Raw genomic sequence first — 72089 nt, 5'->3', positions numbered from 1 at the left:
CTCTAGCATCGGCCACTTTGAGGATCACGGGTGGAGGTCAGAGTGGAGCGGAGCCCCCAAGGGCTCAGGGTCGTGCTTTTCAGCTTTCAGCAGAGGAGGTCAGAGCAGTGCCGGATGCAGCTGCGGGTATGTTCCTTTCTTGATATCTTTTTATCTTGTGATTATTGTGGGGTATTATTATCTGCTAGTCTCGTTGTGTGGTTTTCGTTTTGGTATCCGTTGTTCCTTGAGGGTTTGGTATGGTTATGGGTTAGTGTTTGGGTTTGGGTTTTCGTTGGTTATCATTCATGAGGGTTATTAGTGGAAATCTAGCGTCTGGTTTGAATATTGGGTAGCATGTGCATTCTGAGGAGTGGTTAGCTGCAGATTGAGTTTCTTTCGAGCGGGATGATCAATGTGGAAATGTGATTTTCGTGGAGGTTGCTCGTGCTAGTAGGAATCAGTCTGCATGTAAGTGTTGGGTTTTGTGCAAGGTTGTTTAAGGAGGTCGGTGATAGCGACCGGTGGTTGATATTCAGTGCTCTAAGTGGGGGGGAATTGGAGAATTCTCCTGGAGATCGACGAGTTCGGGAGGTCGTTTAGCTGCATGGGATTCAGCAGTGTCTCTGTCAGCCGAGAGCGGGCTGGTATGAGTAAGTGGCAGGCGTGCAGGGCGAGATACAGACCTATTGCATTGATTGTGGAGGGCCTGGGATCAGGCCTGGATCGAATATGTATGATGGAGATAGAGTTCGGAACCCCTAGAGGGCTAGAACAGTATGCATCGGAGGATTTCCTGGAGTGATAACTCGGAGTGATGAATGCTAGTTGAACGATCCGGATAGACTGAAGGCCGGTAGGCGTACCAGTCAGGCCGAAGGCTCGGAGGACGATCCAGCCAGACTGAAGGCCCTGGAGAGCGGTCCAGATTGGCTGAAGGTTTTGAGAGTGGTCCAGAGTGGCTGAAGGCCTGGTAAGGCGGACCAGTCATGCTGAAGACTCTGCAGGTTTTGTTAGACCGGTTCGAGGAAAGGGGTTGAGTATGTCATAATGTGTTAGCATTAGAAGGTCTGGCCCCGGGTATTGATCTTGGTTTGGTGGAGATGGTGCATGGACTCGAGAGTCCTTGCGAGCAGATTCAGAACATGTGTGTTGCGTGGATGGTGGTTATACTATAAGGGAGTGTAAATTCACGGAAGTGAAAGTAGCAGCGCAGGGTTATGATTGGAGTGGTCCAATTATGGTAATTGAGCAGCGTGATTGCAGTAGTTGTACAGAGTCACATCGGGGTTGGATGGTTGCTGACGCTCGGTACGAATGCATGGATGGAATCTCGGATTCCAGTTAGACCTTGTTTTATGTTGTGGAAATTCATCCTGAAGGATGTTTGGAAGTGTCATCAGTGTATCGGGTTTTTCCTAACCCGAGGACATCAGGGCCAGTTCAGTGTGGTTATGAGATTGCGGTGGAGAACATGTGAGAGTTGCTCTGAGGCTGAAGCATGTGACATCCTGTCAGCAAGAAAAGTAAAGTTGGACTTTGGATTTCGATGGTCGAGTCTTGAGGAACCTGGTCCGGTGAACGCCAGGTGGTGCGTTGCGGGGGTAGTTCTGAAGTAGAGTTGTCGCAGGCTTCGAGGACGAAGCCTAATTTAAGTGGAGGAGAACTGTAACACCCCGTTCTTAAAGTATTTAGTTATGAGTCCCTGAGATTTAAGAGGAAGGGTAATTCTGGTCCTTTTGCGGGAAATGGGTTTTATCCGAGAAGGTTTCGGGCTGGTGTGTGTTGTTAGAAGCATAGGGCTTCTCGCCACCCTCGTGTGAATGTCAAGTCTATTGGGAGCGGGTTTAGAGTAGAGGGGTTGCGGCATTTTGAAGATGATAATTGATTATAGCTCTTAATGGAAAAGTGGAAAAAGGGGTTCCATGCAAGCCATGCATGTGTTTTGAAGTTTGGCTGGGTACGCCCAGCGTAAGCTGGACGTACGCCCAGCGTAGTAGAGGAAAAATGCAGGGTGGCTAGGTGAGTACACCCAGCGTACTCTCAGAAACCCCAAACCCTAATTTTAGGGTTAGCAACTATATAAGGAACATGTTGGTTTATACCCTAGCCTCCATAAGCTCACCCTTAACCTCAGGAACCCTAGAAACCCATATTCCCTCCATTGTTGGGTGTGTTTGGCCTTGGAAAGCTCATTTTGGCAAAAGAGAAGCTAGAAGAAGAAAGGAGAAGTTGTCAAAGAAGGAAAGGAACGATTGGAGCTTGTAGATCTAGAGAGATATAATCCTTGGGAGCTTATTTGAGGTATAAAGCTTCTTGCTTGCCAATTATTTTGCATAGATCTAAGTGTTGTGAAGTTGTAGCATCTTTCTTGTCCCAAAAGTCCTCATCTTGATTCATGCTTTGTGTTGGCCGAGATTATCTGTCCTTTCAGACCTTTGGAGAGGTCTTGAGTGAGAAAAATGAGGTCCCAAGGGTTGTGGTTGTTCCATGTGTGAGTTATGTAGGTCTTAATGGGTTAATACCTTGGATTAAGAGCTTTATGGACGTCCCAAGTGATAAAGTTTGAGACTTTATGAATTCTAATCATATTTGGCCTAAGAATCCAAAGTTTGGTCTTAAGAGCTTAAACCATTAAGTCGTTAAGTGATGATTTTGAGCAGTGAGGTTACACCCCGCGTAACCTATGAGTACGCCCCGCGTAGCGGGCTAATGCCCCGATCCTCATCTGTGATTCAACGTGTACGCCCCGCGTACCAAGGAGGGTACGCCCAGCGTACTCCCCCTTATTGGACTTTAATGTTGGGCCTTAAAGTTTGGGCCGGTTGTGGGTTGTTGGTTTATGGGCCATGTCTGGAAATTATGGATAGAGTATTTTGGGCCTAATTATTGTTATGGACCTTGGATCTAGGCCCATTTGGTGAGGTGGGCCCAATTTGGTAAATTGGGCCAATATTGGACTTTGTATAAGATTTGGACTTTGGCCTTGGCCCGATAAGTGGATGTATGCTTGGCCTAATGTGTATTTGTGCTATGTGGGCTAGTTCGGGATTTGCGGTGAGTTGGTGATTCGAGAGTCTGCTTCTTCAGTTCAGAGTATCGGCAATCGCGAGGTGAGTTATCCTCACTATATCAACAGGGTCTAAGGCACCAAGGCCGGCCCTTTATTGGATTGAGATTCGGGTATTTGTTGTTATGCTGTTGTCTTGATATGTTTGCATCCTGGTAGTTAGGATGGTATATGCTAGTGACCGGTTATGTCGGTATCCTGGTTAGGATGATGATATGTTATGTGATTTGTTTGACCGTCTTGTTGATTGTGAACTGTTATATATGATTGTATGTTTGTGTGCACATGGTTGTTTGGACTGGAGTTGGGTTGAGGCGGGTCCTGCTTTGTGTTGTAGGCCAAGATACCCAGGGCGGACCGGTTGTTCCGAAGGCCCAGCAAGCGGTCCGGATAGGTTGTAGGCCCCACGAGGGCGGACCAGACGTGTCGAGGCTCGGAGAGTGGACCAGGCCAACTGAAGGCCCGATGCGGGTGGACCAGTCATACTGTAGACTCAGAGAGTGGACCAGGTGGATTAAAGGCTCGGTGCAGGCGGACCAACCACACTGCAGACTCGAGGGACATGACTAGACTCGGAGGGTGGACCCGTTGGACTGAAGGCCTGATGCGGCGAACCAGTTACACAGTAGACCTGATATGCATGGCTGTTCTGTGATCGGTTATGATATGACATGTTATATGTGTATGTTATCTGTATTTGTTATTTTGGGGGTATCTCACTAAGCTTTCGGGCTTACAGTTGTGGTTTAATGTTTTCAGGTTCTTCAGGAGACCGTGGCAAGGCGAAGGCGTGATCGTACTGCTCCTCGTGTTTATGTTTCATGTTATGTTTCTGGGAATACTCTGATAATAAATGTATTGAAAACCTTTTTGTAATAATGTGATTAAAATGGGTTGTTTTTGAAAAGTTAAATTTTGTTGAAAATTTTGGTCGTTACAAAATGAGGTCCAAACCTACAACCAAAATCCATGCATGACCAAATGAGGTCCAAACCCACAAACAACACCCATACATGACCAAATGACGTCCAAACCCACAACCAACACCCATGCATGACCAAATGAGGTCCAAACCCACAACCAACACCCATACATGACCAAATAAGGTCCAAACCCACAACCAACACCCATACATGACCAAATGAGGTCCAAACCCACAACCAACACCCATGCATGACCAAATGAGGTCCAAACCCACAACCAACACCCATGCATGACCAAATGAGGTCCAAACCCACAACCAACACTATGGACATGACCAAATGAGGTCCAAACCCAAAACCAACACTATGGACATGACCAAATGTGGTCCCAACCCACAACCAACACCCATGCATGACCCAATGAGGTCCAAACCCACAACCAACACCCATACATGACGAAATAAGGTCCAAACCCACAACCAACGCTATGGACATGACCAAACGATGTCCAAACCTAGAACCAACACACATGCATGACCCAATGAGGTCCAAACCCACAACCAACACTATGGACATGACCAAATGAGGTCCAAACCCACAACCAACACTATGGACATGACCAAATGAGGTAAAAAAATTAATTTTACATATTAATTAAAAATTTATATATAAATTTATTATTTTGTTTGATAAAAAAAAACAACGCTAGTTTGGATATTATATTTAATTAATATTGTATATAATTTTTTACATAAATATAATACACATTAATGTAAATACTAGATATATTAATGTGTAATACAAAAATGTGTAATCATTATTGTAGCCGATTAACCGTCATTCTAAATCCACCTTTGTAGACTGCAATTAATTGGAGAAGTGATGGCCTCAGTCGATGTCGCTTCACCTCCGACTAATGATCCTTATAAATCGTTCGCTTATGTCAATTTTGTCGTTCTCACATATTCATTAGGTTACGATAACTTAGATTACTCCTTCTTCCTCTTTGAAAAAAATACGTTGATTTTCATAAAAGAAGATGAATGCTGATCTGTAGGCCCATCCGAACTTCAATCTCTGGAGTGTAAGCACAGAACCACAAAAAAACAAACCAGTGGTTGAATACGGGAAGGCAAACGACAAAAGTTTCACCATTCGCGTTGTCCATGGTGAGTTCTTTACAGACTACCCAGGCAAGGCATATCAACAGACCAAGGTTCACTTCATTTCTCATGTGAACATCGATTTGTTAGACATGGAGTTGCTTGGGTGTTTTTCTAGAAGCCTTGGGTATACCAGTTTGGGGAACTGGTATCATATGCCCATCGGAGAACACACTAGGTTGTCAACGGTTCCAATACTAAATGATGAATGTTTAGAACCATTCAAGACGTTAGTTAGGGCCCACAAATTCAAAGAGAATGAACATCTCTATGTTAAACATAGGCCTGTGTTTGTTCCAAACAATTTCCCACACTTTTTGATGAACTCTCCAGCCAAACGTGTTGAGAAGCTTATTCACATGTTTGTAATAGAACATCCAACGGCTTGGTTTGATGATGGAATAGCATACATCCAACATATGCTAAACATGACAATTCCAAGAGAAAAAATGAAGGATGCTACGGACATGGCTAAAGAAAATGCCACAGCATGCACTACTAGAAAAAAGGCCTTTTACGACGCTCATTGCACGTCGTAAAACGCTCAGACGACGCGCAAATGCGGTCAAGGAAGGCCCTGTCATAAAGAGAGACGACGCGCTTTTGCGCGTCGTCTATAGATGACGCGCATTTACGACGCGCATTTATGACGCGCATTTACGACGCGCGGTTATGACACGCATTGCGTATCAAGGAAGGCCCTGTCATAAAGGTAGACGACACGCATTTGCGTGTCGTAACCTTACGACGCGCGTGTTTATGACACGCAATGCGTATCAAGGAAGCCCCTGTCAAGAAAGGCCATGTCATAAATGAAGATGACACACATTTTTGCGTATCATAATTTTAAATGTTCTAAAAAAAATATTTATATATTTATTAATTTTTAAATTAAATTTGCATTTAATGTCTCATAATAGAAATAAAATATCATATACAAAAAATACAATCCATTGCATAAAATTTAATGTCATACAATTCTATTTTTTACAATATCTAAATTTGCATCTAATCTACTCTCTACATCAAATTCCAACTAAGTAAAGTTGCATCTTGCCTTTCATAATTCTTTAAGACTAATGCTGCAAGATTTGAATCAAGTGGCTTCATATTCCTTTCTTCCACCAACTTTACCTGATGCACAAAATACACATAAACAAAAAAAACATTGTAAAGGAAGGGGTAATTTGGGAAAATGTGAGGGGTATCCTCTGCAAAACAAAACAAAAAATATCCTTTGCAAGATTTGCTCTTTAGTATCCTCTGCAAAACAAAATAAAAAATATATATCAAAAAATTAAATTTTTTATAATTTTATATTATAATTATGCCTAGAGTATTGCATACCTGAAGAACCATTTGTTAGCTCTACAACACTTTTTGAATCTGATGTTGTATCTTGATATAATAAACAAATAACTAAAAGTAGGTTGCTATTTCTTAAAAAGTAATTCAACTTTGGCATATTATAGCTTACCTTCTCTGTTGGTGGCAACTGCAATGAGTTCTTTCACGGCTATATCAGAAACAAGATAAAACTACAGAAAAAAAAATGTAGGTTAACTCAGCAAATGATAAACCAATAGTTGGTAATTTACAATCTTTCTTTCATCATACAATCTTTATTCTTTAGGTATAATGTATTTATTAATCCAACAATATTGACATTATGCATAACTTGAATTCAAATATAAATTGGACAAGATATAATGTCTTTTTTAAGCAAATAGTTCAATATGCTACCCCACTATCGTTGACTATTAAAGAAATTAGGGCCAAATCTAACAGTAGAATGTTTATGACAATTAAGGCCTCATTTGGAAGCCAACAACAGTAATACAAGCTAGAAAACAGGGAACACGTGGTGTTTTTAAGTTATAATTTTGAATAGAAAAGGCAAAACTTCTATAACAACTACTAAAGCAACTGAAGTTAATATCATGATGCCTTCCTCAGATCCTGATGCTGATCTAGTATGCTTGCTTCCAATTTATTTTTCCCACTGCCACTGCCAAGTGTTAGCAGCTTCTCCACGTGTTCGAATATAACACAAATCCGTTTTACATCTTGGATTATTTCCATATCACCCGGTAGCTTGTTTGTTGCCAATGCAATAAGTCAGATTAAAAAAATGACTACTTTACCCTTGTGTCAAAAAATTGTAAATAAGACATTACACATACCTTGCAAAGGCTTCAATGCAGAAACAACGGTGAAGTATAATTGGTCGATTTTTATTTTCATAAGCTAGTCTGGTTAAGAGTGTCAGCTGCAACTCTGAAAGCAGTACACACCATTTGATCCAGTAATTGATGTGGTCTTACTATTTCCAGATAATGAAGTTACGTATAGATATTGGATGATGTTAGTTTCATTGATCATGGAGGGTAAATGTGGAAAAATAAAAAAAAAATGTACCTTTTTTCTTCTCTATTTGGGTCCATAAAATCATCAAACAACAAAAAGTTAGGGGAATCATCAGAGATAAAAACACCATTTTATGTAGTACCTAAAGATAAGATGTCCTTCTCCAACTGCCCAAAGAAGCTCTAACAAAAATTATAAACAATTTTCAGCAAAGAAATTCATTTTATAAAGCCTAACGCAGGGTAACACAGCAGCAAAAAAGAAAGAAAACCCAATACTCAAAGATGATAATTGGATGTTAAAAGACTGAATATGACAGGAATATAAAGTGGTAAAAGACTGAAACAAATAGAAGAGATGACATGATATGAAGAAAAGAAACTTGAAAAAAGTAGTAAAGCAATTTAGACATGTTTTCCATATTTTGAATCACTGAATGACTTACTTCCTCAATCTACAATAGTAATAGGTCAGTTAAAGGGCACACTAAATAGCAATACTTCTTTTTAAATCTAGAGAATTTATTAAACTTGTGAACATAAATTGAAACCAAATAAATGGGGAAAAGAAGAACCAAACCCCATATCCTTTTGCTGCTGACCTGGCATGTTTTCATCAGCACTAACAGAAGAATCCTTGACATTTTTATCACTAAGAGAGGGTTTTTATTTGTCCTTTTGAGCTAAAGTTTTGACAATCGTTGGAATTGGTGGTTTTCTAGTAGATTGGAGAGGATTGGATTTAGCCTTTAGGAATATATATACATATTTTATATAAAAAAAATTAAGAAACCAAATTAATGGGGAAAAGAGATAGTAGCTAACCTCAGAAGAATGGAGTCCTTTCAAACTAGACCACTCAATCTACTTGTCATCCTTCCAGACAAGAGTTGGCCTCACATGCCATGACCTAACAATTGATGCCTTTGATTGAGCTGGAAAGGGAAAAAAGGTAAAAACTCAACACAATTTATAAATTTTGAAGGAAAAGTCAGATAACAATACCTACCAGGAAACTGGACAGTTAAAGAAGTCAAATCAATCTTATTTGTGTCCATAACAATTGCTTCATGCCAGCTACAAAAAACAGTAAAAAAATAGAGTTTGTGATGATTAATAAGTATTAACGATTGAAAATGTAATGAGTTGAGTTAAATGGTTACCTATCTTGTACCCAAACATCAACATGATCTCCACTACTCCAAGCATAATCTGAAAAGACTGTTATGCCCCTCTTTCTACTCCTTTCAAACTGCATGGTGGTCACATCAATATTCAATGCTCTTGTGCTCCAAGCTAATACACAGTTACCATCATTTGATAGAGAGATACAGTTCCATCATTCCGGATGTCAAATGTCCGTACAGTTCCGTCAACACTTCCAGCAATAATCTCAGTTTTTGTTAAATAGATAGACATAACGTTGTCTAGAAAGGTGTCAATGATCTGTGAATCAATTAAAACTATCATCAGCTTTTGATAATATAAATATATATAAAAAAACTTAGTACAAACGTAGATGTAGAAAAGGGAAAGGGAAAGGGAAAGAAAGCTAAACCCGAATTGGCTCAGTGCTGTGAGATCTACAGTCCCAGGAACGTAAGGAACGATCATACCCTGCTGATACAACAACAGATGAATATTCATTGAACTTTACTGCATTCACCTGCACAAAAATGGTGTTATGATTGTGAAATTATAAATATGTGTTATGTGATTGATAAATAGGTTTGTTAGGGAAATTACACACCTCACTGTCGTGACCTCGAAACTTTTTGATCACACGCCCAGTCGATTGGAAGAAGGAGGTTCAATTCAAATCATACTAACTACTCATTAGAACCAGCATACACAAGTGGTAAAAGTGTAGAAGAAGGGGAGCCTTTTGGCTGAAATAAAGATTCACCATCAAATTCCTTATTATTTCCTAGTTTTTTTGTGGCTTTGATTTTTCTGTCAGTTGTGCTAGCACCAATTGTTAGAACCCATGGAGCTATATTTGTTGCAGTGCCATTGAACGGACCTGAGTTCCCTGTTGCACAACTCACAAATATTCCTTTTTGGATAGCTGCAAATGAGGCTATTGCAATGTTGTCTTGAAAAAAAGGCATGTTTTCTTCTCCAATAGAAATTGATATCACATCAGCTCCATCAGCTACTGCAACATCAAGCCCGGTTAAGATGTCACTCTCTGGCCAATCTAGACCAAAACATACTTTATAAACCACCAGATGAGCATAAGGTGCCATCCCGACGGCTAATATTTCACTCTCTGGGCAATCTGGACAAAAAAGTAGACCATCGGTTCATTTTTTGTGATGGAAGTTTCGTTTGAGCAATTCAACGAACAGTTGGCATGCATTGTTCGAACAAAAAAATTCAAAAAAATATAACAGGTGATAGTTACACCAAATCATCCACCATGGTTGATTAATCGATAGACCGACTCTCTATCTCAATTTAGTGGTAATTACAAGGAGAGTGAAATAAAAAGGAAAGGGGGGAAGTGGTAGCATAGGAAAGAAAAAAGTTCAGAACTTTAAAATCATGTCTACGTACCTTCAAAATTGAAGCCAGAAAACTCAAAACTGTTGATTCGTGGCTGGAATCGTTGTTGTGGTGCGATGTTGGAATGGTGGAGTCCGAGAGAAAACACAAATTATGATGGGTAGCTATCATTGTTGGTAATGCATGATTCATCAAAAGCCCTAGTTCTTCGGTCAATCGTCTATTTTGTGAAAGAAGATATTACCATTGCAAATGCGTTATGTCTGATTAGGGTTTGCATAGAGAAGGAGTGAAATTCGATCGTAGAGGAAGGGGTTTGTAGAGAGAAGGAAGGGAGAGAATGAAATCGATATGGCGGGTGTAGAGAGTACAGAGGAAGAGGAAGGCGGATGTTCAAAATTTTAGGGGAAGGAGAGACGAGAAGGTTGAGGTTTTGATTAGGGGTTGTTCAACAGGTAGCTTCGATTGACGGTTGATGAGTCGTAGTTGTCGATCAGCGCTACAATCGAAAGGAGTTGCAGTCACTGAACCATTTAACGCGAGGATCGGGTTTGAGACTAGAAGAGGCAACGAGGATTGGAGGCAATGGATGTGGGTGAGGGTGGAGACGAGGGAGAAGAAGGCGGGGGTTTAAAAAATTTGGGGATTTCATTTTCCCTCTAAGGAGAAGTGAGAAGCGCGTTTCTTAAAAAAATATAAAACGACATTCATAGACGGCGCACCTTTTAGCTAAAGTGCCCTCCGTGTTTTTTATTTTTTTACATTAGACACTAATTTAAGGGCACGCAATAATGCGCGACCTAAATCCTTAAATTTTTTGAAGAGATGACACTTATTTAACGTTACTCTCTTTTGCGTAACTTATATCTCCGAGTGTCGTTGTTTGCGCGTCGTAAAAGGGTCTTTTTCTTGTAGTGATGGAAAAACATAACCTAGGTGAACTATGTTGTAATCTTTTTTGTGATTAACATAGAGTGAATATGATACTATACTTTTGTACTTAATATGAAACTCTTTTATTTAATGAATTGTTATATATTATGTCTATAGGTCATATTGTTTTGATTATATAGTAAGTCTACATTTGATGTTTTACATTATGTCCCTGTTTTGATATATTATGTTGTTAAAAAGGCAATGTTGTTTGCTAACACAGGGGTATAACAGTCTATTACATGTTATATGCCCAAATTTGATGGTGTTTGCAATATAAATGTCTTAGGGGCAACATAAGAATTAGTTATCATAATAATTTTATATGTTAATTATATCCATGTTTTGCATAACTTGTAACTAAGTCATATTTGTCCCTGTTTTAGATAAATTTTTATTAAGATGGCAATGTACTTTGAAACTTAGTTGTAACTTGTGTTTATGCTAACACAGGGGTATAATAGTCATTTGTATATTATATGTTTTATATGTTAATTAAGATTGTGTTAGCAAGGGTATAACAGTCATTTATATATTATATGTCCAGATTTGATGATGTTTTTAATGTAATTGTCTTATCGGCAAAATGGTACTTACTTATCATTCTATATTTTACATGTTAGTTATGACCATGTGTTGCATATTTATCCCTGTTTTAGATAAATTTTTATTAAGATGACAATGTACTTTGAAACTTATGGCAGGTTTGGTTCGCAGAATTTTTTTGAAAGGAATGGAATCGGTCGAATGAATTGGAATCTGATGGAATTGGAAACTGAATTTACTAGAAGTTGAATCGTGTTTGGTTGGCATGGAATGTAATCTGTTTTCTGTTTGGTTTGCTAAGTTCACAAAGGAATTAGAAAATAATTTTGTAATATGACATAAATACCCTTTAATGGTTTTTTGTAACTTATTACATGTTTTAATAAACATGACGAAGTTTTATTTAATTACAATGTTTTTTTTATTGAACTCATCTACAAAATATAGATTAGAATATCATGTATTTTGTTGAGTACATACAAATTATAAAAACATTGTTTAACTAAATAAGATGTTTATATATAATAATATAAAGAAACAAATGTAATTTCAATGAGTTAGTACAATCTATTAGTATAAAAACGAATTAAATGATGTTTTGAAAAGCAAATTTATCAAGCACAAATGTACATGAAAGTAAAAAATTACAATATGTTAACTTCGTTTTGTCATTATTAGTTATCAATTATGGCTTTTAGTAATTTATGGGATTTAATCTTATCTTCTCAATTAAAACAAACACTAGTGGTAAAATGAGTGAACATAAAAAGAAAAGAAAAAAAATTACGTTGGCAAATAAAGAAAATACTACAGAGGCAAAAACACAAACACTTGGTGTGCATAATTATAAAACGATTGATTGCACATCTCCAATAGGAAATCCAAACCAGAAAATTTATACGTATACATGTAAAGAGAATATTGATTCTTTATCCAAAAAAAAAGCAAGATGAAATACAACCAGAGATGAAGTAGAGATGATGAAGTAGAGATGAAGTACAGTAACACAAATGTGACTATATTATGTAACTGTTTATCACAAAAAGATGAAAAAACAAACGAAAATATATAAAAACAAAAATAAAACACAATTGATTGCAGAAATTAGCAGGATTTGAGGTCTTACTTGTGAATGAAGACGATACAGGAATCACGAACCAGAGGAGATACGTTAGCACAGCAACAATGACAAATAGATGGAATTGTTTGGAAAATATTGGTTGCAAATATATATAACCGAGAAGAGAATGTAATCATAGAAGTGATTTGAAAATCACGTAAATGATTTTTTTCTTATTTCACGCATGGACAATTGGAGGATAGTTGTGTAATTTAAAACAAAGATAATGAATTGAATGTAGATTCTTGTTTAACTGTGAAAGAATTATAAATCTTTCAAATATGGAATTGAATCATTATTATGGAAATCTAATTCTTCTTATTTTGTTATCCAAACGCGTTTTCTACCGGAATTTAGTTTCCAATTCCCATTAATTCCATTGGAATGATACGAAACAAACGCGCCCTTAGTTATAACCTATGTTTATGCTAACACAGGGGTATAACAGTCATTTATATATTATATGTTTTATATGTCAATTAAGATTGTGTTAGCAAGGGTATAACAGTCATTTATATATTATATATCCAGATTTGATGATGTTTTTAATGTAATTGTCTTATGGGCAAAATGGTAATTACTTACCATTAATTGTTATTATGATAAAACAAACAAAATTATATTATTTCCTGCTAACTGTGTTTGTATTAGATAGGTTTTACTAGATTCCTTTCTATTTTTGTTAATGTTTTTGTTTATTTGGTAAAGCAATTATTTGCAAACAACCAGATACTCCACTTGGTAAGTGTCAATGTAGTTATTAGTATATTTTGGAGTGTCATGGGTTCGAAACCAATTACCAACATTTTTTTTTGTTCTTAATGTCTCGATATGTCCCTGATCATTGACTTTTTTATCAATTCTCCACTTGCCCCTGATCATCCAGACTCATTGCGTAAATATACCAAATTAGACAATATGAATTCCTATTGATTCAATCGTTGATAACTACAAAGGCACTGCAACTACGTTTTTTCTTCAACCAAAAATTGATGCGTCAAAATCAAATTCATACAGTACAAATACTACATTTAATTAATATAATAAATTACAAGTATTTTTCTTTCAAGAGATTGGATTTATTAGTAATGTGATCCATTTTGTTTATGCACACCAATCGTTTGTTAAAATGGGTCAATAAATAGGAAACGTATACTGCTTGTTGACGCTGTTGTAAGCTGAATATGGATAAGTCTTGGATGGGAGCATACAGAACACCAGAAACCTATGTAAACGGTGTTGCAGAATTTATCAAATATGCAATGCGCAATTACAAGATTTCTAAACATATGGATCCTGCAGATACCAAAAAAAAGATAAGAATTCCCTGTCCATGTGTTAAGTGTGTAAACCACATATGTCATTCGGTGGATGTGGTAGATGATCATCTATTCAGTAATGGAATTGATCAAACATACACAAATTGGAATAAGCATGGAGAAACAGAAGAACCACCAAGAAGTTATGTATATGAACATAATTTTGACATGGATACGTCAAACGTTGTAGATTCCACGAACATGAACACAGAAATGCCAACAGATGTTGCAGAAACTCTAGAGATGGTTGAAGCTGTAGAAGAAATTTTTATTGGGAACCCTGATAAGTTTAGAGAACTGATAGAGGATGCAGAGAAGCCCCCATTCACAGGGTGTCTTAATTTCACAAAGTTATCTGCAATCATTCAACTACTCAACTTGAAGAGTAAGTATGGAGTATCAGATAAGTGCTTTACAGAATTATTAGTTTTGATAAAAAAAAAAATGTTACCAGAAGGAAACGAAATGTACAGTAGTACATATGAGGCAAAAAAAGCATTTAAGGCAATGAGTTCAGGGTATACTAAGATACATGCCTGTGTCAACAATTGTATACTTTACAAAAAAGAATACACAGATTTGGTAGCATGTCCTACTTGTGGTAAATCAAGATGGAAGGTTGATGAACAAAAAAATAAAATTTACAGCAATATTCCTGCAAAATGTTTGTGGTACTTTCCAATTATTCTGTGCTTCAAGCGTCTTTTCTAGTCTAAGACAACTGCAAAAGATTTAACATGGCACGCAACAGAAAGAATTGGTGGATGTTGGAGTTCTAAGTCACCCAGCTGATTCACCAGCATGGGCTGCCATTGATGACAAATATCCTGATTTTGCTAGCGAACCAAGGAATCTGCGACTAGGCATTTTGACAGACGGGGTTGATGTGAACAGATGAAATAGGATTCATAGTGTTTGGCCTGTTTTAACTGTCATTTACAACCTTCCACCATGGTTGTGTATGAAGAGAAAGTTCATCATGCTTTCGTTATTGATTTCGGGAACACCATGAAACGATATTGATGTGTTCCTAGCAACTTATATTGATTATCTGCAATTATTATTTGATTTTGGAGTTGAAACATACGATGCATATGCACAAGAGCATTTTAAACTACGCACAGTTGTGTTGTGGACTATTAATGATTATCCTGCTTTAGGTACATTAAGTGGTTGCCCATACAGTGGTTTTCAAGGTTGTGTTGTGTGTGGTGAAGAGACACACTGCATTAGACTCCCTGAATCGAATAAGTAGAGTTATGTTGGTCATAGAAGATTTCTACCTTATGATCACCCGTTCAGAAAACAAAAGAAGGCATTCAATGGACAACAAGAGTTCTCACCCTCTCCAGAACCTATGAATGGGGAGGAAATATATAACAGGGTAAAATTTATAATTAATAAATGGGGAAAGGTTAATAAGGGCAAGGAGGCAGAAATCCAACAAGAAACAAGTGGAAGAGGTGGGAAGATGAATAAGAAAAAAGAGAAAATCACACCAACTTGGTACTTTAGATGTGGGCCAGCAAAATAATACATACTAGAAGAAATTCAATATATGGTATAGAAAACTAAGGTATTGGCCCGACAATTTGGTTCCACATTGTATAGATTTTATGCATGTGGAAAAGAATGTGGGTGAGAGTTTACCAGGAACTGTTTTGAACGTTCCCGGGAAGACAAAAGATGGTTATAAAGCTCGATTGCATTTGGTTCATTATGGTTTGAAACCAGAGCTGCATCCTCAGATAGAAGGGAACAACACAACACTTCCCGTAGCAGGTTGTACATTGAAAAAAGAGGAAAAAGACAAATTCTATGAGACTTTATACAACTTAAGGGTTCCTCAAGGGTATTGTTCTAATTTTTCTAGTTTGGTGAGTCTAAAGGATAGGAAGTTGATCGGACTAAAATCACATGACTATCACATGCTCATGCAACAATTTTTGCCCATAGCAATTCGATCTATTATGCATCCACCCACCAGGGTTTCTATTACAAGGTTTTGTTTCTTTTTCAAATCAATATGTAGCAAAGAAATCATAGTGGATGAGCTCGATAAGTTGCAAGAGGAGTTATGTGTAACCTTATGTCTTCTTGAGAAACACTTTCCACCATCATTTTTTGATGTGATGATTCATTGAACCGTTCATCTCACTAGGGAAGTAAAATTATGCAGTCCAATATTCTTTAGATGGATGTACCCATTCGAAAGGTATATGAAGGTTATTAAGGGGCACGTGCGAAACAAAAATAGACCAGAAGGATGCATTGCTGAAGAGAATGTTGCAGAAGAGACAATTGAGTTTTTTAGTCAACTCCTTAAAAGGATGGATAATGTTGGTATTCCACCTGGCAATCATAACAATTGTTTAATTCATAAAGGTGTAGATAGTAGTTCTATTACGGACGGTACTCCTGTATCAGCTGCTAAATCGGTAGAAGTTTCTGCAGAACTATTCAGCAAAGCACATTTCTTTGTATTGCAAAATACATCTGAAGTACTCCCATATATCAAGTAAGGTTTTTTACATGTATGTTTTTTTATAATAATATTAACATTAACGTATTGACAAACGACACATGGAAATTTTGGAACATATACACCCTACTAAACGAAAGGCACATCTAGAACAAGAGCATAGTAAAACATTTGGTCATTGGTTACGAAAGGAGGTATATTCTTTTCAAATATGTTGTGTTCTTTGTTATTTTTATCTTGATTTCTTAAATTCATAATCTAATTACAATTCAGGTAGAGAGAGTTAGGGGCCTATAGAGAAACTATAACAGAGACAATGAGATGGATTTCACATGGACCCAATAAGAACATTATTAAATACGATGTATATGCTATTAATGGATATACTTTTTGTACAAAAGCTCGTGAAGGTAAAGTTTACCAAAACAGTGGGGTTAGTGTTGTTGTAACTAACACACACATCAGTAAAGAAGTTGTAACATATGCCAAAAACACTTATTATGGTGTTTTACAAGAGATATGGGTACTATATTATCATTTTAAAAGAATTCCAATTTTCATGTGTGACTGGGTTGACAATTGTAACACCCGTAGATCCGGGCTAATCAATTTAGAGGCAATAGGGGTCGAAAATGACTTTTCGACAAAAGGTTATTTATAATAAATAATCTTAACCAAGTTGTATAATATGTCACAAGGTTTCCGTACATATAAAGAACGCCGAAATCCGAGTTATAAAGAAGAAGTTATGACCCGTCGAAGTTTCGCGACGGAACCGACACGGCACCGGGAAACGTAAATAGTGAATTTACGATAGAGCGAGATTTAGCCTTAGCAATCTAAACGAAAGTCGTAGAATATGTCAAACTAAGAACATCGATAAAAAGAACGCCCAAATCTGACTTTGTATGAAGAAGTTATGATTTTTCGAAGTTTCGGATTAGCAGTGTACAGCTCGAAATTCGAATATTAGATCGAATGATTTTTAGCCAACACGACCTGAATGAGATTCAAAGATCCCATTAAGAGTAGCGTAACGAGAAAAAGATGGGCGAAAACGGATGTCGGATGAAGAAGTTATGAGGATTTAACGGACCAATCATGTCCCGGCCTGTTAATAATATAAAATTTAAAATTGAATCAAAATTAGCCGACAGAGTCAAAACGAAAGTTGTAGAGTACGTTCCCACCTTCACGTGGATATAAAGAACGTCAAAAACGGAGTCCGTATGCGAAAGTTACGATTTTTAGAAGTTGAGAGTAAAATTTGCGAAGCCTGTTATTCGATCGATGACGTGTCCGGATCCTAGCCGCTGCTTGTTGATCACGCTTCGCCTTCGGATGCTGACACCTATCCTTCGGACGCCCAGCGTATGCAAGAAGCGCCTCACGTACGAGGTACGCCCCGCGTGCGAGGGTGGAGCGCTGCGCGTACCCTTTCTACTTGGTCCGAGGAGTGGCCACGATACACCACCAGCGAAGCGACGCGTGTCATACGGAGCGAACCTTATGCCCAGCGTAGCCGAGGACTACGCCCAGCGTACGTCTGAGGCCTCGCCTATAAAAGGAAACCGAGGGCTGCCTCCATTTTCACACCATTTCTTCACTCTCTCTCTAATTTCTTTCTCTCTCTACAACCCCAAACCCCCCCCCTAAGCCCTAGTTAAACCCCTTAGCTCCCGAGAGAAGCCCCGATGCTTCCGGAGTCCCGAGAACAAGAGCCTTTCGGTTTCGAAACGCTGCTCCAATGAAGTTCCGGTTTTCGATAAAATTCACTGTAAGTGTGCTACGCTTACGCAGTTTTTAATATATCTTTCAAATAATTATAGGAATGTTATTAGGTCCTTAAAATAATTATTTGGGCTATTATTATGAGTTGTATTGAGCGTTATTAACGCTTAATAATAGTCAGACTAATTAATTTGTCGCGGTTATCGTTAGACTAAACCCTAGTGGTATTGGTACTAGGTTTTATTGAAGGAATATCGTTTTGAGAGTATCGAAGTGCTGTCCGAGTGCTGAGTCATCACCTACTCAGGTGAGTGCATAGTCCCTTTCATGAACATGATTTTAATACAAGTATCGATTAAAGTATTAATTATATGTTTATGTGCGAGTTAATTGATGTTGTCTGAAATACGTGTTAAAGAACATACCTGATTATATTTGATAATTTAGGATAAAGAGTAGACCTAAATTAAATATGAGGAATATTGGGTAGTATATTCTTACGAGCACAAGTGAGTTAAACTCAGAGAATAGAATTTAGTATATGTCATTTATCCGGGAGTATGGATTAGACATAGTCATTGTCCCTAGTCCGAGAGTATGGATTAGGCATAATCATTCGTCATTAATCCGAGAGTATGGATTAGTCATTGTCCCTAGTCCGAGAGTATGGATTAGGCATAATCATTCATCATTAATCTGAGAGTATGGATTAGTCATCCGTCCCTAGTCCGAGAGTATAGATTTGATAAATTCGTTCATTTCTGATCCGGGAGTATGGAGTAGGTAAAACGACTAATCTTAGGTCCGAGAGTATGGATAGCCTCGTTGCGAGGATCGACGGGGTGAGATAAGAGTTGTTTATATATATATATATATATATATATATATATATATATATATATATATATATATGGTGAAATTGTATATTTTGTGAGTTTTAAACTATATATATGGTATAACATTGTGGGATTGAAATCCCTATGTACTCACCAGGTTTCCCAACCTGACCCACTCAGTTTATTTACATCACAGGTATTGATATGAAGTCACACTGAGAGATTAAAGAGATGTAGACCACTAGTATAAATAAATGTAAGTTCTGTTTATGCTTATGTTTCTGTATTGACGATGACATCCCAAACATTTTAACATAAATAAAATACGTTTCTTCGAAAATGTTTTGGTAACATATTTATCGTATTTTTCTGGGAACAAATTCCACAACATGTTTATGAAAAGAAGTACTCTGATTTTTATAAAGCATAAACAAAATCGGTCTTTTCTGGCCGTGATTTTTGGGATGTCACAACAATAGAAAAGGGTTAAAAGGGGATAAATTGGGGTACACACTAATTGAACTAAAAAGATTAGGCCATAAAGGCGATCCCTTCATATTGGCCTCACAAGCACAACAAGTATTTTACGTGACAGACCCACTCGATCAAAAAATGTCTGTTGTGTTCAAGACACCTCCCAAAAATTACAAACATACATATGAAGATGTAGATGAAGAATTTAGTACTATTGTTCCTCATAATGATAACATATTGCCACGTGTAGACACACTTGACTTGCAAAAGGAAAATGATTATTTTCGTAATGATTGCCATGGTATTCTTATACGTACGGTACATGTTTCTTAATGTCATGAATTACATTTGTTGCGATAATATTTCTCCTTCTTTTAACACTTAATGATCTTTATTTTTTGTTTGTAGAAGGGAAATGCCAAAACTTGAGCACATCGTTATGTGGAGAATAAGAAAATGACAAAAAATGACGTTGTACTTTACTTAATGTCTTTTTACCATATTATACCATCAAACTATTCTAGTGTAATATTCTTATAACTTAAAGATTTTTTTTTGGTTTTTTACTGTTATATTGTTACACATGTTATAACATAAATTGCATGTAATAGCAATGTACTTTCGTTATGCAATGTTAAACAAGTTATGTTGTATTCACTTCATTTATTTATCATAATATTCTGTTAAAATAAGTTGTATTCTTTTCATTTTTAATGGTGTATTATCTGGTGCAATTAAAAGAATAGATGACAAAAATGGCAATTTGGTACTTTCTTATAACTCTTATTCAAGACGACATTATTTTTTTTTATGGCTATATTTACATATAGACACATATAATAGTTGTAAATGTAACTAAATGCTACCTACACACACAATATTTGTTTATTCTTAAAGCCAATTCATAATAATTTGACACACATAATAAAAGCTATATGACCATAAGTAACATATTTAATGAACGACCCCTAATTATAACGATAAGACATTATTTTTCTTTTATGACTATATTTACATATAGACACATATAATAGTTGTAAACGTAACTAAATGCTACCTACACACACATTATTTGTTTATTCTTAAAGCCAATTCATAATATTTTGACACGCATAATAAAAGGTACATGACCATAAGTAACATATTTAATGAACGACCCCTAATTATAACGATAAGACATTATTTTTCTTTTATGACTATATTTACATATAGACACATATAATAGCTGTAAACATAACTAAATGCTACCTACACACACATTATTTGTTTATTCTTAAAGCTAATTCATAATATTTTGATACACATAATAAAGGTACATGACCATAAGTAACCAATAGTAACTTCTTTTAAATTTTTGCGTAAACTAAATACAACTAGTATAGAACCGCCTTATGGACACACAAATAATTAGTGTGACCAATATTTGTCACCTTTTAGCTACTTTGTCTGTTATGTGGCTAAAAAGGCAACATGTTATAGACACATAGAGAACTAACTCATGTGACGATAATTTTATCTACTGTCTCTCATAAAAAAAGTGTGACAATCTTAATCGATATATGTGGCTGATTGTGATGGCTTCATTGTTCGAGTGTGACTAATATTTGTCACATTTGGTATAATTAAGTGTCGTAAAAGTTTTGATTGTATATATAATGGCCACACAATCTAATTTAAATGTATCCAAAAACAGTCTCTAAATTTTTTTAGTGACTTTTGGCCACACTTTTAAGAAAAAGTGTCACAGGCCGTTTTTCGGAAAGTGTGACCGTAGGTCATTTTTGTACTAATGCCATAAGTTTTAAATTTATATCACAAAAAAACCTTTAAGAAAAGGAAGTTCTTCTGTGCAGTCGTCACCGGTCAAGGATCTGCATCTACGAGGTTTGTTTTACTTTTTGGTTTCTGGACAAAACTCGGTAATCAAATTAATAATAATTGAATTTATTATCTCGCGATATCTCAACGTTTAACCCTCAATATTATTCGTTAGTTGTTTGCTTTTGTGAAAACATTTTGGATATTTAATCATAAATATTATCAATCTACTTGTTTGTTTGTCAATACTAAGTAATTTGTTATTAGTTCATAATAATATCAAGTCTGAAATTTCAACCTTAAGACCTCAAGCAAAAAGCCATTGTTACCCCATGTTCAAGCTTTACCTTCTCGACAATCTCATAAGATTCGATCTTCATACCTCACCTCATCAACGACCTCCACAGATCTATGATGCAAAGAGACTCGTCTTACAGATTGAATTAGAGATCTATGGTCTTCAGTGTGAAAGTTCAGCATCTCGAAATTCCTCAACCTTGTTCAAGCTTCTCTACAAAACTAACCTACAGATCTACTTCACCAATCTTCAAAAGGTATCTTACTAAAAACTCTTCGTATACAAGAAAATGAAAAGCATGTCAAATTCACGGTTCTCCTGATGAGCATGAACAAAAGAAAGCACTAAAGTTACGGTGTTCTAAAAACCTGTGTGTATTCAATTAAATTAGTGAGATCATTCACCCCGATGTTTCTATAGCTCGTTTTCTTTTAAACAAGGATTTACACCCATTTTACTAGTCTCCTATAAACACCAAAACCAAAATTTCGTTCGAAATAAAAAATTAACACAAATCATGTCATTAACGAGTACATGATCAAATAGAATCCTACCACTTGATTAAATTACAGCAACCCCATATCATTCCATCAACTATTGGTGGAAATGTTTCTAAGAAACCATTATGTACCCTGTTAACTTCAGTGACAATTAATATTATTCATTGATAATTAGTTCGTTGCCTATTACAACCAAACCCAACTTTTAGAGTTTTCCTGTCAACCTAAGGTCATTAAAGTTTTATTTGATTGGACAATATTGAATCTGCATCCATTTTCAAGTAGCAAAATATTCGTTGATTATTATTTGTTTAGCTACCGTGCTCTAAATAGATTGGCAAAAAGATGAAAATGAGTTGCGCACAACAGTGTTAGACGAAATGCTTGAAATAGCAATTTTGCCTAAAAAAAAAAAATCTCAAATTTCCACATTAGATCTGATGAAGAAACAAGTTTCCAAAAAAACTCTCAACTTATTCATTGAATATATTAAAAAAGATCCACAAAGTGCCCTTTTTCTCTTAAGATTTCACTAGCAAGTGTAAATACAAATACAAGTTAAATGGCTCTTATCACTTGAAAGTTCGCAGACTCCGATGCCATTGTGTTTTTGAAGACACTGTGCACGACAATCTCCAATATTACAACTGTTCGGATCCCACACCACTTTACATGTTTGTTGTCCATTGACAATCGAAACTCCAACTAAACAAAAAGAAACAAATTACTTATAATGTGATCCATAAAATATTAGATATCATATATATAGCTATCTAAAATCAAAAGGAAAAATTTTAAATTGATTGTATGATAATATAACCACTTTGAGTTGGATATGTTTGGAATCTATCGACAATATTTTTAATTCAAACACGATATGCTTTGAGACATGTCGTGTTCGATATCTTAATATCTATATAACAAACTTCATCATGTATTTCAAGATTAAAATAATATTTTACAAGATTAGCTCTAGAGACTTGAGTAAACAAACCTGAGATTACGACAACAAAAAGCAAGAAGTAAGATGCGAACTTGGCCATGTTAATGTGGAATTACAGAGACTCGATTCAGCGTGGGATTTGTAAATGTTATGGTTTAGGGATTGGTTATCTTCATTTAAATAGACCAAATAAGCATATACTTTTTCTTTTCTTGAATCCCGAAATGTTAAAGCTACAAAACGGCTATCTTTTAATTGAAGGTAATTAATGAAAAAAATAAAAAATAAATAAAAACTTCCAATTGTAATAAGAAGCTTTAAAGTGTATAGCATATATTACGCACATAATTATCTTTCAATATGAAACTAACTGACAGTTAAGTTATATACTTTTCTTTTAATAAAATTGATTTTATATATCATTCACTTTAAATGTCAAATAAAGAAATTGAGATAACATAATTGTCATGTTTGTCATCCTAAAATATCAAAAACAGACTTCATCATGTATTTTACAGTTAAAATTGGAGGATAGGCATATAGAGAATTGAATACACAAACCTTTATTGTGATGCATTTTGTTAAGTCTTGCATCAACCATAAGGCCAAGTACAAATTAACCAGTCCCATAGAGGAAAAAAAAAACACTAAGTGTAGTGTTTACTGGCTACAAGACTTGGACAAAAGTCAAATTAAGGAAATGTCATTGATGTGTGATAATGAGGTTGTTCGACACATAGGAATCCGAGCATTAGCCAAGGGATATATTTACTAAAGCACTTGGTGCAAATCAGTTTTAGACTTTACGTAGCAAGTTCGGTGTTTGTGATCTTCACAGTCCAACTTGACGGGAGTACTGTTTGAGATTTTTATAATTATCCACATCTTATGTTTATCTTAGGTTACTATTAGGATTTTCTTTTTTAATGTTTTATAGTTTATCACATTTCCTGGATTACCAAGTATATCTGACACATCTATTTAAATTCTTGATTGTAAACGCCTTTAGGAAGTAACTTATAAGAAATTTGAGCAGTCCTTAATTTTACGAGAATGACAATTAAGTCATGTTGGTGGATAAGGAAGGCTTCCTCAGTTGATGTGTCACTGATTTGGTTCCTTTATAGTTCATTGCATCATATTGCGCTTGATCAATATGTTTTATTTTAGTAATAAACGAGTTCGTTGTTGTTTGGTGTAAATAGACACACGATTCCTAGTTGTATTCTTGCATATTCCAGAACTTCATCACCTTAACCACGTCCCAAGGCAATAAAAATGCAAAGGTTACTTGCAAAAAATAACAACTACAGGTCTTTGCCTCTTTGGTATAAGGGCAAAGTGAAAATGTATAAGGGAAACTCGGCGAGTCCATGGGTGGACTCGGTGAGTAGGGTCGCGACTTTGGTCGCGTGTTAAGTGGCATACTCGGCGAGTCCAAAAATGGACTCGGCGAGTAGGCGCTGAGTGGAGAAAACACCAAATCGGGAGGATGAGCCCTATTTAAAGGACATTATACCCTCTCCCCAGCCTCTTTGATCTCCCTTGAAGTCCAGAAACCCTAGATACGTGATTGTGGAGGATTTGAGTGCATTTGGAGCTTGGGGAAGTGATTGTTGAAGAAATCTTGAAGGAGAAGAGACTTGGATCAAAGGGCTTTGCAAGGATTCGGATTAATCTTCTCTTGGAGCTTCCTTTTGAGGTATTATTTCATTGTTTGAGCTGCTATTATCCAGATTCATCATTTTTGGAGGTGTTAGAGATCATATCTTTTGATGTATTGGAGTTTAGAGGTTAGATCTGAGGTTGCTACCTCAGATCTGGAATGGAGAAGGGTTAGAATGCATAAAGGTCCCTGTTTTTGAGAGATTGATGGAGCTATCTTGTCCCAAACCCAAACCTTAGAGTGAAAATGCCTAGATCTCCTTGGATTCACGTAAAGATTTCCACTTTACGTGATAGATGGCCTTAAGAGGGGTAGATCTATGGTTTGGATCATCTGCATGGCTTGGAAAGCCTCTGTATGGATTCAGACCCGGTGGTACTCGGTGAGTCACATGGGTGGACTCGGTGAGTTGCTTGAAGAAAGGCTGAAACTCGGCGAGTTGGAAGAACAACTCGGCGAGTTGGATGGAGATGGCTTGGAACTCGGCAAGTTGTAAGAACAACTCGGCGCGTAGGTTGAAGATAGTCGTAGACTCTGCAAGTTTGTTCTTGGACTTGACGAGTCTGGTCGTAGGGTCCAAGTTTCCTTTGGATGGGCTGTGACTCGGTGAGTTGTGTGCGAGTGGACTCAGAGTTGTTGGACTCGGCGAGTCTCGGGTGACTCGGCGAGTTATGTCGTGAATTGAAGGAGGTTCTGTGAATGGGGACTCGGCGAGTCATCGGGTTGACTCGACGAGTAGAGTCAGTCAGGGGTAGACTTTGACTTTGACTTTGACCAAGGGTTGACCAGTTGTTTTCCAGGGGCATTTTGGTAATTGTTGAATATTGTTTTAAGTTCAGTGTATTGGTGGTGGGCAAGTGGTGGAGATCATACCAGTAGTCGGAGCAGCTTGAATTATCCATTCAGCCGGCAGTTTCGAGGTGAGTTATCATCACTATATTAACAGGGTCTAAGGCACCAAGGCCGGCCCTTTATCGGATTGAGATCCGGGTATCTGTTGTTATGTTATTGCTTTGATATGTTTGCATCCTGGTAGTTAGGATGGTATTCGTTAGAGACCTGGTTAAGGTCGGTATCCTGGTATATAGGATGGTGCTACGCTAGTGACCGGTTAGGTCGGTATCCTGCTTAGAGTATGTTGTGTTACGTGATCTGTTAGATCGGTTTGATTGAATATGAATTTGTTATGTGATTGAATGTTTATGTGCACATGGTTGTTTGGAATGGAGTTAGGTTGAGGCGGGTACTGATTCGTGTTGTAGGCCAAGATACCCAGGGCGGACCGGTTGTTCCAAAGGCCCAGCGAGCGGTCCGAATAGGCTGTAGGCCCCACGAGGGCGGACCAGACGTGTCGAGGCTCGGAGAGTGGACCAGGCCGACTGAAGGCCCGATGAGGGTGAACCAGTCATACTGTAGACTCAGAGAGTGGACCAGGTGGGTTGAAGGCCCGGTGCGGGCGGACCAACCACACTGCAGACTCAAGGGACATGACTGGACTCGGAGGGTGGACCAGGTGGACTGAAGGCCCGACACGGCGGACCAGTCTCATAGTAGACCCGATATCCATGGTTGTTCTGTGATTCGTTATGATATAGCATGTTATGTGTATGGTATATGTGGTTGGTATTTTGGGGGTATCTCACTAAGCTTTCAGGCTTACAGTTGTGGTTTAATGTTTTTCAGGTTCTTCATGAGACTGTGGCAAGGCAAAGGCGTGATCGTACCGTTCCTCGTGTTTATGTTTTATGATATGGACCTGGGAATACTCTGATAATAAATGTATTGAAAACCTTTTTGTAATAACTTAATGAATTGGGATGTTTTTCAAAAAGTTCAAATTTTATTGAAATTTTGGTTGTTACAAGTTGGTATCAGAGCCTTGGTTTGAGTGAATTGGAGGAACACTCGTGTGACTTCAGTCTCAAATCGAGGAGGGTTTCAAAAGAGAATTTAAAATGGTTTTTAAAATAAGTAAAGGAGGATGCGGAGGTACGATCAGCCAGAGCCAGTAAGTAACACGAAAATACCATACATGATATTTGTTTTATTGAGCTTTGATAGAACAGCATGATAGTGTTAGGCTAGGGATCTTCAGGATTTCATGATGTGTTGCCTGATTTATGATGCCTGTTAGCCTAGGGTTTCCTTGTGAGAGATTTCCAGTGTTCCTGTAGTAGTGAGGGTAGAGCGTTGTTATGTATATTTGTCACTAGGGTGTTGTGGTAGTACTTCATACAAATATGGGTAGGTGTGGAAGGTAGTATGGGCCCGTACTACTGAAAGCACAGGACCCATACGTGTATCAGGGAAACCATGACCTCTAGGGTTGGGTTGAGAGTTGGTTCCCGGGACAGTGGGAAGTATCTGAGATATTGTGGTGTTTTTCAGTATGGAGATTTCGAGGCATGCTGGGAGTGGATCCGGGTCGGGATCGGGAGCAGGAGAGGGAGGTCAGGGCGGGTCAGTACCGCCCGAGGTTATCGGTCAAATGAGCACGCGCGAGTTGGATACTAGGATTCGTGAGATCCTACATGATGAGGTTGTTGCATTGTTCCGGGCCGAGCTGCTGGAACTGTTTGGGTCGATCAAGACCGCCATGGTGGAGTATTTTGATGAGCGTTATGCGGCTCTCGTAGAGACGGCTGTCGCGGCGGCTACAGCGGTTGTAGCAGCGGCAGGGGGAGGAGTTGGTAGAGGTTTTCAGTATCGGGACTTCGATAATACGAATCCTCCTACCTTTGATGGAGTTTAGGACCCGATTGTTGCTATGAGATGGTTGTCAGACGTGGAAGGGTGTTTCTTCACGTGTTCATTCCCTGCTGATCAGAGGGTGAGGTGTGCTCTGAACCTGTTGAGGCTCGGGGCGAAGGATTGGTGGAGATTGAGCATAGGGTCGTATTCGGATGCGCAGAGGGCTGCAGTTTCATGGGATCAGTTCAGAGAGATGTTTAGCACTCGTTATGTTCCGTGGGTTGAGAGAGAGATTGGCTAGGGAGTTCCTGGAGCTGAAGCGGGATTCGGAGTCAGTGACGGAGATCACCAGGATGTTCACTGAAAGGGCGATGTTTTGCCCCGAGTTTGCTTCGGAGCAAGCTCAGATGTCCCGATATATGAGTATGCTCAAGGGGGATATCAGACAGTTCGTGTCTGCGCAGAGGTGCGAGACATTGCTAGAGTTGCAGGAGGTCGCCAAGCGGCGAGAGTTGGAGATTGAGTTGCAGTTGCGTGAGCTGAGGCAAGTTCCGATGCAGTCGCATCCGGCATTGAAACGGTCAAAGACCATTGATTCCAGGGTGGGAGATCAGGGCATCCACGTTTGTGGGAAGTGTGGGAGGGGTCACGCCGGAGTTTGTCGGTCCGGTGGTGCGTGCTGCAAGTGCGGAAAGGAGGGGAACTATGTTAGGGATTGTCTGCAGGCAGTCCTGAGTTGGGATTTGAGGATCTGTTATCATTGTCATCAGGTTGGGCACTTGAGGGTCAACTGTCCATAGCTTACTGCAGGACCGGTGCAGGCTCCAGCACCGGCCACATTGAGGATCACGGGTGGTAGTCAGGGTGGAGCGGAACCCCCAAGGGCTCAGGGTCGTGCTTTTCAGCTTACAGCGGAGGAGGTCAGGGAAGTGTCGGATGCAGCTGCGGGTATGTTCTTCTTGATGTCTTATTATTTTATGGTTATTGTGGAGTATTGTTTATCTGCTAGTCTTGTTGCGTGGATTTCGGTATTGTATTCTTTGGTGTTGAGGGTTATGGCTTGGTTATGGTTTTAGTGTTGGGAAATTCATTGGTTATCTTTCATGAGGGTTGTTCGTGGGAATCGGGTGTTAGTCTGGATATCGGGTAGCATCTGCATTCTGAGGAGTGGTTAGCTGAAGATCGAGTTCTTTCAAGTCCGGAATGATCAGTGTTGATGTGTGATCTGTGAAGATTGCTCGTGTTAGTGGGAATCGGTTCGCGTGAAAGAGTATGTGTCGTGAAGGGTTGTTGAGGGAAGTCGGTGATGGAGACCGGTGGTAGATAGTCAGTGCTCTAAGTGGGGGAGAATTGGAGAATTCTCTTGAGGATCGACGAGTATGAAAGGTTGTTCAGCTACATGGGATTCAGTAGTGTCCCAGTCAGCCAAGGGCATTGGCTGGTATGAGTAAATGGCAGGCGTGCGGGGCGGGATGCAGACCAAGGGTATTTGATTGTGTAGGGCCTGGGATCAGGCCGGGATTGGGTATATGGGATGGAGGTAGAGTTCGGAACCCCCTAGAGGGCTAGAACAGTATGCATGGGAGGAGTTTCCCGAAGGAGTAACTCGGATTGTTGATTGCTAGTCGAGCGGTCCGATAGACTGAAGGCCGGTAAGCGTACCAGTCAGGACGAAGGCCCTAGAGGGCGGTCCAGGTCTGTTGAAGGTTATGAGAGTGGTCCAGTTGGCTGAAGGCCTGGTAAGGCGGTCCAGTCATGCAGAAGACTCTGCATATGTCGTTAGATCGGTGCGAGAAAATGGATTGAGTATGTCGCGATATGTTAGCATTGTAAGGTCTGGCCCCGGATATTGATCACGATTAGTGGAGGTAGTGCATGGACTTGAGAGTCTTCACGAGTGGATTCAGGGTATGTATGGTGCATGGGATAGCGGCTATGTCATAAGGAAAATGGTGTAGTGTTGGGTGAACACCGCGGTGCTTGTGGTAGTGTCAAGACTACCAAGTGGATCTCCTTGGTAAGGAAAAAGGAAGGGAATGTAGCTCCGAGAGGGAGTGTAAGTCACGGAAGTGAAATCAGTAGTGCGAAGTGATGACTGAAGTGTTTTCATTATGGTTATTGCGCAGTGTGTGCGGTGGTGATATGGAAACACATCCAGATGGGATGTTTGCTGAGGTCGCGGAAGGAATTCTGCGAGTGTAGAACCGAGAGGCCCGGAAGGGATGCAGGGATGGAGCCTTGGACTCCCAGTCTGATTCTGATCAAGGAATTGTGTATGTAGTAGTGGTTCATCCTGAGGGATGTTTTGAGGGTCGTCAGTGTGATGGGTTTTCCTAACCCGAGGGTGCTAGAGCTAGTTCAGCATGTGCAGGTGATTGCAAAACGAGAACTCGTGGAAGTTGCTATGAAGAATGTGTCTTTCTGTCAGCATGGAATGGATAGAGTTGGACTCGAATCGGGAATCCGGTGGTGCATGGTTATTTCTAAATCATATGGGTCGAGTGATGGTTGTGATTTGGAGCAGTGTTGCATCATGGGTGGTACTCAGTTGTTAGGTGTGGTTATCAGAGGGTAAAGCCGGTGGCCGGCTTGTGACGGTGGTCAGGACACCGCGAGAAAGAAGAAAGTGAGTTTTTGGTTTCCATGGTTGTGCTTTGGGGAACCTGGTTGGGTTAATGTCAGGAGTTGTAATTCAAGAGAATTTCTAGAGTTGAGTTGTCGCAGGCTTTGAGGACGAAGCCTAATTTAAGTGGGGGAGAATTGTAACATCCCGGAATATCAAGAGTAGAATTGAAGGGCTAAAAGTGAAAATGTATAAGGGTAACTCGGCGAGTCCATGGGTGGACTCGGTGAGTAGGGTCGCGACTTTGGTCGCGTGTTAAGTGGCATACTCGGTGAGTCCAAAGATGGACTCGACGAGTAGGCGCTGAGTGGAGAAAACCCTAAATCCAAAGGATGAGCCCTATTTAAAGGACATTATACCCTCTCCCCAGCCTCTTTGATCTCCCTTGAAGTCTAGAAACCCTAGATACATGATTGTGGAGGATTTGAGTGCATTTAGAGCTTGTGGAAGTGATTGTTGAAGAAATCTTGAAGGAGAAGAGACTTGGATCAAAGAGCTTTGCAAGGATTCGGATTAATCTTCTCTTGGAGCTTCCTTTTGAGGTATTATTTCATTGTTTGAGCTGCTATTATCTAGATTCATCATTTTTGGAGGTGTTAGAGATCATATCTTTTGATGTATTGGAGTTTAGAGGTTAGATATGAGGTTGCTACCTCAGATCTGGAATGGATAAGGGTTAGAATGCATAAAGGTCCCTGTTTTTGAGAGATTGATGGAGCTATCTTGTCCCAAACCCAAACCCTAGAGTGAAAATGCCTAGATCTCCTTGGATTCACGTAAAGATTACCACTTTACGTGATGGATGGCCTTAGGAGGGGTAGATCTATGGTTTGGATCACCTGCATGGCTTGGAAAGCCTCTGTATGGATTCATACCCGGTGGTACTCGGCGAGTCACATGGGTGGACTCGACGAGTTGCTTGAAGAAGGGCTGAAACTCGGCGAGTTGGAAGAACAACTCAGCGAGTTGGATGGAGATGGCCTGGACTGGTGAGTTGTAAGAACAACTCGGTGAGTAGGTTGAAGATCTTCGTAGACTCGGCGAGTCTGTTCTTAGACTCGGCGAGTCTGGTCGTAGGGTCCAAGTTTCCTTTGGATGGGTTGTGATTCGGTGAGTCAAGGGATGACTCGGTGAGTTATGTGCGAGTGGACTCAGAGTTGTTGGACTCGGCGAGTCTCGGGTTGACTCAGCGAGTTGGGTCGCGAATTGAAGGAGGTTCTGTGAATGGGGACTCGGCGAGTCATCGGGTTGACTCGACGAGTAGAGTCAGTCAGGGGTAGACTTTGACTTTGACTTTGACCAAGGGTTGACCAGTTGTTTTCCAGGGGCATTTTGGTAATTGTTGAATATTGTTTTAAGTTCAGTGTATTGGTGGTGGGCGAGTGGTGGAGATCATACCAGTAGTCGGAGCAGCTTGAATTATCCATTCAGCCGGCAGTTTCGAGGTGAGTTATCATCACTATATTAACAGGGTCTAAGGCACCAAGGCCGGCCCTTTATCGGATTGAGATCCGGGTATCTGTTGTTATGTTATTGCTTTGATATGTTTGCATCCTGGTAGTTAGGATGGTATTCGTTAGAGACCTGGTTAAGGTCGGTATCCTGGTATATAGGATGGTGCTATGCTAGTGACCAGTTAGGTCGGTATCCTGCTTAGAGTATGTTATGTTACGTGATCTGTTAGATCGGTTTGATTGAATATGAATTTGTTATGTGATTGAATGTTTATGTGCACATGGTTGTTTGGACTGGAGTTAGGTTGAGGCGGGTCCTACTTCGTGCTGTAGGTCAAGATACCCAGGGCGGACCGGTTGTTTCGAAGGTCCAACGAGCGGTCCGGATAGGCTGTAGGCCCCACGAGGGCGGACCAGACGTGCCGAGGCTCGGAGAGTGGACCAGGCCAACTGAAGGCCCGATGAGGGCGGACCAGTCATACAGTAGACTCAGAGAGTGGACCAGGTGGGTTGAAGGCCCGGTGCGGGCGGACCAACCACACTCCAGACTCAAGGGACATGACTGGACTCGGAGGGTGGACCAGGTGGACTGAAGGCCCGACACGGCGGACTAGTCTCACAGTAGACCCGATATGCATGGCTGTTTTGTGATTCGTTATGATATAGCATGTTATGTGTATGGTATATGTGGTTGGTATTTTGTGGGTATCTCACTAAGCTTTCGGGCTTACAGTTGTGGTTTAATGTTTTTCAGGTTCTTCAGGAGACTGTAGCAAGGCAAAGGCGTGATCGTACCGCTCCTCGTGTTTATGTTTTATGATATGGACCTGGGAATACTCTGATAATAAATGTATAAAAAACCTTTTTGTAATAACTTAATGAATTGGGATGTTTTTGAAAAATTTAAATTTTGTTGAAATTTTGGTTGTTATAGGTTGAAAACCCTATATGCTCACCAGGCTCCCAAGCCTAACCCACTCAGTTTCTTTGTAGTACAGGTAGTGGCGCGAGAGCATAAGTTGGACAACTTATGAAGATATTTTTGTTTATAGATCAGTAGTTGTAAATAACTGTTGTAAGGTCTATTTTGTATTGTATATGCTTTTGGTTTGTATCGGAACATGACACCCCGAGTTTTGTTATATAATGAAAATATATTTCTTTAAGAAATGCTTTGATAAACTTTATTTTATCATTTTGTGTTTTGGGAACAGATTTTGTCACTCTTTTAATCAAAGGATTACTTTGAAATTATTTTAGAAGCATAAATTAAACTGGTATTTTCTGGCCGTGAATTTGGGGATCTCACAGTTTAATATCTGTGGGCCCCTCGATGATTTAGTGATGGCAACCCTAAGCGCTTGACCATTCCTAGACTGATTTGATTTGTTTAATTAGTCGGTCGTCATAAATTGGAAATTGGGAAACAACACATGAACAGAGAGAATGATTATAATTCATGTCTCAGTTCATACGATATCTAATATGGAGGAATGTATGATCCCTTATCTAATGGACGCCATACTAAATAAGATCCGAGTTCAACAACGGTCTTTTGAGAGCTACGATTGCCAATCAAATTTTGAAGTCGTACTTGCAATTATAGTTATTAGATTTATCTAAGTGAGAGACTGTTGGATTATGTGTCTAAGCCATAATTATAATTGGTATGTACTTGACCCAATACAACATGGTCCATTTGGGTTGTAAGACTCTGGAACAATTTGATAGGATGGATATTTGAGAAATAGGTTATTTGTGATTTATTAATATATTATAAGTATAATATATTAATTGAGAAATCATATTATTTAATGATCAAGAATGAATTTAATGATCAAAAGAGACTAATTAAATTTACACGAACTGATTAGGTAAATCAGTAATATTTATAGTTTGGGCTAATGATCCATGTTGATTATAAATGACTAAATCTTTATAAGGATCCATGAAGAGTTAGTCCATAAGGTTAATAAGTTATTGGATTAAAAGCCCAAATGAATTAAGGTTTACAAGTTTAAACCTTAAGGATTCCAAACTATAAATATGATCCCTAGCTTACTAAAATCGGCCCTATGAGTCTAAGAGAACTATAACCAATTTTATGTCTCCTTACTTCTCTCTCAAATTCCTCCTTTTGTTCTTGGTTTGTTATAAGACATTTGAGGCATCAAACTTGAGGTGCTAGGCTCTTGAAAGACCAATTCATACACGCTACGGCAAGAGGTAATCTTTTAACTTACTTTTATGATTTATATGTCAAATTGTATGCTAGTTGTAGGCTTCATGCTTTGGATTTTTTTACATGTATAACTAGAGAAAACTTAGATCCAAAGCTATTAGGGTTGTATGTGTACCATAAAAGTGTTATAGTACATAAAACCCAACATCAATGTCACGAGCAGTTACAGTATCAGGCGGAGCGTTTAGCAAAAGATTAGACTACTTTAGCCATGTTTCTAAAACTTGTCAATAAGACTCCCGGAGACGATGTTGGTACCTCGAAGGGGATGGAGGTATATTTTTAGTTTTTTTTTTTTTTTTTATCGTTTATGGTCGTTATGTTTTTGCATTGTTTACAAGTATACATTATTGAATCATATAGGAATACTACAATGACAATGAGTTATGGGAGCATGATTATGCCTTAAGCAACCCCAAAAAGCCGCTAAATGTCGACCCCTAATAGCCACCGAATGTTGGCCTTGAACAGTCGTTGAATTTCGGCTCTGAGCAGTAGTCTTTGGTTATTCACCTGTCGAATGTAATAAAGAGTTCGCAGGATGATTACAAAACATCGGTGCAAGTACCTCTTAGGCGTTTTAAACGCCAACAAATTATGTCAATATGGTATAAGTCGACATGGATACAAATGAAGAGGAAATGTGTTACGCGACAACAACCAGCACGATTGGACAATCTTGTAAATCCTACTGTACATATTGTATATAAAGCTGTTCATTGAATTTCGGCTCTGAGCAGTAGTCTTTGGTTATTCACCTGTCGAATGTAATAAAGAGTTCGCAGGATGATTACAAAACACCGGTGCAAGTACCTCTTAGGCGTTTTAAACGCCAACAAATTATGTCAATATGGTATAAGTCGACATGGATACAAATGAAGAGGAAAGGTGTTACGCGACAACAACCAGCACGATTGGACAATCTTGTAGATCCTACTGTACATATTGTATATAAAGAATTGGATGGTTTGTTGTTGTGTGCTCACAATTATTTGACCGATTTTGCTATGCTTGAGTTTTGGACACGGTTATATGTAGATAGTCATGGATGATGGTTGTCATGTGATGTAAGTAATATAATTATTTGATTATTAAATACTACGATTCTAATAATAATACTTTCTTTATTGCAAACAAAAAAATTAATTGGCAACGCATCATGATGTGGATCTCATTGCTACTAGAGCGTAGAGCGGATGATGCTCGTCGGACGGTGGTGCCGTCAGCTTTCAACACCAATGCATATGACTTGAGTGACATGGGTGACAAATCCGTTTACCCAGCTTGGGCAGAGTGTGGTATGGTAGAATTTTTTTTGAATTACATTATCTGAGTATTTATATACTAATTAATTATTTCTAACATTTTTGTAGTTTTACATCCCAATAAAAATACCACAAACTCATTGGTTTTTGAGTTCTTTGGATTTGAAGACAAAATGACTATATACAATAGTTATTGGAAGGGCGGCTACTCTGCGAAAAATGAGGACTGGTTTATAGGTCTGAGATTCTGCATCCACAAACTACTAGTCGGAGTCAATTACTGTGGTACCGGACCAACTAATTCATTCACATTGGCGGAATTACTTGGTTGGTAGGGTAGCACGTGCTACCCCACAATTAATCCCTAGAAATGTAAAAAAAAGTTATATACATAAATGTAATACTCTTAGATACCTACTCAATGTCCAATTACATCCAGTTACATTTAAAGCAAAGTCCAATAGCCCACTAATTGGCAAACATGGTCCATTAAAATGTGAATGTTTTATGTAATTATTTATGTACAATTTAACTTACGACATCAAGGGAAAAAAATAAAATTGTTCTTAGTTCTCATCATCTTCTACGTCGTTGCTTGACCACAACCTTTTAGTTTCAATTTGGCTTTCTTCTCCCACAGTCACACTTGCGCATTCAAGCACTCATGAAACAAGTAATATTTAATGTTTCTATCTTTTATATTTTATAATTTTGCTTTGTCAATTTGAAAACCTAATTAGTCAATTAGTTGTTCACTTGTGTTAGGTTTATATTTTCAATTATGAATTTTAAATATTTAATTGTGTTTATATGGTTTGATTGGAATTTTTTTTAAAAGGGCATTGGATATTGGTAGTAGTGATGAAAGTGGTGGAGGGAAAAGACCTCAACCTCAACCTCAACCTCAACCTCAACCTCAACCACAACCACAACCACAACCACAACCACAACCACCAAGTTTTGATATTAATAATCTTCCTTCGGACCCTGCGGATAGACCAAGAATTACATCCTATCATCCAAATCAAAGGGATGAAATAAGGAGAATATATTGGATTAAAGGACCTTCTCAACCAAAAGGTCATGATTTTCCATCAATAAAAATTGGTGATAAGAATAGACATTTTGTAAAGGAATGGTTTGATGAATTTAACACTGGTTAGAGTATAGCACAAAAGAAAACAAAGCTTATTGTTTATGTTGTTACTTGTTTGGAGACATTGTGGGGAAATAAGGGGGAGAGATGTATTTGTGACGTGAGGCTTTGACACTTGGAGTAAAAAGAAAGCATTGAAAGATCATGAGGGTAAAGTTGATAGTCATCACAACAAAGCAAAACAAAAGTGTGAAAATCTAGTAAAGAAAAACCAATCTATTAGTGAAGCTTTCCATAACCAAACCGAAGTTGAAGCGAGTAACTATCAAATTCGATTAGGTGCTACAATTGATACTTGTAGATTTTTGTTGAAAAATAAGTTACCATTTCGTGGTCATGATGAATCAGATCTCTCTTTCTAAGGGTCTTTTCATTAAACAATTATCATTCCTTCGGGACCATAATGAAAGCATTTATAACGTTACTTTACAAAATGCTCCAAAAAATGAAAAATTGACATCTCCGAAGATTCAAAAAGAAATTGTTCAATGCTTTTCAAAGGAGATAATAAAGTCCATTTGTGAAGAAATTGGTAAGGATGTGTTTTCTATATTAGTAGACGAGTCTAGTGATGTATCAAAAAAGGAACAAATGGTTATGGTTTTGCGATATGTTAATATCCTCGAAATTGTGAAGGAAAGATTTGTTGGAGTTGTGCACGTGGAGGATACATCTTCTTTAACTCTAAAAGAAGCCATTGATTCGGTATTTACCAGCAATAACTTGAGTATATCTCAGGTGCGAAATCATGAATTCCTTTATTAGTATTTGATTTTTATCTATTTAATTTCTTATTTATATTATATATAAATTTTTTTTTTTGAAATAGGTAAGAGGGCAAGGATATGATGGAGCAAGTAATATGTGGGGTGCATTTAACGGTTTGAAAGCATTGACATTAAAAGATAACCCTTCGGCATATTATGTACATTGTTTTGCACACCAACTTCAATTAGTGGTTGTGGCTGTAGCAAAGAACCATGATGGTGCTGAAGATTTCTTTGAGCAATTAGCTTTGGTGGTTAATGTGGTGTGTGATTCTTGTAAAAGAAAAGATATCATACGGGAGAGTTACAAGGAAATGGTTCAAAAAGAAATTGCTAATGGTGAAATTGACACTGGAAGAGGTTTAAATCAAGAGATTTCTCTTTTTCGAGCTCGAGATACAAGATGGAGTTCACATTATAAAACAATAACAAGTTTGAAGAATCTGTTTCCGGAGGTAGTCAAGGTTCTTAATTATGTTGAAGAGGAGGGATCTAGTTTACATAACCGAAATCAAGCGTACGGTATTTTGTCATATTTCAAGACGCTTGATTTTGTGTTTTATTTACACTTGATGTTAGAGATTTTTGGTCTCACGGATACCTTGTCAAGACATCTTCAAAGAAAGGATCAAGATATTTTGGAAGCGACTTCTTTGGTGAAAGTAACAATGAAAACGCTAAAAGCTTTAAGAAATAATGGATTTCCTTCAATATTGGAGAAGGTATTTTCTTTTTGTTAGAAACATAAAATTAAAATTGTGGAAATGTCCGAATGTTATGTTACTCCAAGAAACCGTAGGACCAAGATTACTAATCAACATCACTTTGAAGTTGATATTTTCAATACGGTTTTGGATATGCAAATTCAAGAGTTTGGGAATCGTTTTAGTGAAGTGAGCACCAATTTGCTAGAATACATATCAGCTTTGAGTCCTTGTAATTCATTTTCTATGTTTGACAAATCAAAGTTGGTGAAGCTAAGTAAGTTGTACAAAATGGATTTTACTGCTTTGGAAAGGGTGTATCTTGATGGTCAACTTGAAACCTATTATCACTCTTTGATTGATGATGAGAGATTTGCTAATTTGAAGGGCATTGCAGACCTTTCTCGTTTGATGGTGGAAACCGGAAAAGATCGTTCTTTTCCTTTGGTTTATAGGTTATTAAAGTTGACTTTTGTTTTGCCCGTTGCAACTGCAACCGTTGAAAAATGTTTTTCCGTAATTAAGCTCTTGAAAACCGACTTATAAAATAGGTGGTGATTTTATGAATGATGCTTTGATTTGTAGTGTAGAAAAAGAAGCACTTGTGGATGTTAAGATTGAACAAATGATGGAGCGCTTTCAAAAAATGGGTAAGCGAAGAGGTCAACTTTGAAATGTAAGATTTTTGCGGTAGTTTGTTATTTCTATTAAAATTGTAATTTTTAAGTGGTTATCTTATTATCTTTTATCGGGAATTTTATTTTGTGCTACCCCTTGCAAATATTTCTGGTTCCGCCACTGTTCATTCATACTTGAGAGCTTCAAGATGACCATGGAAAAGGCCCCATACGTACAACAACAAATTGACAGTAGAGATGATTGTAAGGTGTTTTTGTGTTGGTTCCTAGAGGGCATTGACCATCGAGAAATCAATTTCTATAGAGGGTAAAATTGGTCCATAGGTTTTATGTTATCGAAAATGACCAACGAAATTTTTTTAGGGTACAAAAACAAAGATAAATCGTATTTGTAATACCACCTACAACACATCCTTTATTTAGTTTATGTATTTATTAGTTGTTTGTTGATTTTAATTGCATTTTATATTTGAGAAAACCAAAATATATATATTTTATAAAAGCAAAACTAAAACATTTTATAAAAGCAAAACTTATATATTATATAAGACGAAAACTTACACTAAAAGAAAAACCACATGTTACATGTAAAAAAAAGCTAAACCATGGTCCAAAACCATACTCTAGATTCCGGAGAATTTTTACTGCGCCACAGAATACTTATGTAATTTACTACTAACTTTTTGACAAAATAAATAGGGAATAAGACTAATTAAGGTAATTAATTTTTCGGTTTGTTCACATGTAGGTAACTATCTTTTTTTTGTATACATGTAGGTAACAAATTTTTTGAAACTGTTCACATATGACCATTATGACCTGCTGTAGCAGGTTACCTCTGGTTACAGTAGGTCATAATGGTTATATGTGAACACTTTCAACAAGTTCATTACCTAGATGTATACAAAAGAAAAATAGTTACCCAAATATGAACAAACCAAAAGTAAGAGTAAATTACATGAATGGTCCCTGTGGTTTGGGGAAATTTATGCGTTTGATCCCTAACTTATTTTTTTTAATTCAAATGGTCCCTACTATTTTGTTTTGTTGCGTTTGGTCCATGTCTTACCTAAAAAGACTAGTGTGTCCTTATTAATTTAATTTTTTTAAATTAATTTTCTTATTTATGTATTTTTTATATGTTTAAAAAAACTAATAGACCTCACATATCTGTATCTCCTCACCATCCTATCTTTCATCATCCTAAACTTTTATTTCTTTTTTATATTAATTGACAATTAAGTCTTCACCATCTATTCTTTTTCGGTCCTTCAACTTCAGCGAACTAACACCACAACCCAATAAAGTGAAGAGACTGTGGGTTATGGTGTTTGTTCGCCAGAGTTGAAGGATAAAAAAAAAGATGGTGAAGACTTCTATGTCACTAAAGATTGAAATAAAATAGAGGTTGAAGAGGATGTGAGATGGAATGGTGACCGGTGGGACCCAAATTAAATTTCTTAAATGTGGTTTCAGATTTATAGTGAAGAGATACAGATATATGGGGTCTATTAATTTTTTTAAACATATAAAAAAACATAAATAAGAAAATTAATTAAAAAATAAATTAATAAGGGCATAATAGTCTTTTTAGGTAAAACAGGGACTAAGCGCGCAACAAAAATAAATAGTAGAGACCATCTGAGTTAAAAAGAATAAGTTAGGGACCAAATGCACAAATTCCTCTATACCATAGGGACCACTCATGTCATTTACTATTACTTTTGGTTTTGTTCATATTTAGGTAACTATTTTTTTTTGTACACATCTAGGTAACAAACTTGATGAAACTGTTCACATATAACCATTATGACCTGCAGTAGCTGGATGTAACCTGCTACAGCAGGTCATAATGGTCATATGCGAACAGTTCCAAAAAGTTTGTTACCTAGATGTGTACAAAAAAAAGATAGTTACCTATATACAAAAAACCCGAAAAGATAATTACCTTAACAAGTCCTATCCCCAAATAAATAAATAAAATAAAATAAATAAAAATAAATCATCGTCTTTAAACGGGTCTACCCGAACTGAATATCGACCCGATTGCCCCAACAAAAAGGACATGTTTGAACTTTGAAGTTTGAACGCAACAACAAAGGAGGGAACCACCGCAACGGGCCACAAACCTCCACTTACGCCGTTCTACTTCTACTCAGTGTCCCCTAGGTTTAGATGATCGATTCATAATATCAGATCAATTTTGCCCTAAAACGTCTTCACGAAGCTCGCATTTGGTTCCTATCTGAACTCCCGAGACGATGAACAAAGAAAATTTCCGTGTAGGACAACTATCAGATGAACAAAAGGCTCGAATTTCCGCAAATTTCAGAGCTGCGAAGGCTCTTCTTGATCGCAAACGCCCCCGAGATGCCTCCATGGCCTCCAATTTTTTTCCTCGAAAGTAAAACCTTTAATCCATTCTTCTAGGCTTCGATTTAACATCAAAAATAATATTGATTTTTGCAGTTTTTTTCCCGATTGTATATTAGGTGAAGTTTGTTTACAGTTTCTGTTTTATTTGTTCTGTAGAATCGGGGTTGTGAAGGGGATTGAAACTCCACCGGTTGTTAGCAGTGTCAATAAACTGCCTCTTGCAGACATTTCAGTGAACACTCCCACTCCATTTAGGGATCTTAAGTTAAATCAGAGCGGGTGTCTCAGCAGTTCGCATTTCAAGGTGCCTTCTGTTGATAAAAGTAATGGTGGCTTGTTTGCCAGGACGAGGGTTTTGCCAGATGAGAATGAAAAACCTCTCACTTCATTTCAAACTCCAATCCGACAAATAAATTATAGCGAAACTTCATTTCAAACTCCAGTCAGACAAATAATTTGTAATGGGAGGTCATGTGGCAAGGGAGTTCCCATGAGTAGAATTGACTTAAACCAAGGCTCTTATAACCCAAATGAGAATAAACCAAGCTTGGATTCATTCAAAACTCCAATCAGACCTGTAGATTGTAATGCAACTTCATCCGTAACTCCAGTGAGGCAACAGACATGTTATAGTCTTCAAGAGCTCTCCACAATAATGCCCACTATTTTTTATGAAGATTTTGATGATTCCATTCTTGCTGAAATCGATGAGTTATGTGAGTCTGAGACAAAGTCCAGGATAGTAACCGAGGAGTCCAGCTGTGACATTCAGTTGAAGAAAGCACATGTCGAAAAGAACAACTATGAACTTAAATCCAATTTGAGTCCTGTTGGGCTAGAGAACTTCCAAACTGATAATATCTTGGAGGAAAATTCTGAGGCTTTGATAATTAAAGGCATGCCTACAGAGTATGCAAAATATATGCAATCTTTAAATGATAAGCAACGTGAAGCAGCCTCCAGTGACATTTCAATACCTTTAATGATTGTTGCGGGTCCCGGAAGTGGTAAGGTTGTATTTCTCAACTCTTTCACTATTTACCACTCTCTTCCTCTTGTTTAAACCTTTCTTAATTCTTACATATTCTCCTAATTCTTTCTAATTTCAGACATCCACCATGGTTGGGCGTGTTTTAATGCTTCTTCACAAGGTACTAACTACTAACTTTTCTTTTCTCATTGTGATTGATAGCTACAAGTTTTACATATGTTTTGACCAAAAAAACCAAATTCAGGGGATTGAAGCATCCAACATATTGGCTATGACATTCACCACAGCAGCTGCTTCAGAAATGAGGGACAGGATTGGAGCAGTGGCTGGAAAGACAACAGCAAAAGAACTCATGATCAGCACCTTTCATTCATTCTCATTGCAACTATGTCGATTACATGCTGAGAAGTATGTAAAAGTAAATCTTTCTCATTTGTTTTTCATATAACCATATGTCCATATTGACTAATGACTATATTGCCCATGTTATAGGGTAGGTCGAACACCAGAGTTTTTGGTGTATGGACAGGGGCAACAAAGAAAAGCAGTGATTGAAGCTGTTCGTCTCTCAGAGAGTGGAAATAAAATAAAGATTTCAGATTCTGATGACAAACTTTGTGAGGAGTCTAATGTCACTAAAAGCTGCCCTGAAGACTTCAGAGAAAAGTCAAAGAAGTGGATGAAATTTGTGGCTCAAGTAAGTCAACTTATGTCATTTGAGTTTTCTTCGTGCTTTCTAACACACGAATCATATGTTAGCCTTAAACAATGTTCTTTTTTTCAGGCTAAAGCTTCAGGAAAAAGTTATGAAGATTGTAAAAAATCAGGAAATGCAATTGGAGTAAGATGACTTTGAATTGGATATTCTAGTTTCTTAATTTATTAGCTTCTGAAGTATTATTCTGATATGAGAATCTGTATCAGGCTGCAATTCTTACAAAATATGAGGAAATATTACAATCATGTAATGCTTTGGATTATCATGACTTAATTATCTACTCTGTCAAGCTGCTTACTGATTTCCCTGAAGGTTAGACTCATATATTTGTTTTTTTTTATTAAAGTTAAGCACTTAAGCTTCTCGTTTTTTGACATTTATTGGTTTTATATAATTATATCACTTGAAGTTTTCAAGGAGTGTCAAGAATCATGGCAAGCTATTGTAGTAGATGAGTTTCAAGACACAAGTAGCATGCAATATGATTTATTAAAACTTCTTGCATCACATAAACGCATAACTATTGTTGGAGATGAGGATCAGGTCATTATATAAACTTATCTAGATTCTATAAATAATAATAATACTACGACATTGAGTTTATGATTTATAAATCATGATGCAGTCAATCTTCAGTTTCAATGGTGCTAATGTGAGCGGATTCAAGTCATTTCGCAAAGATTTTCAACCTCACAAGGAGGTTTGAATGTTTGATTAGCACTTACATAATCATTATTGTTTTTTTTTTTGTGCAAGTTGTGGAGAAAGTAAAAAATACTTCTTGATGTTCTTTACATGGCTTTATTTCAGGTCAGATTAAATAAGAATTACCGTTCTACCCGTTGTATAGTTGATGCTGCATCATTTCTTATACAAAATAATTCAAAAAGATGTCAGTTAAATAAGGTTTTGACTGATAATTCTTCTGGTTCTAAGGTAACTAACTTGTTATTTTTATAAACTGTGTATGAAATATATTATATATATTTGATTTGCATGATTTTGATTATAAGATTATTCACTCAGATTAGTGTGAAAGAATGTTGTAATGAGGATGCACAATGTTCATATGTTGTTGACAAAATATTAGAACTCACTTCTTCATCTATCAAAGGCAGTTTTGGAGAGATAGCTGTTCTTTACAGGAGACAGGTCAACTGGTCAACCACATTTTATTTAAAATAAAATCTTTTTTTCTTTATTCTTTGTTATAAGTTACATTCTATGTAACAGGTTTCAGGTAAAGTGTTCCAAACAGCTTTTCGTGAAAGAAAAATTCCATTCAATGTTCATGGAGTTGCTTTTTATAGAAAAAAGGTCAAATCCTATATCCAATTTTTTTTGATACATTTACTGTTTTACCCTTTAGTTACTGATGGAAAATTGACAGGTGGTAAGGGCTATTATATCTATGCTTAGAACAACATTGGTGGCATGTGATGATGGGTCATATAGGCGAGTATTTAAGGCCCTGTTGCCTCTTGAAAAAGATGAAAAAAAGAAGGTATAAAACTATAAATAATAAATTTTAGTAGCATAATGCTGATGTCATCATGAGTTTATAAATAATAAAACTTCTTCCCTTTTTTTTTCTCTTTGTAGGTGATTGATCATATTAATAAAGTTTCAACTGTAAGAAAATGCAGCTTCATATCTGCTGCTTCTGATATATTTAGTGCAAAGATTTCTGGTGTCTTCAAAAGGTATGATGCATTAAAATTTTAAACAGTTATATGCTTGTGATTATGAAGTAATTTTTATTAACATTTTACTTTTTTTAACTTAATTCCTTCTTTCATTTTAGGAGTCACCTCACTCAAGGACGAAAGGTGTTGGTTACTTTAGACATGATTTCAAAGCTTGTTCACAGGGTAAATTTAATTATTGTAAAATTTAATTAAATTTTTACCAAACTTATAAACTTTATATCTCTCATGATAAAAAAAAAATTATGATTACATTTACGTTTACAGGAACAATCCATTTCAGCTGTCATCACATCAGTAGCCAACTTGATACCTCAGGTATATCTATCATCTTTTTAAATATTGTTTAAATGTTAATTAATTGCTTATAGTAATATTATTTTTTTATATATATATTTTTTTACAGAAGTATGTTCTTGAGCAACGAGCTGTTCTTGATGTTGATGGAGGGAAGTTGCTAAATGAAGAGCATGATCTTAGATCAGTAAGTCAAGTCTTTTTCACTACATAAACATATATTTGGATTTTATATAAAAAGTTGATTAGATATATATATATATATATATATATATATATATATATATATATATATATATATATATATATATTTACTGTTTATGCAGGTTCTCCAGTACTTACTAGATGATGTCTCTGAGTTTTTAAAATCATATGACTTTGATTTAGATGAAAAAGATAAAGAAGAAAAAGAAAAAGAAAAAGGGTGTGTAAATGTACTTAAATCTTTTATAGATTTTATATCTGAAAGAGAAACAGAAAATTTTCGTGTGAGGCGACATGATAATGATCATGCTGTTACTCTTACTACCATTCATCAGGTATATACATAAGTCATAATTTGAAGTAAATAAATATATTCAATTATTTAATTTTATTATCTGATTATTACTTGCAGTCAAAAGGATTGGAGTGGGACACTGTCTTCATAGTAAAGGTACACTGTAATTCTGTAAATAAACTTTTTATGTGGATTTTTATTTTTATAATAAAAACTTTTAACTTCTCATGGATCAATAAATATTTCAGGCAAATGAATCTGAAATACCCCTTTTGCATGAATATAACGGTGTCACGATAGATAAATGTGCCTCCCTTGAGGTAAGTTTGATATTATTTATTTTATTTTTTTTACATTTTAATCAGGGGTTAAATTTGTATTTATCTTCTGTGAATAAATGATAGGAGGAAAGACGTTTACTATATGTGGCATTAACTCGTGCAAGAAAGAAGCTTTTTATTCTTTATGTCACTATGGATTCAAATTGGCAGGTTAGTTAGTATAACAACTAACGAATATTATTTATTCATTCTTAAGTCTTAACATATATTTATAATTTTTATATTTTTCTTTCAGATTCTTCAACCTTCACGTTTCCTGAAAGAAATTCCAACCCATCTTCTAGAAATTCAGGTGTGTATAAGTATAACTACAGGTTTAATTTTACATCATAATAAAAGTCAATCTGACTTTGACCTTTTTTTTATAGGACGAGTCTAGTTCTGTCTATTTACAAGGGAAGAAGCTAGAGAATGTTCCAAATAAAAATTCTGGTTTTACAGATGATCTGGTTAAAGTCAAAGTAAAACCAGAGACTGATGAAACAAACAGTAATTTATTCGATCAAGATTCCAAAGAATCAAGTGAAATTATCTTTCCATGCAATGGCAATGATTTCTTAAAAAGGTCAGAATGTGTTATTTATATTGTTAGTTTCAGTATTAAAGTGTTGAAATTAACATAATTTGAATTATATGTTTTATTGATCAAATAGATTCAGCAGTGAAGAACGGGCATATGTTTCACATTTGTTCCATCAATGGGCCAAAAAAGCAGCATTCAAGGAACCAAAGAGGTTGCTTAACAAGGTTACTTTCTTTTTCTGTAGATTTACCATTTTACCCTAATATCTTTTAAAGTTTCGTATTTAAGTCTGATTTTAGTAAAGTACAAGAATGGTCCCTATGCTTTACTCAAAATTGCAAGTTTGGTCCATTTCTTGAAATTTCCCTAATGTCGACCCTAAGTTTGATTTTGTGGTGGCGTTGAATGTGAAATGACTTTTGTGCTCTTATGTAATTTCTTTTACTTTTTTTCATTACTTGTTCATAACTTTAAGAGTAACTTACATTTTTGGTCCCCAAGTTTATCTAATTTTTGAGGTTTCGGTTCCAAAAAGGTTTGTTTTGCACTTTTGGTTATTATTTGAAGTTTTTGTAACATTTTTGGTCGTTGAGTATAGCTGATTTTTGTATCTTTGGTCCCAAAAATAGTCATTTTCTTGAAACAAGGACAAAAAACATAACAAAAGTTGCAAGAGAAACTTTTTGGGAGCAATGTTGAAGTCAAATATACTCATGGACCAAAATGTAATTCAGTTGAACTTTAATTAATACGTATTAAAAGGTACAAGAAATTACATAATAGCACAAAAGTTGTTTCACATTTGTTGGGGACCAGTACTGCAACAAAAATCAAACTTAGGGACGATATTTGTAAAATTTCATAAAATGGACCAAACCTGGGATTTTTGGTAAAGCACAAGGACCATTCTTGTAATTTACTCTTCTTATTATGATGCCATGGCTAGAATCTGATTCTTTGGTTTTCTTTTAATTAATAGGTTGCCTTTGTCATTGATGAACGACTTAGTGCAAAGAAATCTGCACAAAAGGTGACACTTTTCTTTTAAAAAATAACAAACATATATTTCTAAACTATGGAACTAAATGTTAATTGTAAAATTTATTTCTTTTGCATGTTAATTTACTAGGATGTTCTTCGGTCACTGAAGTCATGCTTGAAGACCAATGAAGCATTCCAGTATGCTGAAAATGTAGGTTTTAAAATCATCATTCAATCATATTCATATTCACTATATTTCATATTAAAATTATTAAAGTAGATTACATTTTTAGTCCTCAAGTATACTTGAAATTTTCAGTTTTAGTCCATATTTGACGTTTTAGGTCTAAGCATACTCGGACCAAAAATGTTACAAGAACTCAAATAATAACAACCAAAATTATAATTGAAAACTTTTGGAACCAATTGAAAAAATCAGCTATACTCAAGGACCAAAAATGTAACTAACTCAAATTATTTCTAATATGAATTTTGTTCCTCTTAATCATTCAGATTCTACAATGGCTAGAAATTCCTGCAGACAAGCGTGCATATATTACAAGGGAAAAACAAGAACATTTTCAAAAGTTGAGGATTGAAACCGCAATGGATACATCTGAACCTACATCTAAGCAGGTGACTTACTCTTTCTCCATTAAGTTGTTCTTTTTCTATATAGTTAAAAGAACTGATTTTTTATTATTATTTTATTTGCTTATTTATTTATTTTGCAAATATGTCAACAGATTGCGTACCTACAGAGTTTAGGATGCACAACAATCCCAACTTCACGTCTCCATGCATCGCGTTTAATCGAACAGTACAAGTCATTGTAGCATGATTTGTACAAGTCATTAAAGCATGTTGCTTTATTATGGTATAATCTTATAAGCGTTGTTGGGTTGAATGAATTAAGGTGATTTTTCACTTGATGTTATGCAATTTGCATGTAAAAAAATGTAGTTTACCCCAAGTTTTGTTTTACATGTTAGATTATAGAAATTGTACCAACAATTAAAGGCGAAATTCTTACATAATGATCGAAAATGAAAGAAAATAAATTTTACAAACGAACTTCACACGAAAATAAGAAATGTAATTGCCAAAACAAAGCTAAAAGTCACGCATCCGATTTGCTTATGTGCTTTTGAATCTAATACATCAGAAAACCGAATCATTGTGCTATCAATCACGGGCCCACATAACACATTGTTACTGTTTCGAGTCTCGTTAAAGCTTGTAAAACTTATTAGAACCGATTCAGTGTTGTTAAATTCTGCCTTGAAAGTTACAGAATGTGCTTTTCTCGATCCAATACCAATGCTCCTCATTGTAAAGTTCCATATCATTGCATCTCCAACTTGCAAAAACACTAAAAAATCACCAACACATGATTCATTGGCATCACCCATGATGAAATCGATGGTAATTTGCCCGTGCTTCAAAAAGCCTACACTTGACACGATCCCCGATGGATTATGTTAAAAAATGACACTCAAATCATTCCCAACATCTTCATTTCTTATATCATTTTATGACAAAGAAACAGAAGGTTTTTTCATATACTTACAACTGAAAACTCACTACAATCAACCTAATCTACTCTCGATTACAAAACACTCATCCTAACCTAATCATCTTCTCTATTCAATCTGTTTATTATACACGAATTAGAACAAACAGAAACAAGAACTCAATATGAAACAAGAAAGACTATCACTTCCAGAAACCCTGATGTTTAGATCTGTAAATGGATGAAGATGTAAAAATGACTCTCTTTCCTCTAGAAAAAATCTCCTGTCTTTTATACTTCGGTTTTACCCGAACACAGTCAAGACCCATCAATAAGATCCGAGTAAGGATCCGTGTGTAAACCCGCATGTGCACCTGTTTCCTTATACCAAAATAATCCTTTTTCATATATAAATATTTGATTGTAACGCATATTATTATTTCAACATCCCCCCTCAATCAAATATTTATTGTTTTTTACAAAAAACATCAATAAGACCCAACCTTTTTAGAAAAAACTCATGCTGTTTAACACTCAAAGATTTTGTAAGACAATCAACATTTTGATTACACGAACTTATTTTTATTAATTTCAATACACCACTTGAAATTTTTTCCCTAATAAAATGAAGATCAACTTCAAAATGCTTAGTTCTTTCATGAAATACAGGATTAAGAGCTAGCTTAATAGTCGAATCATTATCACAGTATACTGAAACAGGAATAATATCTTTAATATTTAATTCAAATAAAACTTTCAAAACCCACAATATTTCACATGTAATAGACCCTAAGGCCCTATATTCTGATTCAGTTAATGATCTTGATACTGTAGATTGTTTTTTACTTTTCCAAGAAATTAAAGAGTTATTGAAATAAACCAAATAACCTGTTACAGATTTTCTGGTGGTAAGACATTTAGCCCAATCTGCATCTACAAATCCTTTTAATTCAAAGCTATCATGTTTTGTCAAAGCAATACCTTTCCCAGGACTATTTTTTAAATATCTCAAAATTCTGAAAGCAATTTTTAAATGAGATTTTCTAGGCTTATGCATGTACTGACTAAGAACTTGAACTGCATAAGAAATATCAGGCCTTGTTATAGTAAGATAAATCAGCTTTCCTATAAGTCTTTGAAATTCAGTTTTATTACTCAACAACTCATCCTTTTTATCAAAGTCTCCTGAACTTACCACAAAATTAGTTTCTAATGGTGTAGCTACAGGTTTACATCCAAGCATACCATATTCATGTAAAAGCTCAAGACAATATTTTCTTTGATTCAAACACAACCCACACTCAATATTTACTACTTCTATTCCTAAAAAATATTTAAGTGTACCTAAATCTTTAATTAAAAACTGACTTTTCATAAATTCTTTTACTTTCTTAAGTTCCAATTCATCACTACCAGTCAAAATAATATCATCAACATACACCAAAAGAATAGTAATAGAATTATCACATTTTCTAATAAACAAAGAGTAATCATTAACACTTTGTTGAAAACCAAACATAAACAAAGCAGCACATAGTTTTTCATTCCATTTTCTAGGCGCCTGTTTAAGACCATATAAAGACTTAGTCAATTTACAGACCCTAAGATCATTTTCAGAATAATAACCAGGTGGAAGACACATATATACATCTTCTGAAAGATCCCCATACAGAAAAGCATTATTTATGTCCAATTGATATAATGACCAAGAGTAATGAACAGATGAAGAAATGACAATACGAACAGTTACTATTTTTGCAACAAGAGAAAAAGTCTCCTCAAAATCAACTCCCTCTCTTTGATTATAACCTTTAGCAACTAACCTAGCTTTATACCTCTCAACCTCACCATTAGATTTATATTTAATTTTATACACCCACTTACATCCAATTGCTTTCCTGTTTTTAGGTAGATTAGTTATTTCCCAAGTATTATTTCTATGTAAAGCTTTCATTTCCTCATTCATAGCCTTGACCTAATTTGGATCAGTAACAACTTCACTAAAATTTTTAGGTTCAATTGTTTTATTCAAATTTGAAACAAAACATTTAGTTTCAGAATTAAGACAAGAATAATTCACAGTTCTTTCAATACCATACTTATATTTACCTTCTACCACATAATCAGCAAATTTAACAGGCATTCTTGACTCACGTCTAGACCTGGAGGGACCCAAAGATTGCTCAATTGAAGGTAAAAAATGAGGCTGACTATCTTCCTCAGACACACTAGAAGAAGAAGGAACTGAAGACCCAGTAGGAGGCACAACTGCCTCGCCACTTCGGTTAATAGTCTCATTACTGACATCATCCAAGTCAATGGCTGCATCAGCACCATCCAACTGGGATTCGATTCTCAACTCATCAGGATTAATAGAATCATTTTGATAATCATTAGTGTCAAAATCATCATAGGAAAAAGGATCACTAGGGACAAAAACACTTGTCACTTTATCAACAGAAGTTGATTTTAGTTTAAATGGAAAGACAGATTCATAAAATCTTACATCCCTGGATACAAAAGATGAGTTAGAATCAAGACTAAGAAGCTTATAAGCCTTTTTATCAACAGAATATCCTAACAAAACACATTTCTCAGCACGTTCAGAAAATTTATCACCTATATTAAGTTTAACAGCAAAACATAAACAGCCAAAAACTCTAAGATGATAAAAAACAGGTGCCCTTTTAAAAACCAACTCATAGGGTGAAAACCCATTTAAAACAGAAGAAGGCATCCTATTTATCAAAAAAACTGAAGTTAAAATAGCATCACTCCAATACTTAACAGGAAGCCCTGATTGAAAAAGAAGTGATCGTGCCACATTGAGAATGTGTCTATGCTTTCTCTCCACAACTCCATTTTGTTGTGGAGTGTAAGCACAAGAAGTTTGATGTAAAATCCCATTTTCAATACAAAAATAATTCATCTGATTGTTTACAAACTCAGTCCCATTATCGGATCGAATTACTTTAACTTTTACATCAAACTGAGTTTGAAGAATATTCACAAAAGATTTAAAACAACAAAAAACTTCACTTTTTGATTTTAAAAGAAAAACCCAAGTTGCCCTAGTAAAATCATCCACAATACTCAGAAAGTATTTAAAACCTTCAACTGAAGCAAGTCTATATGGTCCCCAAACATCCAAATGAACTAATTCACCAATCAAAGTAGAAGTATGTTGACTATGAGGAAATGATTCCCTGGTTTGTTTAGCCTTATGACAAACATCACAGGGTGAAAGTGATTCATTACCAAGTTTTAATTTTTCTTTCAGATGTCCTAAAACTTGATCAGTTGGATGACCTAATCTATTGTGCCAAGTAAATTTAGATACATAACATCTAGTATTAGAAAATTTTGAAGAGTTACCTGAGGGGATACAATCAAAATAGTACAGCCCCCCAGATTCTCTACCACTCTCCACCATCTCCTTTGATAGTGAATCCTGGATTTTACAATTATTCTCAGAAAATACAACCTCACACCTACTATCCTTGCACAACTTATGTACAGACACAAGATTAACATTAAAATCAGGTACAACAAAGACATCAAACAATGTGACACATGAAGACAACTGAAAATTCCCTATTTTATTCACAGGTGCAGATGACCCATTCGGATGTTTTACAAAAAGATTAAAACCAGACACATCAAATGCATCTTTAAGTTGGGACTCAGAGGAAATCATATGTTGATTTGCCCCTGAGTCAATAATCCAACTTTGAGAACTATCAATATTAGAAAAGGAGTTACAACAGTGAAACAAAGATGTACCTGCCATATTACCAGGTGCAGTAACATCCTCGTTGGAAGACTTCTCATTTATCAACCGAAGAAACTTATTATATTGTTCACTAGTGAGATAGTGAACATTACTATTATGAACAGACTCAGAATGAACATTAGAATTAACATTATTAGATTCAACAGTAGAAGAATTCACAGAAAGAGTTCCAGTTTTCTGATTATTATTTCCATTTCTGAATTTAAAATCTTTTGGATAACCAATCAATTTATAACATCTATCAATCGAATGACCTTTAACACCACAATTTTTGCATTGCAACTGACTCCTCGACCTATTCTGATCCTGTGACTTTTTAAATTCACTTGTTTTACTATTGAAAGCTGACACTTGAGTTTTAGAAGAACTGGAAACACCTAAAGCACCATGTTTTTGAAGAGACTCTTCTCTTGATAAGATAGAAAAAGCAGATTTAACATTTGGCAATGGTTCCATTAACAGAATATGACTTTTAACTTGGTTATAAGTATCATCAAGACCACTAAGAAACTGCATTAATTTCATTAGTTTAGAATGATCACTAAGTTTGGTAGCAGCCTCACATACACACTCTGTTAAGCTAGTTAAACCATCAAATTCTTTCCATAACGAATCAAGTTTATTATAGTAATCTGAAAGAGAAGAGCCATTTTGTTTTAAGTTGTTAACCTGCTGATGAATATTAAATATTATCGATCCACCAGCTTTATTATAGGTTTCAAACAATTCATTCCAAATATCCTCAACTTTATCAGAATACACATGACTAGCATAAATTGACTCAGATATTGATCCTAAAATCCAATTGCAAACAACAACATTGACACGTTCCCATTTAGAGGACTTAGATGACTCAGTGTTATTAAGAGTAAGTGTACCATCTACAAACCCTAGCTTATTTCGAGCCTTAAGCCCTCTTATCATAGCACTACGCCATAGACGATAGTTCTCATTTCCAGTGAGTTTGATTGTAATGATAGAGGTTACAGCATTATCAGAAGGATGAATATACAATGGATCATCAAAATCAATTGGGGTACCTGGGGTAGTAGAGTCTTTTTCTTTTGTAGACCCACTACCTTCTGGTATATCAGCCATTATAGATCACAAAAAACACAAAGGAAATAACAAGGAAAACACAAGGAACAAGAATGTTGACTTAATGTCCAGGTGGTCACCACAGTATGTCAGGGCCCAAGACAGTCAATCACCCAGTTCGATCAAGATCAGGGATAAAAGAATAGAAGAAAACAGAACAACCAGCTGATGTACACAAGACACCAGAATATCTCACAATCACAGTTAAGAAAAGGATAAAGAGGGAACAAGAAACCTCACAGTGCACTAATCCGAATTGTTTACAAGATCGACTCCCTAAATCCGTTCTCTTCGAGGGTTTATCAGTGATGACATCTGACCCCACGAGAGTTATTTCAGATAAGGGATTTATCGATCTAACTTCAACGTTTTAATACAGATCGTCAAAGAGCTTCCAATCCATATCGATCCTTACGAGCCTGCACAATCCAAACAAAAAACTAGCAGTACCAGGATCTTGATGACCAGTTTCAACAATCAATCGGGTATTATGAAGAAACCCTAACCAAAATAGAACACAAAAAACAAAAAACGAGTTCAAATATGAGAAAAGATGTATACCTTTTACTAATCGGTTGATGAGAGCTTCAAAAAGCGATCGGAGTGACAAGAAAAAAACCTTCAACCTTATGCTTTGATACCATGTTAAAAAATGACACTCAAATCATTCCCAACATCTTCATTTCTTATATCATTTTATGACAAAGAAACAGAAGGTTTTTTCATATACTTACAACTGAAAACTCACTACAATCAACCTAATCTACTCTCGATTACAAAACACTCATCCTAACCTAATCATCTTCTCTATTCAATCTGTTTATTATACACGAATTAGAACAAACAGAAACAAGAACTCAATATGAAACAAGAAAGACTATCACTTCCAGAAACCTTGATGTTTAGATCTGTAAACGGATGAAGATGTAAAAATGACTCTCTCTTTCCTCTAGAAAAAATCTCCTCTCTTTTATACTTCGGTTTTACCCGAACACAATCAAGACCCATCAATAAGATCCGAGTAAGGATCCGCGTGTAAACCCGCATGTGCACCTGTTTCCTTATACCAAAATAATCCTTTTTCATATATAAATATTTGATTGTAACGCATATTATTATTTCAACAGATTACCAGAAACCAATTCAACTGCTCGACCTCCGCGTGGGACCGCATAGTGTTTCGAATCAATGTATTTCACTATACCTAAAATGGTCCAATATTGGAGTGGAGATTGGACTGAACTGTATGGATAGCTGGAATCAGCCTCAAATAGGACTCCTTGAGAAGAGTTCCCAATAAAGGCTGGTCCTACTTCGAATCCACTATTCACAAACCCATTATCTGTTAAAAAAATTTATTAAATATTTGAAATAATCAAATAAATTATTTTGCAATTAACCACATACCTGAATACCACCTTGGACTCTCGATACCGGTAACTAGAATAGTGTCGACAATAGGCCAACAAGTTATATTATTACTATTGTTGTTACTTGTTGATGTACTTTGAATTTGTAGGCTCATAAGACCAATTTGGTTCCATAACGAATAAGCATAGGTTTGCCACATTTCGGTCCCTAATGATTCTCTGAAGAAGAATACTTCAGAAGCACTAGGGCCCGAAACATTTACAGAAGTGGAGTTGGCACAATCTGGGCTGCTTGGAGCAAGTGTAAAGGTGAGGATAAAATCGTAATTTTCATCTTGCTTGAATGTTTGGTTAATCATACCGTTTGGACCTAATTGCACTCCGTGACCGTTTTCAGGTAGAGAAACGTTTTCGTCAGCTGTCACATTCCAAACGGTACCGTTGAATGACCAACCGGGGATGCGGTTGGTTTTGGTATCGAGGAGTATGAATTGGGAGGTAGAGTTTGTGGTTAGATTTGTTGGTGGAGATTCAAAACCAGAATTCTCAAGTGTAACTGTTTAGTTATATAAAAAGTTAGATCATTAAGGATGGAGATAGTATAAAAGAGCAATGATTTGGTCAAAAGAGGTAAGAACGTACCTTTGGAATACACTAGTGACACCAAGAAGAGCAATATAAAGATGAGATTCACGAGAGCCATTGCTAATGAAGGAGAGTGGGTTGTGTATAGAATATAGATTAAGGAAAATGGCAAGGGGTTAGCTATGAATTTAGGGGAAATGATCGAACATGTTGTATATGAAGATGCAAAGTTTACTCTTTTGTCAACGTGTACCATGATTTGGTTTTAAAAGATTTACAGTTATACGAAGTCAATGGTCAATGAAGTAAGATCATGGGTTTCGTAGCATTTCGAAATAAGAAATAATCAATAACAAAAGTGTAAACCATTGACTATTAATCACGTGAGCTGAGTTAACGTATATGAAATTTTATTACATGGAATATGAATTGCTAATTTAGGACTATATTATGTTTGATGGTTTTAGTTTCATTAGTTATTTTGTGTAAATAAAATTAGCATAAGTATCAAAAGAGACTCAAATTATGATCTAATACAAGTTAGATGGTATGGAGTACATAATTGTAAAAAACAAGTTTACTCAACAACACTAGCGGAGCTTCAATATTTCATTTGGGGTCGAAAATATAATTTGTATAAAAATTGGTGAAAGGGAGGCTATAATCAATATTTTATATTTTTGGACTAAATATGTATAAAACTAAAACATATGGATTATTTATGCCAAAAAAATCAGGGGGCAACACCCTACACCTCTACAAAATTTTGGATCACGAAAATGAACCAAACATCCAATCGAAATATTAATCATGGAAATGAACATACATTGTTATTAAATTTCTAAAAATTGTAATTTTTGTTTCAATTTCTTTATGCATATCTGACTTAATTGAAACAAAAAATTTAATGCATATCAAATGCAATAGTCGGGGTTAGATTAGGAACACCCTATGACCCAAAACTATTTTATCTATGATTCATTCAGCTTTGTAGGAAAACTATACAACCCAAACCGGATAACCTAAATAACAAACGGGTCAATTGGGAAACTGAATTAACCCGAAATATGACCACTCTTGTTAGGATTGATGATGATCGCTTTTAAAATAGACTAGGTTTGAATTTCACAGACTTCAACTTTAATTGGTTTGATGTTTTTTTTTTGGTTAAAGGTCATTTGGAAAGCAATATTCAACATATTAATAAAATATTTAAACTTCTTATAGTTATTTAATATTTACATGCATGTTAAGCGACAAAAGGTTAAAATTATCGGTTGCCTTTCTCTTTTCCTCCAAGTTGATCATAAAATTATGTTATTTCTTCTTGTATATATTCAACTAAATATACAACGTTAAATAATGATATGTATGAATATTAGGACATAGTTCGATGACTCGTAATATCAGATCATTTAATCAAGTTTGGTTTCATTTCATGCTTTTGTGTAGTTGGCTAGTTGCACTGCATGAGTCGTAGCAAGCATGAATAATAGGATAATTCAATGACACGTAATATTGAATAATTTTATCAAGTTTGGTTTCGTTTAAAGCTTGCATGAGTGTCAAACACGCAACCTGGTTAGATATGAATAATAGGATATGATTCAATGATTGTGATATTAATTGGATCATTTTATCAAGTCTGGTTACATATCATGCTTTTATGTAGTTGCATTGCATGAGTACCAAGAAACCTGGTCTGGCTACAACTACGAAACTCTATTATAAAGATTTTATAATTCAGCTTAATTATGTTATCATTATTAGTGTATCTTATATCGGTGCAAAACAATCTCTTATGTCTATATATGTTCGAGTCTTATGTCTCTATATATGTTGGAGTCTCATCTCTCTCATCATAAAGATTCTTTTGTAGAGTTAATATAAGACCCCACATACATATTATATGGTATTGATATCGGCATCTGATTGACACATTCTTGTCTATATATCCTTATCGAGGCTCCATCTCTATGATTGGTGTTAGTATCCTGCATCGGTACGACATAGTTCTATAAGTGGGGATATATATGTTTGATCCCTTTTTTTTTTCTCTATAATAGGTATTTTGCAGATAATTTTACACTCCACATATATCTTACATGAATTTTACACTCCACATAGATCTTACATGCATTTATAATAAAATGCATCAAAATGATTCAATTTGGAAGGTAAATGTTATAAGTTATTACTAAGAGCATCCATAATGCATGGTTTAATAGGTCTGATTAGTGATGTGACAATTCTAGATGTCATTAGAGGATGAAATGCCTATCATTATAGATGTCACATTTGAAATTCAATAGAAAAAAAAGTTCTCTAATTCTTAAATAAATATTTAAAATATGTTTCATTAAGTTTAGTAGAACTTGCATTATAAGAATAAATTTAATAGAATTGTAAGGAATAGTTTAACAATCCATTGAATTGTATATAATCCAATCATTCTAGATCCCCTAAATAAAAATGGTTTGTGCCGGTTAAAGTGTAAATAAAGCTGAAATTAAAAATGAAGAAAGAAAGTAAATAGAGTTAAAGGACTACTATTGATGACTTTGAAAATATGGGACCATGAATAGTTTAGAAGATGAACTCTACGAGCTAAATATAGGGATGAACATATGGACCGGGGAACCGGTCGGAACTGGTACTGGAACCGGAACCCGATGGAACCGGTCGGGTCGGGACCGAGACGGTATTTTTGTGGATTTTTGTAACCGGGAACCGGTAGGAACCGGAACCGTATGATGCTTTTTTTCAAGGACCGGTTCCAATATTTGAAGACACGACAAGAACCGGTAGGAACCGGGAACCGGTAGAACCGTCGGGCCGGTTCGGTTCTTGATTTTGGCCAAAGCCGGTTTTCGGGTCGGGTCCGGTTCGGACCGGTTCGTTCTTTTTGTTCATCCCTAGCTAAATATATAAACGAAACTGATTAAACTAACATTTATAAATATGTGTTTAAAAAATAATCATTTTTTTTGTATTTGTAAAATAATCACTTTTTCTGAAACATTATATACCAGAGTAATAGTCAGAAGGGATAATGATTTAAAAGGATAATGTATTTTTCGATTTGTATACATTTGATCACTGTGTGTGTGCGTGTGTTGTTTTTTTTCCGTTCATATTTATCCCTTCAACTTGTTAAACTGTATACATTTAGCTCTTATGACCGGTTACTTCAGGTTAACTGGAAAAAAATGACTTAATAGGTTAATATATTTTTCATTTTGTACACATTTAGTCCTTAATATTTATGTCCATATTTAGTCCTTAACATTTTTTTTTGTTTCAAAATAAATCCTTTTTGCGTACTTATTCATACTTATAAATGATTTCTTTAGATTTTTCCCATGACATCTTACGTGGGACAATCATTGATGAAGTGTTTGGGGTTGTTGATCTTTGTGTCCAACATGATCTTGACTGCTTGGTTGCATAGGTCTTATGGCTTGACTTAGGTCTTGTATTTTGAACGTCGTAACTTCTTCATACGATATCAGATTTTAACGATCTTTATATCTATGTGTTCATTATTTCATTAAGATTACTCCCGTTAAAATATAATATATTTTTACTTACAATTTTATAAAAAAACATCCATATATGCATTCATAAAAAACGTATGAACAGTAGCAGACACATGAATACATAGTAGGTGTTGCCGACATGAAATATGTGTTGCTGATAAATAAAAATAGGTATAATCGAAAATTTTTCCACTGCGGACAGAAAAAACAGGTGTTGCAATTGCAACACCTGGACCATGCTAAATTTGCCCCTGCGTATGGATATAAAAATCGTAAGTAGTAATATATTATTTTTTAGTGGGACTAATCTAAATAAAAGTTGTAGTAGACTAAAATACGAACGCATGGATATAAAGATAGTTTGCATGGATATAAAGATCGTTAAAATCCGAGATCATATGAATAAGTTATGATGTTCAGAACACATGACCTAAACAACCAAGTACTCAAGATGGACGTAAGCATCAAAAGGCCCAAACACTTCATTATGAATTTCTCACTTAAGATTTCGTGAGAAAAACTTACAGAAATCATTCATAAGTACTTACTGAGTACAAAAACAAAAATGACTTATTTTCTAAAAAAAAAAAAAGAAAAAAATTCAGGACTAAATATGTACAAAAATATTAATGACTAAATGTGTACAAAGTGAGAAATATATTACCCTATTAAGTTGTTTTTACCGGCTAACCTCGAGTAGCCAATCATAAGGATTGAATGTGTACAGTTTAACAAGTTGAAGGGGTAAATATGAACGAAAAAAAACTTAGTGACCAAGTGTATACAAATCGAAAAATACATTACCTTTTTAAGTCATTATCCCTAGTCAGAATTTCAGAATATGATTCCAAAGTTAGGGTTTTATTGTTAACAAATAAATACTGTAAATCCATTCTCCTACTTGCCATTTTACGCTCACCTACCACAATTTACTATCTTACCTTTACCATTAAATTAATTAGATTTCTTATATTCCATGTTACTCTCACATATCGTTTTATGATCCCACTTGCCACTAAAATTGATTGGATTTCTCACTTATCATTTTTCCCTTACCTACCATTTTATTATCCTACATACAATTCATATTTAGTAGGCTTTACACCTATTTCCATTTTCAGAATCTATTTAAACAAGTTAGATGCTAACATAATTTATACCAAAGTTGATTCATAACATATTTCACAATAAAAGTCATTATGCTATTCTCTGAAAGTGTTTTCTGATTGGTTGAAATTGATTCCTATCTATGAGAAAGATGGTAAATGTCAGTGTAACATCTCGAGATTCAGGTACTTTTAAATTCATCCCTATGATTTTATCATATGACATTTTAGTCTTTAAGTGCATGAGAATGAGCCTTGATCCTTGTGGCAATTTCGTAATTCGAGTAGACTGAGTACGATAAGCGTACATGAGGGTATGCTGAGCGTACTAGGGTGCGCCCTAGTATGCTAGTACGCTGGGCGTATACTTATGTACGCAGGGCGTAGACTTGTCATGAGAAAACCCTAATTTTTATGGTTTGGGTGGTGTATAAGAATCATTATGGCTCATTTCTCCCCACCTTTTCAACCTCCATACCCCTTGAGTTGTTTTTGGCAAAACCTAGTCTCTTAAGAGTGTGTTTGAGCTCAAAAGTGTGTTTTTGGTGTGCTTAAGGAAGAATGAGTTGCATCAAGGAGCTTAGAAGTGGAAAGCAAGCTTGTGGATCTTGGATCATTAGCTTCCTAAGGAGCTCTAGAAGGTAAAAAGTCTTCACCTTGATGCCTTGTTTAATTGGATCTCATTTTAGGATCCTTATTTTGCTCTTCTTGTCTCGAAGGTCCCATTTTGTACATGAGTGGTTATTGTCGTTTTGAGCTGTCCTTCCAGACCCTATGAGGGGTCTCTAGCCATAAAAATGAGGTCCCTTTAGCTAGTTTTGCTCCATGCATCTTGTTGAAGGTCTTAATGGATTAAGACATTGTGTTAAGGACTTTATGGACGTGTAAAGTCATAAAGTTGGAAACTTCATGACCCTAGTATGTCTCTGGACCTTGGATTTGAAATTTGGGCTTAAGTGCTAAAGCCATTAATCACTTAATGAATAAATTAAGGTTATGAGTTACATCCCACATACTCGGTCAGCCACCCCAATGGTGGTCTTCTGTGCAGCTTCGCGTACCTTCGGAGTATGCCCCACGTACTTGCATGGGTTAGCCCATATCGAGTTAACTCGACTGGGTTGACTCAATGGGTTTATTGGTTTTGACCAGTTAGCTTTGACTTTGACCAAGTTTGGCATTGAGGGTATTTTGGGTATTTTGGGATTCTTATGGAAATTAGTCATTTAGTGGAATTAGGTATCCTGTAAAGAGCTGAAATTCAGAGTCGGACCTCATCCGTTCTATTCATTTTGCAATATGAGTTTTCTTCACTGTGTTTGCGGGTCGAAGACACCAATTCCAACCCATTGGATTATTATCCTGTTATGCATGCTATTGTTCCGTTGTGATCTGTTAGATCAGTATCCTGATAGATAGGATGTTGTTATGATGTAGTGATTTATTAGATCGATATCCTGGTAGATAGGATGTTGCTATGCTTAATGATTTGTAGATCTGTTTGAAAGGCTATATGTTGGATTAGGTGTTTAAGCCCATAACTATAATTAGTATGAACTTGATTTAATAGTAGCATGGTCCTTTTGGGTTGCCTTCACTTTAACAACTTGATAGGATGATTTATAGAGACAGAGAGAGGTTAATAAATGATTTATTAATATATTATGAAAATAATATATTAATTAGAAATCATATTATTTAATTAGGATTTAGTCAGAAATTAATTTGGAATTAACTTTGGGATTAAAGGAACTGATTAAAAGAACGAGAACTGTTTTGCAAATCATTGATAGTTGCAAAACTGGGTTGCTGGAGTCCTTTGGAATGGAGTAGATGAAATCTATAGGGAGGCCCTATAGAATTTCATCCAAGGCTTCTAGAATAGGAGTTCCATGGACTGCTTAGGTCCTAAGCAAGAGATTATGGTTTCCACCTGAAAACCCTAGCAACCTCAGCTATTTAAAGACATCACTTCTTGTGATTTTTGGCTACTGCTTCCTTAACGAAATCCTAGACAAAATTCTAAGAGTTTTCTCCTCTATCCTTCTCATCCTCTTGCTACAAGTGTTTGTGAGCCATTTGAGGTGCAACATTTGAGGCACTAATCTTTCAAAGGTCAAGATCAAGCTAAGAATCATTGTTATTGCTATATAACAAGCAAGGTAGTCTATTTAACCCTTTTTATATGTAAATTTTGAATTGTATATGCTAGATCTAGTATTATTGCTTTGGAATTTCTTTTGCATGTTCAATTAGTAAAAAACTTAGATCCACAACAATTATGGTTGCATGAACACATAGGATGTTGTTATGCTCAAAACCCATCAGTGGTATCAGAGCTTAGGATGTTTTTCAATTGAATTTGATGCCTTAATGAACTGTCTAAAGCAGAAGCAATGTAAATTCGCAATCTGTTTGCTAAACTCGACGAGTTCATAGCCTGACTCGACGAGTTGACTCGTCAGATGCCTGATTTTTCGATTTTCAAATCTGGTTTGGTTTAGGATAATTACCAAAATTTGTTTTTAGTGCCTTAAATTGAATTTCCCGAATTGTAATTTGATTTTCTTATCAATAAGATTGATTTGGTCAAATTTTAAGATAATGATAAAATCATTTCCTTAATTTAATTATTTAAAATTTGATCTAGTAATTTTGAAAAGTTTGAAATTACACTTTTTAGTTTTGGAATTTAAAATTTAATTAAAAGTTTAATTTTGAAATATTAAATTCTAAAACCCTAGTATTTTAAAAGTTTAAAATACAACCTTATACTATTATAAGATTAAAAGTTTAATTTGTATATATGTATAAGAAAATCAGTCTTACCATTAGTAGGCCTCATGCACGAAGCCAATCTATAAGGGGGTATAAGGAAACTATCTATAAAATGGCGGTTGAATGAGTGTCCACTCTCATCCGCCACTTCCTTGATTGGTGGATGGTCGTTAGCCGAACGGATATGATAGGATATTAATCCCTTATTAATAAGTATAATGATAAATATAAAGTAAGTAAATGTTTTTTTTATAAATTCCTAAATCTTAGTTACTTTAGGAAAATGTGAATTAGATGCTAATCCATGCAATTTCACATTGCACTTTGTCAAGTTGTTAGTGGGGCATGTGTTGTTAACCGACACACTAACTTGGACTAACAAATAGTGGCAATAGGTAGCTCGTAAATTATCATTGTTCAATGGGTAGCAATGTACTTCCTGTTATATGCCATTTTGACATTAGATTAAATTCGCTTAAACTAACCATAATTTTGTTAAAATGTCATTGTTTTTTGCAAGGTAAAAGCGATACTAATTTGGCTGTTTTGTAATAACGTCAAAATGGTGCGAAAAAAATTAAAGCAATTAATAGCAATGCACTTCCATTAAAATGTCTATTTTAATACGAAGTAAAAATGTGGGTTTTTGCTGTGTTATTTCATTTACTATAATACTAAGCATGAAAAATAATGACATTTGTTCGTTAAATTCTATCCATCTTTATTTAAAGTTGAAACTCATGAAATTTGTAGGGTTTTTTTTTTTTTTTTTTTTTTTTTTTTTTTTTTTTTGTATTAGTTTGAATTAAAATATAAATCAGTTTATTTACCTGTGACGTTGCTTTCTTTTTCACAAACATGAATGCCATCATCCGAAAGACAACTATAGGTCTATTTAAAAACATGATTAGGCCCCAACAAACTATGAACTATATGATGTAATCAACATAACAAAGAAAGACATATAGAAAGAAACATTAGTCTAATGATATGTTTCGTTTATTGACGAAATGTAGTCTTTATCATCCTCTAATAGACCAAGAGCATAGCAAACATCTTTGTAAGACTCATAAACAGTACCATTAACCGTCATAATATCTTCATAGAAAGTAAGACATTTCATTTTGTTCAGCAAAATCTGTAGGTAATAAATGTCACCAGACTTGGGAAACACGTGATTTACTCGCCCAAGTGCCTTAGCCTTTGTTTTTCTTATTGTCCATATCTTATCTTTATTACAAACATATTGAATTAGGAATTCAACATATGACAGCTTCAATGCATTTGCATCATGCTTGTTGCATTCCATCCAAACCACAAATTGAGAAGCAACGACAGTGGGTTTAGAAATAACTTTAGTAACATGTTGGTATGCTTTAAAGACAACAAATTGTTTGTGTTCGAGGTGAAATGACAACCTTTCAACAAACAGTACTCTATAATGAATGTCATACCCAAAAATCCTCCAACATGCCTCACATATGGAAATATAACAATAGTTGAGAACTCACCAATTTCATCGGGATCATTATATTCTTTCTGTTATTTTCTATGCACAAAAAATAAAAATGGTGATCCTATCCGATCCTTTATTAATATACTTAAAAAGATATTTCATTTTACACCACTTTAGATTCATATGCGCTTGGTATTGCTTCAAAATGATCTTATTATATGGAACAACATATATGAAAATACAATAAACATGTCATAAATAACATTAAAATCATATATTTTTTTTAAACATAGGAACAACAAAAAACATATATAATAACTATTTCTTTATAATATAGCGTAACTTGTTTATTGATTTTATGTATTAAAACATATAAAATATATTTAATATAAAACAAAGCAAATTTAACGAATTAAATTTAGCTGATAATTAAAATGAATTTTTGTATACCTGTTCTCTAAGCCAACAATATGGATTTTTTTCCTCTTAATCATCAGGTTCTACAATGGCTCGAAATTCCTGCAAATAAGCGTGCATATATTACACGGGAAAAACAAGAACATTTTCAAAAGTTAAGGAATGAAACGGCAATGGATACATCTGAACCTACGTTTAAGGAGGTGACTTAGTGACTTACTATTTCTCCATTAAATTGTCCTTTTTGTATTAAGTTAAATAGAAACCCTCATATATTATATAGCTTAGTGGATCAAGTCATGTCCCCCGTTAAGGCTGTTTGCTTTATTTTTTTAGCTTATTGCAATTTACATAAAAGAACTTCTTTTTTATTTTTTATTTTTTTTTTATTTTTTTATTTTTTATTTTTTTGTAATATGTTGACAGGTTGCGTATCTACATAGTATAGATGCACAACAGTCCCAACTTCGCGTCTCCATGCATCAGGTTTAATCGAATAATACAAGTCATTGTAGCATGATTTGTACAAGTCATTGTAGCATGATTTGTACAAGTCATTGAAACATGTTGCTTTATTATGGTACAATTTTATAAGCGTTGTTGGGTTTAATGAATTAAGGTGATTTTTCGTTTGATTTTATGCAAATTGCATGTAAAAAATGTAGTTTACGCAAAGTTTTGTTTTACATGTTAGATTATAGAAATTGTAACAACACAATTAAATGCGAAATTCTTACTATAATGATGGAAAATGAAAGAACATAAATTCTACAAGCAAATTTTATACGAAAATAAGAAATGTCATTGCCAAAATAAAGATAAAAGTCACCAATCCGATGTGCTTATGTGCTTTTGAATGTAATCCATTAGAAAACCGAAGTACTGTGCTATCAATCACAGGTCCACATAACACGTTGTTACTGGTTCGGGTCTCGTTGAAGCTAGTAAAACTTATCAGAACCGTTTCAGTGTTGCTAAATTCTGCCTTGAAAGTCACAGAATGTGCTTCTCTCGATCCAACACCAATGCTCCTCATTGTAAAGTTCCATATCATTGTGTCTCCAACTTGCAAAAACACTAAAAAATCACCAACACATGAGTCATTGGCATCACCCATGATGAAATCAATGGTAACTTGCCCATGCTTCAAAAAGCCTACACTTGACACGATCCCCGATGGATTACCAGAAACCAACTCAACTGCTCGACCTCCACGTGGGACGGCATAGTGTTTTGAGTCGATATATTTTACTATACCTAAAATGGTCCAATATTGGAGCGGAGATTGTACTGAACTGTCAGGATAGCTGGAATCAGCCTCAAGTAGGACTCCTTGAGAGGAGTTCCCAATAACGGCTGGCCCCACTTCGAATCCACTATTCACAAACCCATTATCTGTTAAAAAATTAGTTATTTATTAAATATCTAAAATACTAATATTTTGTAATTAACGACTTACCTGAATACCACCTTGGACCGTGGATCCCGGTAACCAGAATAGTGTCGACAATAGGCCAACAAGTTATATTATTACTATTACTATTACTTTGAATTTGTAGGCTCATCAAACCCTTTTTGTTTTCTTGGCTCCATAACGAATAAGCATATGTTTGCCACATTTCGGTCCCTAGTGATTCTCTGAAGAAGAATACTTCAGAAGCACTAGGGCCCGAAACATTTACTGAAGTGGCGTTGGCACAATCCGGACTACTTGGAGCTAGTGTAAACGTGATGACATAATCATAATTTCCATCCGGCTTGAATGTTTGGTTAATCATGCCGTTTGGACCTAATTGCACTCCATGACCGTTTCCAGGTAGAGAAACATTTTCGCCAGCTGTCACGTACCAAACTGTGCCGTTGAATAACCAACCTGGGATACGGTTGGTTTTCGTATCAAGGAGTATGAATTGTGATGTAGAGTTTGTGGTTAGATTTGTTGGTGGAGATTCAAAACCAGAATTCTCAAGTGTAACTGCTTAGTTATATAAAAAGTTAGATCATTAAGGATGGAGATGGTATAAAAGAGCAATGATTTGGTCAAAAGAGATAAGAACGTACCTTTGGAATACACTAGTGACACCAAGAAGAGCAATTTAAAGATGAGATTTACGAGAGCCATTGCTAATGAAGGAGAATAGGTTGTATATAGATTAAGGAAATGGGAAGGGGTTAGCTATGAATTTAGGGGAAATGATCGAACATGTTGTATATGAAGATGTAAAGTCAACTCTTTTGTCAACTTGTCCCATGATTTGGTTTTTAAAAGATTTATTGTTATACGAAGTCAAGGGTCAATGAAGTAAGATCATGGGTTTCGTAACATGTCGAAATAAGAAATGATCAATAACAAAAGATTAACATTGACTATTCACGTTATCAAGAGTTAAAGTATGTGTGTGATCATGTCAAATTTAATTACATGGAATATGAATTGCTAATTTAGGATTATATTATATGAATTGCTAATTTAGGATTATATTATGTTTGTGATTTTAGTGTCACTTTTATTTTTTGTAAATAAAATTAACATAAGTATCAAAAGAGACTCAAATTATGATCTAATACAAGTTAGGTGGTGTGGAATGCACAATTGTAAAAAACAAGTTTGATCTAATACAAGCCATGCTGCCAGTTGCAACCTACTTTGATAAGTTCTTCAAACAGCATAAGCTGTCTAACGGGTTTTCCAGAAAAATTGCTACTAACCGATTTAATCACGGAAATTGAACCAGACAAAAAAATTATACAAAAAAACTTACTATAACAAAACTACCAGTTTTAATTTCTGACCTTTAACGAAACAAAAAAATTAATGCATATCACATGCAATAGTCGGGGATAATGACGCAAAACTATACAGGAAAATTATACAACCTAAACCGAATAACTTGAATAACAAAGAGGGTCACTTGGGTTTATTGACTTAACCCGAAATATGACCACTCATGTTAGCAGCACTGCTGATTATGACTTTTAAAATATATCGAGTTTGTTTGTTTGTTATTTATTTATTTATTTATTTATTTTTTCTGGTTAAAGGTCCTTTGGAAAGCAATATTCAACATATTAATAACATATTTAAAACTCCTTATAATTATTTAATATTTAATTTAATTGTTAAACGACTAATAGTTAGAATTATCGTGTCTCTCTTTTCCTCGAAGTTGATGATTAGAAAACAAAATTATATTATTTCTTCGGTATATTTTCAACTAAAAATACAACGTTAAATAATGGGGAAAATGACTTAAAAGCCCAACGAAGTTTCCAAACCGTTTAAAAAACTCTAATAATGTTTTGTCTGTTCAAAAAAACTCAACAAACTTACCATTTTATCTAAAAAGTCCAACTAAGTTACACTTTCTCGAAAGTCAAATAAGAGAAACAGATGACGTGGTTTATTACCATATCGGAAAAATGACTTGTTAGACCAACGAAGTTTCCAAAACGTTAAAAAAACTCCAATCTTGTTTTGACTGTTCAAAAAAAACCCAACGAACTTAAACAAAATAAAATTGGAATTTTCTAAATGGTTTGAAACTTTGTTGGACTTTTTAAATAAAAGGTTAAGTTCGTTGGGTTTTTTTGAACAGACAAAACATGATTGAGGTTTTTTGAATTGTTTGGAAACTTCGTTGGGCTTTTAAGTCATTTTCCTTTAAATAATGATATATATGAATAATAGGACAAAATTCAATGACTCATGATATCAGGTCCTTTAATCAAGTTTGGTTTCATTCATGCTTTTGTGTAGTTGCATTTGCATGAGTAAGTACCAAACATGCAACCCGGTTAGATATGAATTATAGGATAATTCAATGACACGTAATATTGAATATGGGAACAGGTAAATAGCCCTCCTCTTCTCCTTTTTTATCCTCCCTATGGACATTTGATATATATATATATATATATATATATATATATATATATATATATATATATATATATATATATATATATATATATATATATATATATATATAACATTTTTAAATATATAATTATATAAGTCTATTTTTTTAATAAATATTATAATAAATAAAAAACAATTATAAATAATTAATCAAAGTTGTAATTAAATTCTCAAACAATAATAATTATTATATATATTTAACCATTAAAACTAGAACGATAATTATTATTATATATATTTAGCCGTTAAATATGGAAAAGGTATATATGTTTGTAGTTTTAAAATTTTCAAGTTGTAAAAAATAATAAATTATTATACAAAAATAAATGTATAAAAATTAATTTATAAAAACTATCAAATAGCGAAATGTAAATATATTATAAAGGAATAATGAAAATATTATTAATAATTATAAATAAATTGAAAAACTCTAAAACTAAAGGGGCCATAAATGTAAAACAGAGATTTTGTATTTAAAAGAAAAAAAATAGGGCGATTGAGGAATGGGAAACACAAAAGCGCGTGTAGGGGGGGGGGGGGGTGCGGATTAACAGGACCCAAGTGGACAGACACACGAACGAAGCACACAAGCGCCTCCAATGATTCATCTGTCGAGAAATAAAATAAGAAAATGGGGACAGATTATGCTGCCGGAAACGGGAAAACGGACCTTCGGTCCTTGGTTTTTATCTGATCGAGAAAGCCAATCACGAATAAGGCAGTGACAGGGAAAGCTCGGTGGTGGAAGACCCGTTGAGAGGAAGAGCACCTCCGGTGCCTTATTGGTTTGTAGAGGGGGAGTAACAAAAGCAACAAGGGTTGCTTAAGCAACTCCTGCACTTCTTTTATCTCGGAAGGACGGTGTGAAGGTGGGGGATCAAAAGGGGGTTGCCGCCTCCGATGTATCCTCCCAGGAAACACCAACTTCGGTGGTGTGTTCAGGCCAGGAAACAAAGAAGAAAGGGAGGAGGAAAAGAGGAAAGGTAGCAATGATCGCAACAGTCGTTAATGGGGTTTGCTGTTGTTGATCGGAGACCATTCCAGAGGTGTTTGTTTGATGTTCAACAGGAGAAAATAGAAGGAATAACGGAGGGGTTGTTGCTTCTTAGCTCACCGCGAAACCACAAGAAAACCACCTCCAATGGAGGCGTTCTTGGCTATGCATCGAAATAGAAAGAAGGGAGAAAAGGAGTGAGTCTATGAATAATTGAGTACAGTGAAAGGGAGGTACTTAATCAAAATTTTGTAATCTCCTTGTATCGTTGTGAATCGAATGAAAGATATGGAAGGACAATAGCAATAGCTCCATAGGTCTCATACGGGTGTGATGTATTTGAGGTGTACTTAGGGGTTTGGTTTAGCTTTTTCACAAAAAATAGAAAAGAAAAAAAAAAATGTTTGATAAAACTAGTTTTAAAAGTTATTTTTAGAGTTTTTATACAAGAAAAATGAACTTTTTGAAAAAGTTAAAAAATCCTGATTTTTTGTAACTTTTTCAAAAATAACTTTTAAACTATGAAAAGTTAAATCAAACACTCATTTATATCAAAGTTGGATCAATTAGAGAAAGGATAGCTTCAAATTGAAGCTCGATTGACTAAAAAAAATCTTTCATTAACTTTATGGTGTACATATTTTGACTAATAATTAATAATTATGTAATGTGGTTTTGGTGTTATTTTATTTCTCGATTTTCATGTTATCATATTGTCTTTCTAGAATTTTTTTTTTCCGAGAGTTCCTATGCTTATTCCAGAAATACAGTAGTAATTCAGTTTTGATATATCAAACTCCGAGAATCAATGTTTAAAGTTTCGCGATTAATAAAATCAGATTCGACAGGTTTTATGAACCTAATTTTGGTCGAGATTAAATATATGATAAAAATATAATAAAATAATAGATCATAATCTGAATTCAAAAACGTGATTAGAAATAATGTACGATGATTGTAGCTATCCCAAACGAAGCAGTGCACAGTCCGTTTCAGGAAAATCAGATAAATACTTATTTTTATAACTTTAAAGAGATGTAACTTTCTCATACAACCTCCGTTTTGGACGATCTTTATATCCACGAAATTAGGAGAGCATAATCTATTCAGATTTCTTATCCATAACTCTAAAATAAACTAAATGAAGAAAAATTATTTTTAACGCCACAAATAGATTTAATTTGTGTTGATTTTGTATTCAATCTCCACTGATAGACGGTTCGAGAAGTTTCAGATGCTCTAAATGCAATTATGAATATAATATTTTCAATATACATTATAAACATATAATTACATACAATTGATCTTTAATACACAACGGTTCGCGTGGTTTGACCGACGAACTCTGACTGATTTTTATCAATGGTTACATTCATACAAGAGAATAAATCAAGCGTACAAAGCCAAGAGCATCAATTCCATTGATCTTTGAAGTCTTCGCTTTTACAACACCAAAGTCTCCGGTGAATGAAGAAAGTGAATAAACGTTGGTATCAAGTGATGATGAGGAAGAAATTGCACAAATTTTTGAGCAAGCCAACTTTGGAAAAGATGGATGTTGAAGCTAGGGAACAAAAAAAAGGAAGAAGGGGAATCTCAACTTGCTGCAAGGAATAAGGGTTGAAGCGGAAACACGAGGAAGACGATACCAGAACAAAAAAGGAGAATTCTAAAAAAGCATATATAAGAAGGGTGAAAGCTTAAAAAGGTGGAAGGAACAAAAAGTGCAAATGGAGATCGTACCTCAAACCAATACAACGTAGGGCAGCACAGAGTCCGACTCATGACTCCATAAAAACAAGAGCTTCTCGGGAGGCAACCCAAGCTCGGTTTGCAATTTTCATTTTTCTTTTAGTTTTTACATTTTCATTTTTCATTTGCGTTTTAGGATAAGTCATCATCATAGTCATCTTAATTTTAAAGGGTAAGTAATAAAAATCAAGTGTGGGGTTAATATTAAGAGTGGTAGAATTTTTTTAAGAAAATTAATGTTTTTGGTCAAAAACTTCGAAATCACGATGTGGGATTAAGCCCCACGGCATGGAAAATAAATTTGACCCATTTTTTTAATCAGATTACAGCTTACGACATGAGGTTCATCCCTCACGACGTGAGATATAAAAAGCACTCGGAGGGGGGGGGACCCATTTTATACGTAATCTAAAATCTTTGACTACCACTTTCAACCACTCACAAACGAACAAGAACCATCGGTCCCCACACTTGATTCTGCCACCGATTTTCTTCAAGCTTCTCTCAATTTCAGTTTTCCTCTTCAATTTCGGTAAGATTACTACACTTTAACATTGTTGATTTTACTAATTTTGTGCATTTAGAGTTAGGGTTGTTCTTGAGGGTTAAATATTGAAATCGGTTCCATATTTTGCGATTTAGTTGTCGCACGTAAGATATTTAGACTTAGAATTACAGCCTAAGCAAACCCCAACATTGATATTTGTTCAATTTGTCCTTCTAATAGACTGATCGAAGATTTTGTTCACGAATCACAACGTGGCCTTAAAGCTCACGACGTGAGTTCTGGGGATGATGTTATTATTGTTTTTGTTGCTTATTATTTAGTCTGTGTTATTTTATTTGTTGATTATTTTGAAGATATTATGGGTCCAAGAGTAGCTCCTCCACAGCAACAAAAGAATGTTTCAAGCCTACACCCATTTTATGAATTTCCCGATGATCTTCCACAAGAAATGTTGAATAACTACAAGAAAAAGTTGGGGTGGATTTACAATCACGAGTTCGCCATTTCACCAACCATAGATTGGAACAAGCTGAATGAGGATGGAATTTTGGGAAGATTGAACCCATATCTCACAAAGACATTTTTTTGACAATGGGGCATCTCTCACTTGTAAC

At 35.6% G+C, this 72089-nt stretch overlaps 5 protein-coding genes across 5 annotated transcripts; 3 read left to right on the top strand and 2 right to left on the bottom strand.

Annotated features, from left to right (window-relative positions):
- The first annotated feature begins 36697 nt into the window (after positions 1-36697).
- Positions 36698-37613, top strand: LOC145016415 (uncharacterized). The gene is made up of 2 exons (XM_078974737.1): positions 36698-36844; positions 36936-37613. Exons 1-2 carry the CDS (start codon positions 36698-36700, stop codon positions 37611-37613), a joined length of 825 nt encoding a protein of 274 aa, XP_078830863.1.
- Positions 37614-37637: 24 nt separating this feature from the next.
- On the top strand, positions 37638-38250 carry LOC145016414 (uncharacterized). The gene is made up of 2 exons (XM_078974736.1): positions 37638-38085; positions 38129-38250. The coding sequence occupies exons 1-2, from the start codon at positions 37638-37640 to the stop codon at positions 38248-38250; spliced, it is 570 nt and encodes a 189-aa protein (XP_078830862.1).
- Positions 38251-40318: 2068 nt separating this feature from the next.
- Positions 40319-47631, top strand: SRS2 (P-loop containing nucleoside triphosphate hydrolases superfamily protein). Its single transcript, XM_078976462.1, has 28 exons — positions 40319-40619; positions 40748-41603; positions 41701-41742; positions 41827-41990; positions 42075-42279; positions 42367-42423; positions 42507-42612; positions 42710-42843; positions 42926-43000; positions 43111-43236; positions 43327-43452; positions 43534-43617; positions 43691-43804; positions 43903-44003; positions 44105-44171; positions 44274-44324; positions 44413-44490; positions 44630-44842; positions 44920-44958; positions 45051-45122; positions 45207-45293; positions 45379-45435; positions 45512-45708; positions 45797-45890; positions 46646-46696; positions 46796-46858; positions 47161-47283; positions 47394-47631. Exons 1-28 carry the CDS (start codon positions 40477-40479, stop codon positions 47481-47483), a joined length of 3615 nt encoding a protein of 1204 aa, XP_078832588.1. The 5' UTR covers positions 40319-40476; the 3' UTR covers positions 47484-47631.
- A 6126-nt stretch (positions 47632-53757) lies between these two features.
- Positions 53758-55171, bottom strand: LOC145018368 (protein BIIDXI-like). The gene is made up of 3 exons (XM_078976266.1): positions 55064-55171; positions 54459-54977; positions 53758-54393 (listed from the first exon to the last, which is right to left on the bottom strand). Exons 1-3 carry the CDS (start codon positions 55122-55124, stop codon positions 54167-54169), a joined length of 807 nt encoding a protein of 268 aa, XP_078832392.1. The 5' UTR covers positions 55125-55171; the 3' UTR covers positions 53758-54166.
- A 9849-nt stretch (positions 55172-65020) lies between these two features.
- On the bottom strand, positions 65021-66645 carry LOC145017254 (protein BIIDXI-like). The gene is made up of 3 exons (XM_078975313.1): positions 66364-66645; positions 65762-66277; positions 65021-65697 (listed from the first exon to the last, which is right to left on the bottom strand). Exons 1-3 carry the CDS (start codon positions 66422-66424, stop codon positions 65084-65086), a joined length of 1191 nt encoding a protein of 396 aa, XP_078831439.1. The 5' UTR covers positions 66425-66645; the 3' UTR covers positions 65021-65083.
- Between the last annotated feature and the right edge of the window lie 5444 nt (positions 66646-72089).

This window comes from Lactuca saligna, chromosome 9 (assembly GCF_052625555.1).
Source record: "Lactuca saligna cultivar CGN05327 chromosome 9, ASM5262555v1, whole genome shotgun sequence".
Lineage (NCBI taxonomy): Eukaryota > Viridiplantae > Streptophyta > Magnoliopsida > Asterales > Asteraceae > Lactuca > Lactuca saligna.
Note: the sequence above shows the minus strand (reverse complement) of the source record. Positions and strands in the feature narration are given on the sequence as shown.

Excerpts from the sequence above, each read along its gene's own strand:
- LOC145016415 (XM_078974737.1), top strand. The coding sequence starts at position 36,698 with ATGGTTATGGTTTTGCGATATGTTAATATCCTCGAAATTGTGAAGGAA. Across the intron at positions 36,845-36,935 it reads ATAACTTGAGTATATCTCAG|GTAAGAGGGCAAGGATATGA; the intron begins GTGCGAAATCAT and ends TTTTTGAAATAG.
- LOC145016414 (XM_078974736.1), top strand. The coding sequence starts at position 37,638 with ATGTCCGAATGTTATGTTACTCCAAGAAACCGTAGGACCAAGATTACT. Across the intron at positions 38,086-38,128 it reads AACTGCAACCGTTGAAAAAT|GTGGTGATTTTATGAATGAT; the intron begins GTTTTTCCGTAA and ends CTTATAAAATAG.
- SRS2 (XM_078976462.1), top strand. The coding sequence starts at position 40,477 with ATGAACAAAGAAAATTTCCGTGTAGGACAACTATCAGATGAACAAAAG. Across the intron at positions 44,959-45,050 it reads ACACTGTCTTCATAGTAAAG|GCAAATGAATCTGAAATACC; the intron begins GTACACTGTAAT and ends TAAATATTTCAG. Across the intron at positions 45,709-45,796 it reads GGCAATGATTTCTTAAAAAG|ATTCAGCAGTGAAGAACGGG; the intron begins GTCAGAATGTGT and ends TTGATCAAATAG.
- LOC145018368 (XM_078976266.1), bottom strand. The coding sequence starts at position 55,124 with ATGGCTCTCGTGAATCTCATCTTTATATTGCTCTTCTTGGTGTCACTA. Across the intron at positions 54,978-55,063 it reads GTCACTAGTGTATTCCAAAG|TTACACTTGAGAATTCTGGT; the intron begins GTACGTTCTTAC and ends ATAACTAAACAG. Across the intron at positions 54,394-54,458 it reads GAGTCCAAGGTGGTATTCAG|ATAATGGGTTTGTGAATAGT; the intron begins GTATGTGGTTAA and ends TTTTTTTAACAG.
- LOC145017254 (XM_078975313.1), bottom strand. The coding sequence starts at position 66,424 with ATGGCTCTCGTAAATCTCATCTTTAAATTGCTCTTCTTGGTGTCACTA. Across the intron at positions 66,278-66,363 it reads GTCACTAGTGTATTCCAAAG|TTACACTTGAGAATTCTGGT; the intron begins GTACGTTCTTAT and ends ATAACTAAGCAG. Across the intron at positions 65,698-65,761 it reads CGGTCCAAGGTGGTATTCAG|ATAATGGGTTTGTGAATAGT; the intron begins GTAAGTCGTTAA and ends ATTTTTTAACAG.